The 60,948-nt window shown below is 39.9% G+C and overlaps 1 protein-coding gene across 4 annotated transcripts; it reads right to left on the bottom strand.

Annotated features, from left to right (window-relative positions):
- Positions 1-3,236: 3,236 nt before the first annotated feature.
- Positions 3,237-19,271, bottom strand: LOC148027059 (spindle/kinetochore-associated-like protein). 4 transcript variants are annotated; one of them, XM_087691580.1, is made up of 9 exons: positions 18,717-18,750; positions 18,384-18,484; positions 18,085-18,200; positions 17,915-17,981; positions 4,724-4,791; positions 4,542-4,647; positions 4,334-4,363; positions 4,112-4,225; positions 3,237-3,742 (listed from the first exon to the last, which is right to left on the bottom strand). In XM_087691580.1, the coding sequence occupies exons 1-9, from the start codon at positions 18,724-18,726 to the stop codon at positions 3,668-3,670; spliced, it is 687 nt and encodes a 228-aa protein (XP_087547706.1). In that variant the 5' UTR covers positions 18,727-18,750; the 3' UTR covers positions 3,237-3,667. The 4 variants fall into 4 exon arrangements, with proteins under 4 accessions (XP_087547706.1, XP_087547703.1, XP_087547702.1 ...); XM_087691577.1 differs by lacking the exon at positions 18,717-18,750 and adding an exon at positions 18,984-19,271 and having other exon boundaries at positions 3,238-3,742; XM_087691576.1 differs by lacking the exon at positions 18,717-18,750 and adding an exon at positions 18,984-19,265 and having other exon boundaries at positions 3,239-3,742; positions 18,360-18,484.
- Between the last annotated feature and the right edge of the window lie 41,677 nt (positions 19,272-60,948).

The raw sequence follows: 60,948 nt of genomic DNA, 5'->3' as shown, positions 1-60,948 counted from the left end.
TCTCTCTCTCTCTCTCTCTCTCTCTCTCTCTCTCTCTCTCTCTCTCTCTCTCTCTCTCAAGCTCAAATGTAAGTCTAACTTTCCACTAACAAGGATCAATTGGAGAAACTATGTGCAAAGGAGGATGAGAAGAACAAAGTTCAACCTTTGAATAGGAGGATAAGGCATGAAAGACAAGGAGACCCTTCAACAAAATAAAGGGGAGGAGAAGCAACATGTGGAAAAGATAAAAGAGTGAGGGAAAGGGTGAGGTCTTCCTCAAGAAGCTAGCAAGGAAGCCCTTGGTGGAGGGGAATATTGATGCGACACTACTAGGACTTGATGCCAATAAGATGTTGGATCTAGAGCAAGAGATCAAATAGGGTCTGGGAAATCCAAAGCCTTGAGAAGGAGTCTATATGCACAAAGAAAGAAAACAGCATGTCTGTGTCTAATCAAGTAGGTGAAAGCAAACTTGATTGGGCTCCTTTTTAGTGAAGGAGGCTGTAAGCCCTTCTTTGCTTGGTCAAATGGTACACTTATATAATAGCAATCAAGATACATATGGAATCAAAGCCCGTGTCGATAGTCTCTAACTACTCAATGAACTCTTCATTGACAAAGCATTAAAGTGGCCTTGGCTCAAAGATGTTAGAACTAAATATGGTTATGGTACGTCGCAAGGCAATGCTAGCACTGTGTATCAAGAAAGGGTGTATTGGGAAAACCCATCACTAAAGCATTAGCTTATCAATATTGTTGTGGCTTAGCATATATTAAATCTGAAAGGTCTCACATGGCACAACCATAAATAATGACAATACTTGAAGGGTCGCTAGATTAGACAATCCATTTGTAATTATGATGGCTAGTGGATTGCACCACACAATAACACCAATATCTTACATTATGTTTTGGATTACTAATCATATTTCCGTACTACTTGCTTTTACATCGATTGCTATTCAAAGTGAGGAGAGCGTGCCCCCAACCCCTGCCAACCCCCCCAAACCAAAAAGAGAGAGAGGAAATGAAATGCCTCCTTCATTAAGGAAGAAAGTTTATGGAGTTGACTCAAGTAGCCAAGCAAACTATTGGTGGGAATTCACCCCATAAACATTGGACAAAGCCAAGTTTGTTGTCTTTAAGATCAAGAAAGGAAATTCACCAAATGGCATACTGATTGAATTCTTTCACTCTCAATGTGAGATTGGTGGGCAAAACCTCTCTATAGTGCAACCTAAGCCAATTAGGGTCATCAAGTTGATCTCAAAAGGCCTTACTTGTTGAGTTAATCAATGGAGGCCTCTCACCATTTTGAACGTTTATTATAATGTGCTTGCCAAAGCACTAGCTTTGAGGGTTAAGAATATACTTCATAAGTTAGTGGGCTTTGTTACAAGGAAGACTAAATATGCTATCTTCAACATGGTCTCGTCCAAAGGTTTTGAGCCTTATAAGATCGATTAAAGAAGGTTGTCCAATGACCCTATTCTCTTTACCTTAATCATTGATCCTCTTTAAGGAATCTAGGGAGGAGGGTTTATAAGGGTGCCTTAAGAGGTCTACATCTTCCTAATGGGCAAGTTTTTGTCGATCAAAAGTTTATTGACAATACCTCTAACATTCTTGAGACTAATGAGGCTTCTCTTATGTCCTTCATGAATGTTTATGATAAAGTTGCCAACCTATTTGGTCAGCCATTAAATTGCATAAAACTAGGTTCTCATTTGATTGAAGGGTTGATGAGCAATGGCTTATGAAGTATGACATAAGAATTCTCAAATACGATTGTCCACTAGGAGTAAACATCACCATGAAGCAAAGATTTCAATGGCTTGTTTATAAGATAGTCTCAAAGATACAAAGATAGTCAATATACGGCTTGAAATTGGTGGTCTTGAGCTCCTTGCTCTCTGCCTCCTTGGTCTTTGTTGCCGTGATATTTCCCTTTCGCAAGTGTTGTTTGGGAGAAGATTTCGACGAGCTTTTCAAAGCCTACGTATGGTCCTTTGTGGTAGGCAAGTAGCTCACTCGATTCTTTGGTAGCAAGTCAACAACTCAAAGAAATTATGGGCTAGGTCAGGAGACTATCAAACGTAAACCTATTAAGACAAGTCCTGCATGGCTCAAAAAGATGCACCAAACTCATCCTTGGTCTATATCATTATAGCATTTCACAGAGCGTGCAACCGTACTTGAGGGATTCGTTAACATCTCGCTTGGAAGGATATCTTCAATAGGGGCATCAAGCTCAAAATTTCAACCTCTTAAGTGGAAAAGACAATGATGAATGCTTGGTCTATCAGACCAAAATATCAACATGAGAGGAGGGCCAAGACTCCAAACTTGGGGTAGAGCAAAAATGAGAGAAAGCAGGCACACAACCCAAAGGCTGAGGTTGCTGCTATGCTGTCAAAGATCAGGAATAGGATGCTGATGGTTTCACTGTGTACGCATAAAACATGACTGGCTGTATGACTTAGCGGACAAAGCCAAGTGTCTTCATAACAATCCTAGGCTTCCCTGGACAAAAAGCCTACACTACAAATCTGTAAATTTTCGCCCAACTCCTCTTTGTTAAGGTGAAGGAGACATGAAAAAGGAAGTAGCCTCATGGAACTGTTAAAGCTTGGAGAGGCAGAATCGGGAAAATCTAGAAAGCCACTCCTAAGAGACTCAAGCTTTGGGTATGAATCGTGCTCACACGGAATATCCCCTAAAAGGATGCTTGCAAAGCATGACAGTCATCGCCCTATATGCTACCTATGTAAAAGAACAGAGGATATCTCCCTTCTTCGAACTGTAAGGAAGTCAAATCGCCATGGAGGAAAGTAAGCAAGTGGGTTGACAATGCAGAGTTGAGCAACTGCTAAATTGGTATCTTAGATGAGGAGACTTAAGTTTTTGGCAAGTGATTACATTAATCACTCTAAGAACCATGCAGACCTTGAGAAATAAGGTAAGTCTTTACCATAGAATCTGTTTTGGTAAGTCTCGGACAGAGAACCTAAGCCCATCAAAAGGGAGGTGCTTGGCTCTTGGAAAATTGAAGGTTCCGAGTTCTATTCTATTCTCAATAGTATGAAAGAGACTTGAAATCACCTTTGTAAGTAATCTTCTTTCCTTGAACTGTTCACCCTTTGACGTTGTACACATTTATATAATCTAACTTTCCCATTTTTAAGGAAAAACTAGAGTTAAGGCGTATGCAATCTTTCTATGTATCAAACTGTTGCACACATAAAAACCATATGAGCACACGCTTTTATAGGACAATAATAGTATCATGTGACAATATCGTTTTATTTTTTTTGTACAAATGTTTCAAACAAATATGAAATGCACAGCAAGATGGCCTCAATGGGCAGGCCAAATAAAGACTATATGGGTGTGTGCACACACTAATGTGCTTCCACCACACTAATACAGAGAAGAGCTTTTCACCACTCTAGATATAGAGAAGACAGATTTCATTGGTAGAGTCTAGATATGTGAAGTGAGAGAGTGGGAATGTGCATGTGTGTGTGTTTCTGAGAGAGATTCTCACACTCCAAATATCCGTGAGGGCCCCTGAGAAACATGCAGGCAGATAACAATGCAAGAAACACTAAAGCTCCTGAGGCACCACTTTGGCATTTTGAGACAGCAGAGCACTCACTCCAAGCTGATTAGCATGCTTGGGCACTCATGACTTTGTGAGTAGAAAGGCACGCTGACGACCTGCACGGACTTCTGAGATGCGGTTGAGATGGCGAAGAACCTGCACATTGCACATTTTCACCTGTTAGATGGCAACATTAGCATTGTGAAATACAAGCAAACAGGACTGAACATTATATCAAGCTACCATTAAACACACAATTATGCCTTGCATCAAGCCATAGATAAAAGAGACTTCATCAACCAAAGATAACAATGAGCACAAGCATTCTTGTTGCTTCAACAAGTTTATACAGCTGCAGCAACTATTGGATTTGAATTGAATCAGTATATGATTTTGAATTGAGTCAAGTTACATCTCTGCAAGACCCTACGGTCCATCAACTGACACCCAGACAATGATGATTAATCAAGAGTTCATATTTTGATTCACAGTACATGCATGCATCAGCTCCATCAGTATTCTCACCGTCAAAATAGCTTTGCCTGTGTTGTCTAGTTTTAGTGTGGGGCCTCGCATATCTGATTCAAAGAAGAAATATTTTCCCTTGACAGCTTCTGAAGCAGCAAAGTCTCGAAGTTCCTACAATGCTCAGACACATTGCTCATGAGTCATGACATCAGGACACAGTACTGGTTTCAGGATAGGTATCTCATTACTGAAAGACATGGTACCAGAGCATCAACCTACCAGAACCTTTTCCAGCATTTCATCTGCCAACTGTCAGTTTATACCACTTAAAAATCAGTAACAGCACTTTGGGAAGCATTCATACTTTTAATCAACTCAACACAATTCTCATTCTACATCACTCATAGAAAGCCTTGAGGCCGCCCCTCCATAATTTGATATATTAGAACAGTACTACGAGTAAAATAGCCTTGGAAAAAATTTTGACCTTCTTCCTTGGGACTGCTAAAAGCCGTGCATTTGCTTCAGCAAAAGTTGCCATCTCATCAACCGCTAAATTGATCTTTTCCATTGTAAGCCGCCCTCTCATATAGCTAGAAGTCATCATACAAAAACAGTCACATGCTACAAAAATTGTTCCAAATTGCCATACTTGAGAATGAAGGTAACCTGGAGAGGGAGTCTAGCTCATCAACTGTGACATACAAACGGGGTGGCGGGCTCCGTCCCTTTTTCTCCTGCAGAGAGGGCATAATGTAAGGTGGCAAATCATCAACCAGCCTGCTAACAGAAACTATGGAACTGATATTGTACTCATCATAAAACGTTAGAATACGACAAGTTTCTATATGCAGAAGTGTTTCTAAATTGCAAATTACGTCTAGATTATTTTTACTTACAAGGAATTAATATAAAGCTCCATGAGACGTTTGCAATTTGCTCAACAGTGACAGTAAGACTGCTCACAGTACCATCCCTAAATTCATTACTTGTTTGCAATAGAGGATGAAGCAACTACATTTATTTAATATTATTATTCTCAACTTAACAATCAAAGAGGCCTATACCAAGAACACACTACGTCTCAACTCTTGCAAAAGGCCTTCAACTTGCTTGAATCAGCTTGAAGCAGCCATTAAAGTACAAATGAGGTCAACTGGATGTTTCTAGCAACCTGAGACTCTAATCTTATGCTTTAAATGTGAAATTGCACCTAGCCTTCCAAATCTTCTAGGCCCCATGTTATGTCAATAGGCTGTCTATCTAGGAGGATACCTTGTAATGAGGATTCAATAGCTATGGCATTGTATTGCATGGAAATTGGTGTTAGAGCTGGACAGCTGGTCATTCCCTGGACAGGCAGGAGCAGCAGGCATAGCAGGGCAGATGACACGTGGCAGGTCGGCCAGGAGCAGGTGACACATGGCAGCAGGTCGGACAGCACAGCTGTCAATCAGCTGCAGTCGACCTGGTTTTTTTTAATGATTTCCTGCTGGCCTATTTATTGGCCCTGATTTCAGCAGTCTTCTACAGTTGTTCTCACCAATTTCAGACTGCAGACCGCGGAGACTGCCCTCGGGGCTGACGAAGACTGAGATCTTCAAGGTGGAGACATACACTGGCATTCTCTTTGCACCCATGTATATTTATGCATCCTTATACAGCATTTAACATTGCAGATTTTCTGTGTTTCATTGTCTCTTTTTCTCTCTCTTCTGTCTCTGTTCACTCTTTGTCTTGGTCATTCGCTTCCGCATCGCTTCACTCTAATATGGTATCAGAGCATTGAAAGACGACCTAGGGTGGTGGACCTACCTAAAGAGGAGAATTCAGCCCAACACAAGGTTGTGTTTTCAGCATTCAAGGGCGAGCAAGAGGGCTACACATCAAAACAAGGCTGAGACAAGTGTGGACGTGCAAAAAAGGAGAAGATTTGCTAAAGCTGCTGCTGGTTTTTGCTGTTAGAGAAGGAAGAAGGCTGTGTTTTGGACCTTCCAAGTGCAGATTTTACCTTTTCATTGCCTTTGGCAAGTGAAAAAGGAGCAAGATGAGCAAACACGAACCCTAGCAAGCTGTATTCTCACAATCAAAGGGGACTGCTTTTTGTGTTTTATGCAAGCATTGTAGGTGAAGATGTCTTCTAAGGCAAAGACAAAGTTTCAAGCAATCATAGACCAAAAGGTGCCTGTCTTACCGGCTCTTCCGTTATATCAAAAGCTCGATGGCAAGAATTACCGCATTTGGCAGGTCATGATGCTTGCCATTCTGGAGCTCTATGATTTGGCGAAGCTTGTTACAAAGGCTATTCATCATCCTTTGCAAGACGAGTCTCGACTCTCTTCCAATGATAAGGTGGAGTTGGCAAAAGCTCAGGCACATTAGGATAAACTCAATGCCCGCATTCACTCGTTTTTATTTCTCATGTGCAACTATTATCTCTCATATTGAGCATTTGACGATGGCCCGAAAAATACGGTTGAAGCTTGATCAGATGTACAATCAAATGATTGTCATGAAGCGAGTTTCTTTGGAAGTGTAGATGCAGACCATGAGTGTCAATAAGTCATCTTCTATGCAAAAGTATATCAACAAGCTGAGGCAACTTCAAATGCAAGTTCAAAATGCAAGGAAGGTGATCACTTCTGAAGACATGGCAATAACTCTTCTTTCACAATTACCGCCCCGTTCCAATAGTTTTTATTCCACCTTGATTGCTTCAGGGCAATCTGAGACCCTTTGGTGGGAAGAGTTGGTTTCTATGGTCTTGGACCAAGAGGAGCAATTAAAAGAAACCAATGTTTCTAAATCTCAAGCCTTGGTTGGTCAGTCCTCTCAAAAGAAGGGAAAGGACCAAAAGAAGAAAAGGAACAAATCCAAAAAGGACAAAGAAAAGGAACCTACTTGTCACATCTATGGCAAAACAGGTCATTGGAAGAAGGATTACCCCGGCAAAAAGAGAGAAAGGAGAAGGAGAAGAAAAAGAAATCTTCAAAAGATTCCGAAGTGGTGGCTACTCTCTCATTAGCTACTTTCCTCCACTTGGAGATGGTTGAGGATTCAACCCTAATGGCTTTTGATGCTACGTTGATGGCCCCATATACTTCGGAGTGGATTGTTGATAGTGGTGCCTTAGAGCACATAACTCCTTCAACAGGTGTTGCTCATTTGCGGCCTTTGCATGGCCAAATTCTCCAGGAGATCTATATTGAGCAACCTCCGAGCTTCGGTTCTTCTGATGGTAATGTGTACGGATTGAGGAAGGCTCTCTATGGCCTTAAGCAAGCTCCCTGTGCTTGAAATGAGAAGATTGACTCATTTCTCCAAGAGAAATTGGAGTATCGACGTTCCAAAGCCGACCCCTAGCTGTATGTGCACACCTCATGTGGAGGTCATGCTTTGTTTGTCCTTTATGTGGATGACTTGATTGTGATAGGTAACCATACTCAAATGGTCAACTAGACAAAGGCAGTACTTCATGAGAAGTTTGAGATAACGGATATAGGACTTCTTCACTTCTTTCTACGTCATAAGATCTATCAAATTCCAAGGGAGATCTTTATTTCCTAGCAATAGTATGTACAAGAGCTCTTGGCTACAAGTGAGATGGAGGGATACAAGTCTCTTACAACTCCTATGGACCCAAATTTGAAGGCTACAGCTCATTCTGATTGTCCTTTGACAGATACTACCCGTTATAGGCAATTGGCTAGCTCCCTGATCTAGCTTCTCAATACCTGTTTTGACTTATGTTATGCTGTAGGTGTGCTGGCCGGGTTCATGAATGAACCCAAGATGGTGCATTGACAAGCTGCTCAAAGGATTTTACGATTCCTACAAGAGACTCTTGATCTCAGGATCTATTATCACGTTGGTACTAGTGCTACGGAGTTTATACTTACAAGATGGAGTGATTCAAATTCGATTGGTGATCTAGATCATCGGAGATCCACGATAGGTTATTGCTTTGTCTTGGGTGTTGGTGCTGTTTCATGGAGCACCAAGAAGCAACCCACAATTGCCCTCTCTTCAACTAAGGCGGAGTATCGAGTGGCATCTTCTACTACATGTGAGACAATGTGGCTTCACAGCTCTTGGAGGAGCTTGGCTGCCTACAGACAAGACCTAGTGTTCTACAGTGCGACAATGAGAATTGCATTGCCTTGGCCAAGAATCATGTGGTTCATGCTCAGACAAAGCATATTGAGATCCAATACCATTTCATTCGAGAGAAGATTCTAGATGAGACCATTTCCCTAGTCTATTGCAAGACAGAGAACAATCTTGCAAATTCATATACCAAGGCACTTCCCCAAGCTTTACTTCGACAGCACTCCAAATCCCTTAGCCTTCTGCCATGTCCAGGGTCTAAGAGGCAGTGTTAGAGCTGGACAACTGGTCATTCCCTAGATAGGCAAGAGCAACATGCGCAGCAAGGAAGATGCCACATGGCAAGTCAACAAGGAGCAAGTGACACATGGCAACAAGTCGAACAGCACAATTGTCAACCACCTGCATTTAATGCAGCCAACCTGGTTTTTTTATGATTTCCTGCTGGCCTATTTATTGGCCCTGATTTCAGCAGTCTTCTACAATTGTTCTCACAGATTTCAAACTGCATACCGTGGAGACTGCCCTCGGGCTGACAAAGACTAAGATCTTCAAGGTGGAGACATACGCAAACATTGTCTCTACACCCCTGTATATTACTGCATCCTTATACAGCATTTTACACTAAAGATTTTTTGCGTTTTACTCTCTCTTTTTCTCTCTCTCTTTGTCTTGGTCATTCACTTCCGCATTATTGCTTCACTCTGACAATTGGATCCTCCTTTGCAAGGAAGCTGAGCTTTTGAATGTTCCACTAGTCCCATTTCATAATACAGCCACATCTGCCATTTAGAATGTGATCCATCTGGACACAAAAAGTAACACACAAGCAACAAAAGCATGTTGAAGGACAAGGAAATTGCAGGCAAGGAGCCCATGTTGGATTCAGCAAGAAAAATTCAATGACAGAACTGCATGGCAACAGTTAGTGCAGGCAAACAGCAATACCGGGATCAGCATCAGCAAATATACAATGGTAAGGCCAGCTAGTCAGTCCGTCCAGATGCTAGCTCCCTTCAGGCTTTCATTTATTTGAGGGGTATTTCAATAGAACTTGGACCTTGATGGGTCTTACCCATATTTCCCTCTCTTCTTGTCATCCTACCTCAGCCTCCCCCCTTCATAATTGAAAGAGAATTTCGAGACTCACGCATTTTTGAGAGTCCAAAGTGACTTTCGTTACTTCAGCCAACACAGGAGGGGCTACTACTTCATAGAGAGCTAAATCTCCCACAACAATTGTTGTGAACCCACACTCAACAACAAACATTTACCCAAAGTTCATCGCACATTGGGTCAAATGGGTTTAGCCACATCACTATCACAGAGACTCGGATGCATATAGAAGTCACCCAACAACGGGAGCCATTGTTTCTTGTTGATTTTGGAAACTATCTATCAAGGAGAATCTTCATGCCTGCATTCAATGCCTGTCAAGACTGCCCATGCTGGAGGCTGCAAGATGGGCATCTATAATGACATCACATTCATTATGAACAATGAAATCTACGCGGTGTTCACTTTCACAGAAATAAGGCACTTCCAACAGATGGTGGTCCATTTGACCAAATTCCAAGGATGGCGATCCTTTGTGTGCACAAACGTGTAAGAAAGACAAATACAACATGAACCACGAGACAGAACATATATCTCAAGCAAAGGATCCATCATAGCATAGAGACATCAAGTGCATACTAATCGGTCTCAGCAGCAACAAGCACAAATTTTCCCAGTCTCATCCTCAGCACCAAGGCACTCTTAACACAAACAGCCATGGCCAAGTTGGCCAAGGAAAAGTGCCCGTCCAAGGCGTCCGAATTCAAATGTGACACCATGCCACGGCATTCTTTCTCTTCGCTTTCACATGCATGACTGTCACACTGCCGAATCATGATGGAAGCAAAGACTTCTACAAAGGCTGGAGCAATCCCAATACCCTCGTTGAAAAGCACGAGTGAGCACCACAACACTTAAAAACCATAGCTCCATGACATGTCAAAACAATGAGTGTCTCAATCGCAATACCCTCGTTGAAAAATGAGTGAGCACCACAACACTTAAAACCATAGCTCCATGACATGTCAAAACAATGAGTGTCTCGATCGCAAGAGTACCAAACGATAGTTATTTGAAGTGAAGTGAGAAAAGAAAATAACTTGTTCATTATCTTGGTAGAAGAGAGTAGCAAGGGGACTATGAACGCTTGCAAAAAAATTTAAAAACGCAAAACCAAAGATAATAAATGCACATTCAAGAATAACAACATAGATCGAGCCACTCAAACACGCATGAACAACCAACACGGATCTTCACATGATCGGGCTGTTGACGCAAGGCTAAAGGCCGAAGCCAACAATGCAAGCTCCAAGAACACCAACAAAAGAACATACGATAATCCACATGTCTTGGCCGTCAAACCACAAACACACATATGTTAACTACGTAAGCACTTAATAGAAAGTCAAATGAACAACAACCTATAGCACAACTGATGAACAAATCGACAACGCACACCACAGTGAATGACAATTGTTCACTACAAAATAAATTGACGGACAGATGGAGCAACATAAGGTAGCCAAGTTCCAAGTTCCAACACCACCACATAAATACTCAGCAATACAACTATCAACGAACACCATCACCGGAGGTTGCGACAACTTACATCGCACTACGGATAGGTCACACACAACAACAAGTCAACATAATAAAACAGGTCGACAAGGTGAACAAATCTTCAAACCAGCCATGATTAGGCATGAACTGATGGTCATGTGCAAGCAACGGTGACAAACGCAGAACTATAGATTAACCAAACAGAACGCATGAGAAAACAACTTGAGCACACAAGTAGGCCACAGCAAGCAAACACAAGACATCTTTACTAGCCACCATAAGCATAATACCTCAATAACAACAATCGACGCAGAAAATCGATATCATTCACCACCCATCTCTACAAAGTAAGTAACAAATGAGGTCACATTAAGTGCAACAAGATTAACATAACTACGCCAACAAGTAGGACGAAACAACATAAGGGATGATGCCCAAATCTTCAACAAGACCATGAATGTGAAGGAAACTGCTAGGGTTTGCACTAAGGACACACAAAGTGTACGACCACAACAAAAACACAAAGAGACAAACACAAACACAACGGGTATAACTCAAACCCTAAACGTAAAACTCAAACACAAATAGAAGAAGGGAGAGAGAGAACACAACTCTGAAGTGAATGAATGTTGTAAATGAATGTAAAAGTGTATAGTGTGCTCAAACCCTAAACGTAAAACTCAAAAACTCAAACACAAATAGAAGAAGGGAGAGAGAGAACACAACTCTGAAGTGAATGAATGTTGTAAATGAATGTAAGAGTGTATAGTGTGCTCAAGGGCAGAGCAATGTCGGAGTGTGACGTCCACCGAAGACGGATCCCAAGTCTGTGACCACCAATCAGAGTGTAAGAGTGCTGAATAGTGAATGGCAGCAAGCTGGTCACCAAAATGCAGCAGTCTGGAGGCTAGAAACTAGTCACAACAATGTACCACCGATCGGAGATTGGAAACTGTGCACAATCTACTGTAAACAGCAGGTTAAAACAATGTTTGAGAGTGTCAGGACCTATAACACTGAAAACGCAAGCTGATTGACCTTGGAGATGATGGACAGCAGGTTGAACAGCAGTCTGAGACAATCTGAAGCAGTCACCAACAGCTGGGAGCTATCGCCTATAGCAATGGACAAGCTGAAGATAATGTGGCTACAGTCGATGATGGTTGGACAGCAGATAGAGACAGGCTACAGGCTGGAAACTAGGCACCAACAGCAACAGAGGGTGTGTGGGTTGGTGTAACCTGCAAACAAGGATGATGTCTGAATGGGGTCAACTTGTCTATTTATAGATGTGGAAGAGCGCCCCAAAAATTAGGGTTTTCACTAAACTCTCTTAAACCACTCCTCATTTTAGGGTTTCCACTGAACTCTCTCGAACCGCTCTCCATTTTAGGATTTTACTCTAAATGAGCATTTTTATCTTGTTTTGGGGCTCTTTAAGAGACTAATCAACAAATAATACATATTTTAGCTCAACATCCCCTCTCAAGCCCAAAACTGAGCTGAAAGGTTAGACCAACCATTGTGATGTTTATATACCCCAAGGCGTCCCACCCCAAAGCAACCAAGGCATCGGACAGAAGGGTGTACGTCGGCTGCCCAATGGCCTACTAAGACTACAGAGGCGATGGTTATCATACTAAGGGAATCCAAGTAGTCACCCCAAAGAGGACAGGGCATCGGGCAAAGGGTGCACGTCGGCTGCCCAGTGGCCTACCAAGCCCTACAAAGGCGGAATGAAACTACATGGATTTATTTTTTTTTAATAAGCGAAGTAAATTTGATGGGATGTGGTCGATTGAGTAAAAGTGACCCAAAAGACAAGAGTAGAAAGGGTATACCCAACACATCACAAAACAGCACAAGCTAATCTATCCACTCAAGGTGTTGATAACGAGAAAAAATAGGTGATGAGGTATCTATGTGATGAAGAAGGAGAGTGGTGTGGTAACAATAGCCGCCGGTGGAAACAACTTAGAATCTGCACAAGTGATGCTCTGCACAATGAGATGCAAAGTATACTACATGTTGAAGAATGCTCATGCAGCAGGTGCCATTTGGACAGTGTCCCTCGTAAGAAAATTGTTCACTTGCCCAAGCACCCTAGTATAAGGATGATAAAATCATACAATGCAAAGAGTAAGGTACAACAAGGGGAAGAAGCCAATGTCAAAGGCAAAGCTTGTACAATACCAAGAAGGATAGAAACCCCCTCTCAACCTAGATGTAAATGCCGAAGAAGGAAGAGGAGCTTGATGTCGATCTTCATATGGTGCCGAGAACCATAAGGAACGAAAAAAAATAAAGTGGATAAAACACCCCACTAGAAAAGCAAGGTAGAAGTCACCGCCATGATAGCATCGAGAGAGATGCTATCATCCGTCTCGGGAAACCGCCATGCTAGAAAAAGAGCAAGCACTCCTAGGATGATGAAACCATGAAAGGAACGGTGCGCATCCCCACGTCTCTAGCCCAAGGAGGACCAAAGCAATCTGCAAGTTAGTCCTACACTGAAAGACAAAACCCTACAAAAGAGATAAGAATCTGCAAACACAGAGATTAGTAGTAAGATGCTCCAAAGCAAAACAGAACAAAAAGAAAATCTAAACTCAAAATAAATGCAATGAATGTGTATGTGTGAGGAAATGCAGCGGAAGACAAAAAAAATGAAAAAACTAAGGATAATGAATCCTATGGACCCGACTCTAAGAGTGCGAAAAATGAATGCTAGACTGATCTAGGGTATCCAAAAGAACTTAGAGACATGCAAGTCGAAGAAGCTGGCTACCATCACGTATGTCCAGTAGCACGGCTCTGCCAAGGGAACGCCTGATGAGATGGAGAGGAAGGTGAGATGGATGCATAAAGTGCAACTGGATCGGAACCTATAGACCAATCAGTCAATCCCTCAAGGATAGTGAAAGAGATGGGCCGTTGGGTTGTACTCGAGTAATATATCCAACAACAACATGTGTTGAAGGAGCAGATGAAGCAAGAGCGAAGGGCGTAGCCCCACTGGATTGTGAAGTCGTAGCGGTTTGCGGAGGCTTTTTAGATGAAAAACCTTGAGCCTTGGAGTGACATACCTCGTCCATATGGCCTGCTCTCTGGCAATGTGTGCAAAACCAATTCTTTGGTTCCATCTAAAAAAGAGAAGTCACCCTTTGATTGGCTTACCTTCACATCTAGCGAGTTCTTGCTACTAGTGGTTGTCCCTCCCGAAGAAGAGACAACCAACCCCCTCTGCTTTGAATAAGACTGTGATAAGGATTTTTTGTAGACTTGATCATACAACCTCGCATAACACAAAAATTGGCACTCAAACTCGTAGAAGGTTGACAATCTAGGTTGGGAGATGATGCATTGAATGAAATTAAAGTACTTGCAAGTAACTTATTCAAGAATAATGTAACCTAATCGTCATTTGACTTTGGAAAACTAGTAGTAGCGAACTCGGTAAGTAATCGCCTATATTCAGCCAGCTTGACTTTCAAATCATCCCCTTCCTTAATAGAGAACTCTTGAAGCTCAAAGTCGAGATTAAAGCACCGAGTATAATCACGAGCCGCGTAGCGGTCGAGAAGGTGACTCCAATACTCTGACGTGAGCAAGAAGTGCTACAACTGAGAGTGAAACTCAAGAAGCAATCCCTACATCAGCTCAACATTAATTGTGGCATTGCAGGCTCTCCATTAACAGATGTAATCAAGGTGAGCTCATCGAGGGTCCGACATAGACTCTACACCAATGACGATGTCCCAAACTCCCTAAGACTCAAGCACTTGTTGCATGTAATTAGACCAAGTGATAAATTTTGGCCGGTTAAAACGTGTCTTATCCATGAAGGCATTCTTGGCCATTGCAACAAAAGTGGTAGTGCTCAGAGATGGATAGTGTAAAAAAGTGTAGTGGAGGTAAGATGGAGGAGTGGAATACACTTGGGAATGGGCTTCAGAGTGCCCACCAGGCATGTGTGTAGTGTGCAAGGTGGATCCATAGATAGGGATGGGTTGACTAGACATGGGCATGGTAGCCACATGAGGAACCCAAGGAGGTGAGATGGAAACACGGTGAGTAAAAGATGGAAATCCTTGCATAGGTATAACCCAAGGACAATGTGAAGACGCACCATAAGCTGAGGATAAAAACCCCAGCGTATGAGTAGTCATGGGAGATGTAAAGCTAGGGATAGCGAGGGAGATGCCCATCACAGTTGTCCCAAGAGTTAAGGGTGTACTCATGTGCTGAAAGGTGAGAGACACTGTGTTAAAGGGTGGCATTCCCCCTAACGAAGTACCATGGTGCAAAGAGGTAGAGAATGGGGTGAAGAAGAAAAAGACGCTAAGAGCGGAGATGAAAGATCCAACCCCTAGGGTGTGCGATGCAAATATAGAGTGTAATTCAAGGTTTTGGAAAGATGATGAGGTGTGATATAAAATAGGGTGGGATGAAAGGAAAGTGAAAAGTGTGTGATATGCTCAAATAAAATAGAAGCTGTAGATGTACCTGAATTTCGTCTGCTTCGTGAGCCCTCTCTATTGAAGTTCACATACGCAAAGCCATTCGGATCATGTATCTAAAAAAAAAAAATAGACGAGGGTTTTGATTCGTGCAACACAAAAATTGTACAAACCTGACATTGAACTTGGCTAAGATGATGAAGATGGATCGCCAAACGTTCTGAATGTCGTATATCCTCCATGATCGGAGAGGTGATTAATCTCACCAACCGGTCCGGATGTGGTAGTAAAACTAGTAGGAGAGGTATAAACATCACCATACTTGTTACAATAGTACTCCTCAAAGTCCTCCTCTATCATGTTAGTGAAATCTGGTGAAGGTGGAGCATCGTCCTCCTCATCGAGTCCATAATGCCATCTCAAGGCCTCCAATGATGGAGAAGCCTGATAAGACATCATAGAAACTCGAGAAGGTGTTTGGGACATTGTGATTCAGTTACGAGCCGTATTGTATGCCTCGCACAAAGACTAACCCTCCACAATATCTGCAAGATACTCTTTACAAGAGCATCAGCTCTGTTACGATGTGAAGGAAATTGCTAGGGTTTGCACTAAGGACACACAGAGTGTATGACCACGACAAAAACACAAAGAGACAAACACAAACACAACAAGCAAAACTCAAACCCTAAACGCAAAACTCAAAAACTTAAACACAAACAGAAAAAGGGAGATAGAAAACTCAACTCTAAAGTGAATGAATGTTGTAAATGAATGTAAGAGTGTACAATGTGCTCAAGGACAAAGCAATGTCAGAGTGTGACGTCCACCGAAGACGGATCCCAAGACTATGACCACCAATCGAAGTGTAGAAGTGCTGAATAGTGAATGGCAATAAGCTGGTCACCAAAACGTAGCAATCTGGAGATTGAAAACTAATAAACGCAACAATGTACCACCGATCGAAGGCTGAAAACTGTGCACAGTCTACTATAAACAATAGACTGAAACAGTGTCTGAGAGTGTCAGCCCTACAATGCTAAAAACGCAAACTAGTTGACCCTAGAGATGATGGACAGCAAGCTGAACAGTAACGGAAAATCTGAAGCAGCCGCCAATAGCTGAGAGCTGTCGCCTACAGCAATGGATAGACTGAAGATAATGTGGCTGCAATCGATGATGGCCGGACAACAGATGGAGATGGACTGCAAGTTGGAAACTGAGCACCAACAACAGCAGAGGGTGTGTGGGCTGATGTAACCTGCAAACAAGGATGATGGATGAATGGGAGCGACTTGTCTATTTATAGATGTGAAAGGACGCCCCAAAAATTAGGGTTTTTACTAAACTCTCTTAAACCACTCCTCGTTTTAGGGTTTCCACTGAACTCTCTCGAACCACTCCTCATTTTAGGGTTTTACTCTAAAAAAGCATTTTTAGTGTGTTTTGGGGTTGTTTAAGAGACTAATCAACAAGTAATGCATATTTTAGCTCAATAATGAATCCACTAAGACAATCAAGGAGTACATTGACTGAGCACCAATCACGCACTCCTTGGGCTCACACCAGGAATTAGCAAATACAGGGCAATGAATGAGACCACACATCCTCCTTTTAGAGATAAAAAGATGGGATGACATTGAAAAAAGCACAACCTAAAAATCAGGTTAAGTAGCCCACAATGAAATGACCACTTTTGAACGAGTCATACTCGATATAGCAACATATCCACCAAACAAGACTAGCCATGCCAAAAGACACCCCAATGATCCTCTCTAGAGGGATCACCATTGCTTATCTAACTATATGATCATCACCAAGTGACCAAGGCAAGCTAAGAAGACAAGAGGATGGAGAATCTGCGTGCATTTCAGATTAAATGCAGCTACACAAAGAGACCATTATCCATTACCCTTCATCAAATCAAATCTTGGATGAGGTAGCAAGATATGAGAGGTATAGTCTATGTGATGGGCATTCAAGGTATTTCCAATTGGCCATTGCTCCAAAGGACCAAAAGAAGATAACCTTCATTACGCACAGGGATGTTTCTACCATAGGGTGTTACCTTTTGGTCTAACCGACCAGCTTGGTTTCCGACAAGGATAACTGCAATATCAACTCCTTTTTGGGGTAACTCATCACCCATAGCATAGGTAGACCACGATTGGTGCCATTAGAGAAGTGTTAACAGAAAATACTCATTCAAACTAGTAAATGAAAGCAAAATTACACAAGGCAAGATCCCAGCACCCACACACGTTACAATATGTCTAAAAAAAGCATAGGCTCAACAATGCACACAACTTAGAGATAGCATTGAATCAATACTGAAGCTTTAAGTGCAGATGCAAGTGAACAAAGGTGATCATCAGAATACAAAGAAAATAGCCACAAATGGACTCCACAGAAAGTAAGGCTTAATCCAAGAGACAATTAACCATGTGATTTTCAAAACACTGCAAATGGCATGAATGAGAGCACACAATATCCATATTCAGCTACTCCAAAAAAATGCGATTGTGCTTGTCTCATTCAGTCACACAGTAGAGGGTACTACAAAAACCTCAAACAAATTAAACACTTTCCTAGGCATCTTTACAAGCATTGAGCATACACTTTCTGTGACAGAGTTTGTCTCTTTCCTATTAGATAGACATGCGAATGTACTGCTTACCTTTTGAAGAGCAGTATCACTTGATTTCGTGGTACCAAGAATTCCATTGCTTTGCTCCACCTCAACACTATCGAGAGTCAAACCAGTATAATTTCTTAGAGCATTGGGTTTTAAGGCGCTAGAGTATTGTACATATGTCCAGTTCCTCTCAAGAAACTACATAGTGATACCTGTCTGAGGACTGCTCTGAATATGTGCACTGATCTGGAACACGCAGTTGAGCTGGAAGATTGGCAGACATGTGCTCCAATCTTCTTGCTTGGCGTAATGAGAGCACAACCAATGCCTGCAAAATCGTATTGTAACAGTCAAGTATCAAATAACAGCATTCCTGTTCGCCTTCATGTGCTGAATGGCTCAAGCATGACTTCTCTTATATGTTTGCACAATGGAAAGTTCAGTAAGGACTTTGGCTATATCCACAGATAAGCGATTCAAAGCTAACCTTGGCCTTAGGGAGGGTTTTCACCTCGTTCTTTACATGTGCTTTAATAGTACCAAGCTGTTGCTCCATAGCGCGGACATATATATCCAAGGATGCAAAGTCTGCAGAAGCACTGGGTGGCACAGCTGCAACACAGAAGGCTTTGCATTAGAGCAAGTGCTTGCTTTAAAAAAGACTGCAAATTCGAGTGGGATCAGGGGTTTTTCTGCACGCAACAAGATTCCTATATGCTCCTTTTCAAAAAATCCAATTCGTACAAAGCCTGAACTAACATGGTGGAGATAAAAGTTTGGACACTAATCCAAACACGCTGCTAATCCTCGAGTAATAAGTCTAAATCACCTGTGGTTGACGTACCAGAATACATCAGGGAAACGTGTTATTTGTCTGCTAGCAAGGTTTTGGACCAAATATTTAGGTAAATGCTCCAGGATGGCGGCACATAATAGATATCGTTCGAGAACAGGAATGCAAAGCAGACTGAGGAATCCTACCATTTGAGGTGCGCAATTTTCCTTTCAGAAAGTCGCACAAGGCTCTTCCTTCTTTCTTGTGTCTTAGAATGATACGGTGGCACAGAATTGCATTGCTCAAACAGTCTCTGGTTTTTGGCCAGGAACTTACGGTTTCGTAAGACCAGGAGGCGCTGTAGCGAGGAGATCTTGCTGTTGAAAGCGGTGAGGAGGTCCTCTAAAGAAAGGTCTGATCCCGAGCTCGCCTCCATAGCCATATCGATAGCGCGCAAAGGCTTTTCCGCCCAATTTCAAACTTAAACCGTGACGAGGGTTAAACGACCCTGGTCCGCCGAAGGAGAATGGGCGTGTCCCTGTGCGCACATTTACGTATGCTCTTTCTCGTGCTCGAAAAATGAGAGAGGGAAGGCGCAAATGCAAAGAGTGCTCGAATTCAAAAAAAGAGTATCAACCGGGAGAGAATGAGGACAATAGAGTATCATCTCGTAGGGCGCCCCCGCCCCCCCCCAATACCTTTTTCTTTCAGGTGAATTACTTTTAATAAAATTTAATCGTTGAATTATATACATCATTTGGTACTCAAATGAAAAATTTTGAGGTATTTTGATCTTTTTATCAAATAGGCTTAGTTACGAATGAAGGTTTCACAAAAGAGTGATAGTGAAAGGCCAATAGAGTGACACTCAAGGATGTGTTGTTTTAAGATTTTACAAAATAGAACATCTATATCTATTTATCATTTTGGTTGGAGGTTCAGTATCTCCCGAACCTCCATTTTTCTCCCAGGCCTATTCTTTTTCCTAGACCTCCATTTGAATTCAAACTGCATACATGCATTGTTGAGGGGTTGAGGTGGCTTCAATGCCCCACCCCATGCCTTCACATCCTCCCTCTCTCATGATGATTACTTCATAGATATGTTGATCCAGATGATCGAGATGCATCGCTTGGAGGTTCAGGAGGTTGAGGCTTCGTACATCGCTTGGAGGTTGAGAAGGTGCAACTCTCTCTCTCTCTCTCTCTCTCTCTCTCTCTCTCTCTCTCTCTCTCTCTCTCTCTCTCTCTCTCTCTCTCTCTCTCTCTCTCTCTCTCTCTCTCTCTCTCTCTCTCTCTCTCTCTCTCTCTCTCTCTCTCTCTCTCTCTCTCTCTCTCTCTCTCTCTCTCGGCACCTCTGCGGCATGGTTTGGCCTAACGTGGCGTGGTCGTTGCCCCCCTAGTGGCGCCTTTGAAATCCACACCCCCCCCGCCAAGTTATTGCCCCCCCACCTGCGGCACCTTCGAAATCATGCCCGCCACCCCGGCCGCGATGTTGTCCGCCAAGTCACTGCCCCCCCCCCCGCCCGCCCGCGACGCTGCCCACCAAGTCACTGCCCCTCCCCCCCGCCCCCCCCCCCCCCCCGCGGCACCTTTGAAATCAATAGTCATCAATAGTTAATTAATTTATATATATATATATAATGATTATTTTATTATTATTGTTATCTAATTAGTTAATGATAATGATGAAATTATTTTATTAGTTTATTATTATCTAATTAGTTTATTGTTATCTAACTAACTAATTAGTTTTATTAGTTTATTGTTATCTAAAATGATGATGATGATTGTTGTTGTATTGTTTATTAGTTTATTGTTAGTTTATAACTGATTGTTGTGGTATTATTTTATTGTGATTAAGATATAAGATTTAGAATTTAGATTTAGATAATTAATTAATTAATTAATAGTTATAGTTTAATTTTATTTATTAGTAATTATGATTATGATTATTTTATTATTATTATTATTCTTATTATTTTTTATTTAGATATTATTAGTTTATTATTATTTAAATAAATATTATTAGTTTATATATATCTAATTAATAATAATAATATCTAATTAATTTATATGATGATGATGATGAATTATTTTATTGTAATTAAGATATAAGATTTCGATAATTTAATTAATTAATAGTTAATAGTTATAGTTTAAGTTTATTTATTACTAATTATGTTATGATTATGATTATTTTATCATTGTTTTTGTTTATTGTTATTATTATTATTATTATTTAGATATTATTAGTTTATATATATCTAAATAATAATAATTAGTTTATTAGTTTACTAATTAGTTTATTATTATTTAGATAGATACTATTAATTTATATATATCTAAATAATAATAATTAGTTTATTGTTATCTAATTAGTTTATTAGTTTATTGTTATCTAAAATGATGATGATGATGATTATTACTGTTGTATTGTTTATTAGTTTATTGTTTTTATTATTAGCTTATAATTGATTATTGTGGTATTATTTTATTTAGATTAGATTTAGATATTAGTTTATTGTTAGTTTAAAGTTTATTGTGGTATTATTTTATTGTGATTAAGATATAAGATTTAGAATTTAGATTTAAATCATTTAATTAATTAATTAATAGTTAATAGTTATAGTTTAAGTTTATTTATTAGTAATTATGATTATGATTATTTTATTATTATTCGTATTCTTATTGTTTTTTATTTAGATATTATTAGTTTAAATAGATATTATTATTTTACATATATCTAAATAATAATAAATAATATCTAATTAGTTTATATGATGATGATGATGAATTATTTTATTGTGATTAAGATATAAGATTTAAAATTTAGATTCAGATAATTTAATTAATTAATTAATAGTTAATAATTATAGTTTAAGTTTATTTATTAGTAATTATGATTATGATTATTTTATTATTGTTGTTGTTTTTTATTTAGATATTATTAGTTTATATGATGATGATGATGTTTAGATTAAGATAAGATTTAGATATTATTTTATTAGTTTATAGTTTATTTGTTGTAGTATTATTTTATCTAGATTAAGATAAGATTTAGATAATCAATGTTATAATTAAAGTTAATTAATTAATAGTTAATAGTTACAGTTTAAGTTTATTTATTAGTAATTATGATTATGACTATTTTATTATTGTTGTTGTTGTTTATTGTTATTATTGTTGCTTTTTATTTAGATATTATTATTAGTTTATTATTATTGTTTAGATAGATATTACTAGTTTATATATTGTTTTATTAGTTTATAATTTATTGTGGTATTATTTTATTTTATTTAGATTAAGATAAGATTTAGATAATTAATGTTGTACTTAATTATTTATTTATTTAATAGTTATAGTTAAACATAATATAATAATGATGAAGATGAATGATTATTATTATTGCTGTTGTATTGTTTATTTATTAGTTTATTTATAATTTATTGTGGTATTATTTTATTTAGATTAGATTAAGATAAGATTTAGATAATTAATGTTATAGTTAAAGTTAATTAATAGTTATAGCTTAAGTTTATTTATTAGTGATTATGATTATGATTATTTTATTATTTTTATTTTTATTTATGTTGTTATTATTGTTTTTTATTTAGACATTTTTAGTTTATTATTGTTTAGATAGATATTATATCTAATTAATTTATATTTATATAATATAATAATAATAATGATAATGATGATTGCTGTTGTATTGTTTATTAGTTTATTGTTAGTTTATAATTTATTGTGGTATTATTTTATTTAGATTAGATTAAGATAAGATTTAGATATTGTTTTATTAGTTTATATGATGATTATTATTATTATTATTATTATTATTATGATTATTGATGTTGTATTGTTTATTAGTTTGTTGTTAGTTTATAATTGATTGTTAGTTTATAATTTATCTATTGTAGTATTATTTTATTTAGATAGATTAAGATAAGATTTAGATAATTAATGTTATAGTTAATTAATTAATTAATAAGTAATAGTTATAATTTAATTATGATGATTTTTTTATTGTTATTTTTTATTTAGATATTATTAGTGTACATATATCTAAATAATAATATCTAACTAATTAGTTTATATAATATAATAATAATAATGATGTTGATTGTTGTTGTATTGTTTATTAGTTTATTTATTGTTAGTTTACAATTTATAATTTATTGTGGTATTATTTTATTTAGATTAGATTAAGATAAGATTAAGATATTGTTTTATTAGTTTATTGTTATCTAATTAGTTTATTATTATTTAAAATGATGATGATGATGATGATTGATGTTGTATTGTTTATTAGTTTATAGTTTATTGTGGTATTATTTTATTGTGATTAAGATAAAATTCTGATAATTAATGGTATAGTTAATTAATTAATTAATTAATAGTTATAGTTTAAGTTTATTTATTAGTAATTATGATTATGATTATTTTATTATTGTTGTTGTTTATCTATATCTATTTATCATTTTGGCTGGAGGTTTAGTATCTCCTGAACCTCCATTTTTCTCCCAAGCCTATTCTTTTTTCCAGACCTCCATTTGAATTCAAATTGAATTCAAACTGAATGCATGCATGGTTGAGGGGTTGAGGTGGCTTTAATGCCCCACGTCTTCACATTCTCCCTCTCTCATGATGATTACTTCATAGATATATTGATCGAGATGATCAAGATGCATCACTTGGAGGTTCAGGAGGTTGAGGCTTCTTCGTGCATCGCTTGGAGGTTGAGAAGGTGCATCTCTCTCTCTCTCTCTCTCTCTCTCTCTCTCTCTCTCTCTCTCTCTCTCTCTCTCTCTCTCTCTCTCTCTCTCTCTCTCTCTCTCTCTCTCTCTCTCTCTCTCTCTCTCTCTCTCTCTCTCTCTCTCTCTCTCTCTCTCTCTCTCAGCACCTCTGCGGCATGGTTTAGCATGACGTGGTATGGTTGTTGCCCCCCCCCTGCGGCGCCTTCGAAATCCACACCCCCCTGCCAAGTTGTTGGCCCCCCCCCCCTTTTTTCGCGGCACCTTCGAAGTTGGGTCCCCCCCTGCCCGCGGCGCCTTCGAAATCCTGCCCACCACCCTACCCGCCAAGTCGCTGCCCCCTCTCCCCCTGCGCCCGCGGTGCCTTCGAAATCAATAGTTAATTAATTAATTAATAGATATATAGATGATTATTTTATTATTATTTTTATCTAATTATTTAATGATAATGATTAATAGTTAAAATAGTTAATGTTAATGTTGATGAAAATTAATAGTTAATGATTATTTTATTATTATTGTTATCTAATTAGTTTATTGTTAATTTATAATTGATTGTTGTGGTATTATTTTATTGTGATTAAGATATAAGATTTAGATTTTAGATTTAGATAATTAAATTAATTAATTAATTAATAGTTAATAATTATAATTTAAGTTTATTTATTAGTAATTATAATTATGATTATTTTATTATTGTTGTTGTTTATTGTTATTATTGTTGTTTTTTATTTAGATATTATTAGTTTATCATTGTTTAGATAGATATTATTAGTTTATATATATCTAAATAATAATAATTAGTTTATTGTTATCTTATTAGTTTATTAGTTTATTGCTATCTAAAATTATGATGATGATGATTGCTGTTGTATTGTTTATTAGTTTATTGTTTTTATTATTAGTTTATAATTGATTGTTGTGGTATTATTTTATTTAGATTATATTAAGATAAGATTTAGAATTTAGATTTAGATAATTAACGTTATAGTTTAAGTTTATTTATTAGTAATTATGATTATTGTTTATTGTTATTATTATTTTTTAGATAGATATTATTAGTTTATATATAATATAATATAATAATGATTATTATTGTTGTTGTATTGTTTATTAGTTTATTGTTAGTTTATTTATAATTTATTGTGGTATTGTTTTATTTAGATTAGATTAAGATTTAGATATTGTTTTATATTATTATTGTTATTACATTCTTATTGTGTTATTTTATTATTATTCTTCTTATATAGCTATATAGTTTTGTTAATGGTTGTTACTATTTTAACTTTGTTATTGTTAGTTATTATATTATATTATATTCCATTTATTGTGGTATTGTTATTGTTATTTTAATTGGTAGTTTAGTTTATTATTATTTTATTAGTATAAATGTATATATAGAAAACTAATAATAATAATATAAAAATAAAAATAATAGTTATAGTTGTAGTAAATAGTAATTAATAGCTGACAATTACTTAGTTAATAGTTACTTAGTGTTATCGTTTTGTTATTTTAATTAGTTTAGTTGTTGGTTCGATATTATTGTTTGTTATTATTATTATTATTATTATTCGTTTAGTTATTATTGTTTTATTGTTATTGTTATTAGTTTAGTTGTTATCAATTTATTGTTATTAATATTGTTTTGTTATTTTAATTAGTTCCTTTAGTTGTTATTGTTATTATTATTATTTTATTGTTAGTATATAGATATATGGATAAATAGATATAGATATTAGCTTATTGTTATTGTTATTGTTATCTTATTTTATTATTGTTATTATCTTGCTAATAAACGTTTTAGGATATGTGTTTTAAGACATGGAGTGGAAGATAACTTTAAGATATGTGGAGCTAAATTATATTATAATAATATATAGATAAATAGATGTAGATATAGAAGATTAAATTAGATAGATATAGATATTAGTTTATTGTTTTTGTTATCTTATTTTATTATTGTTATTATCTTACTGATAAACTCCACTAACTTATCAACTGAAGCCTTCTTTGAGTTATTGATTCCACTACCTTATCAATGGAAGACTTCGTTTGACTACTAGATATAACCATTTGCTCTATCCTTGAAAGTAACTTTGCATATCTATGAGCATGCCTAGTCTCATGTTCACATATGGTATGGTTAAGGAAGCTAGGATCTCGTTATAATTAAGGCTCTTCAAGGCTTCCTTGAGGTGTATTATCCAACATTGGATCTTTGATTTGTTGAGCATACTCCTCTTAGGCCATATTTTTACTCTTGCAACATGTTATTGTAGTACAATTCCAAAAACCCCTTGTCAGTAAATCCACTATAACTATATCTAGGAAATTGCGATTGATAAAATTTTTAGTTCAAATTGAAGCTTGCAATCCCCTCTTTGAGATGAATATCTATGTCTTATAATATATTTAATACAAAAAATCCCATGAATCAATCTCTAAGTCTTGGTTACATGTCCTACATAATCAAAGTTAGTGCACCCCATGACTCATGGGCCATGATCAGCATAACATATGCACATATATGCAACGCCTTTAAGATACCTCATGATACTTTTCACAACATCCCAATGCCTCTTGCCAGGTGTAGCCATAACTCCCATTGCAAATGCTATGTCAAGACGAGTATATGGTATACATCAAATTGTCCACTGCAAATGAATAAGAGATCTTGGCTATCTCTGCCTTCTACTCATTATCAGCCTAGCTAACATTTACATGAGAAGGCAAAGGACAACCAATAGGCTTGTCTCACATATGAAACCGCTCAAGGATCTTTTGGATGTATTAACGACTCTTTCTCAATTTTCACACTAGTTCTTTGCTATCTTTTTCCTCAAAGCCCTTAGGCTATTGCATATAAATCTCATCATGCAAGTCTCCATGTAAGAAAGCCATCTTTATATCCATCTAATAAAGATCTAGATCACTGTGCAACTAAGACCAAAACCAATCATAGGGTAGTCATCTTGACTACATGATAGAAGACCTTATCAAAGTCAACACCATACTCTTGCTTAAAATCCTTGGCAACCAATTTGGCCTTATATACTGACTTGGGATGTCTAAGGATACTCTTCAAAACTTGTACACCCACTTGCATAGCAACACATGCTTGCCATTAGGCAAAGGAACTAAATCCCATGTATGATTTTTCTATAATGAGTCATACTTTGACTGCATGGACCTCTCTCAAGAGTGACTATCACCTCTGCTTATGGCATCATTATAAGTAAAAGGCTCATGAGCATATGCCACCATAATATAGTCCATGGAGAGTGCAAACTGCTCATGAGAATGTTTATCTTTGGTGAAAGCCTCTCTCATCACAAAACTGCTCAAAGGCTTTAGATACATACTCATCCCCATTGTTAGATTGAATGCATTTTAGCCTATACCCACTGGTTCTCAGCAATAGTAAGCCAATGTTGAAAAGTAGCCAATACTTCTAACTTTTGCATTATGGGATATGCCCAAAGCTTATGGAAGTAATCATCAATGAAAGTAACAAAATGCTTCGTGCCACCTAACAACTTGCAGGGTATAGATCCATAAACATTAGAATGAATAAGAGGCTAGAGGCTTATCCATATGTGTAATGCCAGACTTCTTATGCAAACTACGTGTTTGCTTGCCATAAAGACAATGATCACAAGAATCAAAACATTTATAGTCAAGGGGTGGAATACTACAAATGGGTAAGCATTTTCATTCCCTTTAATGATACCTGCCCAAGGCGACAATGCCATAATGATATATGTGGTACTGTAGCCATTGTCAAAACATGGTCGATAGACCTAGATACAAGTAAGGGATAATGAGTGTTAGACTTGGCACCTCATGCAAAGACAAGATTCCCATGGGTAATCTTTCATAAGGAATCACTAAAAGATACGAAGTAACCTGCATCATCCAACAGTTAGCAAAGAGTAGACTCTTGGTCAAAGCTGGAATATAGTATATATAATGTAAAACAAAAGTGTTGCCAGAAGTAAATTGCCACTTAACATTACCAATGTCAATAATATCCAATGTGAAGTCATTTCCTAGTCTCACAAAACCTGTCATGTTGTAATAGGAATGAAACCAATCCCTATGCGGGATAACATGGAAAGAAGCCCCTAAATCAAGCAATCAATAGTGATAAGAAGTGAATGAGGTATCAACCAATTGACTAGCTTCAAGAGAAGAAGCTGCCAAGATGTAATCATCATCAAACTTAGGATCCAAGGCATTTATCTCCTCAATTTTCTCATTATTGGACTTCCTAGGAGCAATACTACGATCATAAGATTTATCTTGCACTTTGTTCTTTCCTTTCTCCTTGAGCTTGTTGTAGTGTATCTTATGGCACAATGGTCCAATATGACCCTACTTTCCATAATAATGTCACGTAAGAGAGGCCTTACAACCACTAGACTTATTGCAAGATTGCCTAGTGTTGTGTCACTATGCGGACACTGTGAAAAACTCTGGAGTGCATCATCATCTGGCTTTCTTATTGATCTATAGAGTCAATGACATATGAGTCATTAGTGCTAGTGTCTGTGATATGGATGGTTCAATAATACTAGATTTTTTGAACAATTTTAGCCTATTTTTGATATTTTGAATACTATTTATTGAAAATATCCTAAAAGAAAAACTTCTAGAATAGGGTGGCATGCAAAAAGCAAGTGGCTTTTTCAGCCAGTTTTGGGATTTTTCATAAAAAAGAAAGAGGGGAAAAATCATGCGCGTTGCGATTGCAGTCGATAGGCAGCAAACAACACTTTGAACTACTAGAGAGAAGAAGGAGTGATCTGGGAGATTTCCAACTAGTTGTCTTGGTGTACTACCCCCCTTTCGCAGCCAACGGAACCATCAGATTTGGGTTCTGAGCAGCAGAGAATAAGTTAATGTTGAGTGCATGTTTTTGGTCTACGAGGGAGCTCCAGAATATCTAATGCTTGGAGATTTTTGCTGAGTAGTGACAAATAAGAGATTTTAGGTTCTATCAATACATAGTGATTCAATTCATTATGCTTTGTCTTTATCGTGTTTACCTCTTGTTTATTCTTTTTCTTCTCTTCCATCTCCTATTCTCTACTTCCTTCTATCTCTGATCCTTGGTGGATACGACCTTTCGACTAAAACCCCTCAGACATTAGTGAACTCGACGTGAAAGGTCGTCAGAAGGAAAGACAATATCGGAGAACCTCTTCGAGCACAATTTCTAGTAATGTTTTGTAGTAGTTAGTGCAGAATATGAACATGCTTATGCAGGTACAACAACAACAACAGGTGATGCATGCTTCTGCTCAAATAGAAACTGTTGTGATGAATGCTATGCAAATAATTGAGCATGAGATGAAATTCTTCAATGGCAAGAATGTATCTGCATATGTACATACTTATGCTCAAAAGATGGAATTCTTTGGGGTGGCTCAACTTGCATGGAGCTAGTATTTTGTTCGGATCACTGTACATGAATTGAAAGCGTGAATTACTAAATTGTACATGTAGGATGTTGACTGGGTAGCTTTCAAGAAGACACTTAGGAAAGAATTTTACATTGAAGATACCAATTTGATTACGTGCAAGACTTTTCAAGAGTGGGTTTTACAACCCAATAAGGGGCTTGTGGCTACAACATTGTTAAGAGAATTTGAAAGTCAATTTGAGCAGTTAGATCTTGCAGAACAGCAAGCTCTTGCAAGTCAGAAAATTGAATTGTTTCTACAAGCAGCAGATCTTGAGCTTCAAGAGAAGCTTGATGATTCACTAGAGGATCAAACTACAAAGACAAGTCTTAAAACAGAGTGGAGACATGTCAAGGAAGCTGTTATTGTACTTGTGAAAACACATAAAAGAAGAGAATGATTGCATGTCTCTAGCTTGTCCACTGTTACGGGCAACACAATTGATGTATCCAGTAAGCCACCGCTATTGTTTCCACTATTAGAGAAGATGTATTAAATGAATTGGTCAAAGGCATGTGAGATCTTCAATTGAAGGTTGCAAAATTGGATAAAAAATGACAAGAGGAAAGAGGATGGGCAGTAGCCCCTAAGCCAGGGAAAATATGTATGTGGTGTGATAGTTTGCAGCATGAGAGAAAAGATTGTGATGCCTATTAGAAGGCCGTTGCACGACAGCTCATCTTTTGGAAAGATGGCAAGATCCATGCACAAGAAATGGCTTTGCCTCTTGCTTTGAATTTTGGAAAGGGAGGTATGTAGAAGTTGTTGGAAGACTTGGCTGTCCAAAATGCTTATGCGGTTGTACATGCTTCTACTTTTGGTCTATAGTTGGATAGAATGCATGTCCAAGTGGTGGTTAGTCCAAAGGATACAATATGGACATATGCTTTGCATGTAACTGAAAAGAGAAAAGTTATTGATAGTGAAATGTCTCATGCAGGGCAAGACATTCGTGACATAACTGGTTGGTAGATGCATATTCAGTGTATGCATATTTAGCAAAGGCGCAAAACACTGATGTACTTGTGGAAGAGAAACGAAAGAAAGATGAAGATAATGCTGGGACATCTAGAAGAGTGACAAGGAGAAGTATGGATTAGCCTAAAGCTACAAATCAGTCAGCTCCCGAGAATGTTATGGAAGAGGTCACTCAGGAGCAAAAACAGGATAGCAAACAAGAGGGAAAAAAGAAGGGCAAGTAGCTAGGATATAAGTTGCAGAGTTTGACATTCAGACAACCATAGATCTTAAGAAGGTTCTTGAAGAACATATCTTAAACAATCGGGTGGAATTCACCTTGGGAGAGGTGCTTGGCATCGCCAAGCAAGAATTTCTTAGTGATACCATTAGTGCATTGTTGCAATTTGAAGAGGAAATTGGTTTGTTGGGTATTAAGGCTAAATAAGAGCATGAAGTAAGTACTGGATTATCTATGCAAGATGCTACTAATCATTGGTAGACATCATGTGGAAAAGAGAAGAAAGTGGCTGAAAATGCATTGTCTTGTAGCAGTATGCATGGTGGAGTAAGGCAAATGCAACAATATGGGGAAGAGACTCTAGGATTTATTCCTCGAAGGTATTACACAAGAAATCATTGGGCCAAGGCTACCACTGAAACGGTGAAAATAGGGGAGTGTGAAACTCCTTGTGTTCCTTTGCTTGACCATGGGTCTGAGATTAATGTCATTGAGCGTGGATTGTATGAAAATGGTGCATGGCCTGTGGACACTGATCATGGTTGGCATATGAGGACTGCAAATAATTCTTCGGGGGAGCTCTATGCTGCATGTCCTAATGTAAAGGTGACGATTGGTGATGTACAAGAAGAGAAACACTTCTTTGTGCAAGATAATTCCTCATATGCAGTGATTTTGGGACATCCCTATATTACATGAATGCGTATGGAAACAAAGGCGCTTGATGATAGTTCTACTTATACAAGAGTCAGAAGCAAGGATGGGAGGAAAGTAGTCAAATTTTTTACTGTTTGTGTTAATCACCCTAGGAATCGAGATACACTTTGAGAGTCTCCTTTGCCTCCAAATGCAAGGGAATTCAAATACCTGGATTTTCATTAAGCACTATTGTAATGCCATGCTACAGTAGTGCTGTTTAAAGGATGTACTCGCCTCTTGATGGAATGAAGCATGTACTCACTATTGGTTATTCTCAGTTTACAGCAAATAGTTCATGTTGGTTTAAGCCTATGAAAGCTATGTGTAAGGTTGAACGCATATCTATGAAACGAGCTACTAAGGAACTGAGAGCATTGGGACTATTAGCTGAAAATGAAGGCATTTCAGGCATCTTTTATGGGCTGAATATTAATGACACTATGGCTGAAAATTTAGCAACCATAGATGCAAAAATAGAGACTGAAAACAGAGTGTTGTCAGTATGTTCTTTGGACATGTATGATGTTATATCATTGTTTTCTCAGTAGGAAGGATCACAATGGATTGAAGCACTTGTGGAGACAAAGTATAAGACATTGACAAAATGGTGAAACCAACTGCTTTGCTGCTTCCATCAGAAAGTGAGGATCTATATGACAAAGTGTTAAGGTAGCCAAGCTTACATGATCCTAGAGATATAGGTCATCATTTTACATTTGAAACATTACGTGAATTGAAAGTTGGTACAGAAGAGTTTCTTTTGTTTGCTGAAAGAGATTGTTTTATGTAGATGTTGGCTAGGCATGGAAAAACATTTGCATTTCAGTCGACTGAAATAGGTTATGTGGATCCAAATGTTGTCTCTCTTATTGCAATATTTATTGTGCCACATATACCATGGAACTTGAGGCCTATTCTAGTGCCTAAAGCTTACTTGCTAAAGCTAATGGATTTTCTAAATGAAAAGATTTGCATGAAGATCTTGGAGCCCTCTTCAGCCCCGTACTCAAATTGTTGGTTTACTGTGCCCAAAAAGAATGGGGCTTTGAGATTTATTCAAGACATGCAACCTATGGTCAATAAAGTGACCATAAGAAATGTGGGTATAGGTCTTGTGGTTGATGAATTTGTAGAGGCTTTTGTAGGCAAAGCGATCTATTCTTTGGGTGATCTTTACTCGGGGTATGATCAGTTTTAGCTTGCAGTTGAGAGCAAGGATATCACAACCATGAAGACTCCATTGGGGTTAGTACAGATACGTACTGTCTCGCATGGTGCAACAAACTCAGTGGCACACATAACAAATGTTATGAATAGGGTACTCGAGGATTTTATACCATAATTGACAATGCCCTTCTTGGATGATGTTCCAATCAAAGAGTGTGTAGTGGATGAAAATAATGAAGAGATGGATGCTCATGGGTGCATACAGTTTGTTGCAGGCCATATTATGGATTGTGAAAGGATTTTGACACGTCTAGAAGAGGTGCATTTAACTCTTTCTGGACAAAAGTCTGTGTGTTTGGAGGTGAAGAGGCTTTGATTATTGAGCATATGTGTGGGCCCTATGGGCAAAGACCATCACCAACAAAAATAGATGGGATTGATAGAATGCAAAAGATGTATACACGAATGTATCAGAGGTGCGTAGATTCTTGGGAGCATGTGTGTTCTATTTGATATGGATTCCTCAATTTGCACATGTACCTGATGCTTTATATCAGCTCTTGAGGAAAGGTCAGAGATTTCATTGGGAAAGGAAGCATTAGAAAGCAATGAAGAAATTGAAGCAGCTCTTGAAATCTGCTCCTACATTGAGAAAGGCTGATTGTGCACATGGAAAGCCTATCATTATTACTGTTGATACAAGCCCAATCAAGATTGGATGGGCAATTGGGCAAGATGATGAGGAAGGTCAAAGATATGCAATTCGATTTGGTGCTAAAGTATGGACTGAACGATAGAGAAGCTATGCACAGGTAAAAAGAGAAGTATGGGGAATTGTGACAACCCTTAAATGTGATAAGTAAGTATTTTATGGTGCTTGTGTAGTCATTGAGACGGATTGTTTGTCGGTATTGGGTATGATTACTAGTTGTGCTACCTCGGACATTGCTATGCGTTGGTGGATTGTATACATTGAATCTTTGAACCCTGAATTTCAGCATATTGTAGGAAGAGATAACCCAGTGGCAGACATGTTATCTCGGGCATCCTATGAGAATGAAGATGGGATGATGGATGAGGAGGAAGAAGATGACTTTCTTGCAGTTGAAAATAATGTTGTAAGAGTGAATTTAGCAATGCAAGGAGTTGCTACAACACTAATAGAAGCTTGGACAACAAAGAGAAGACACTTTAGATTTTTTGTATCTTGTGTAGAAGTGTTTATGAAAGACAAATATGCAGGAGAGTGGCTAAGAATTGGTCAATACCTCAGTACATTAACAAAGAGAGACGAATGGTCAGATGAGGAGTTTAAGAAGATCAAGAGGAAAGCCTATGGATTTTTCTTAAAAGATGGATCATACTTATGGAAACATGCTAAAAAGAAACATGGTATGCCATTGCGAGTTTTGGGTGACAAAGTTTCACAAGTAAATGTTATGCAAGAATTTCATGATAGCTTATGGACTGGCCATATAGGTGGTTGGGGTACTTTTGTAAAGATATTGGTGGTAGGGTATGCATAAGCATGTTTCTCACTTTGTGGAAACATGTATGACATGTCAAATATATCGATTTGTGAGACATTGGGATGAATTACAACTCCCACATATCCCTTATCTCTTCATTTTAAGTAGGTGGTGGATTTAGTCACAATGCCTACAGGTCTTTGGAAAATGAGATATCTTGTAATTGCCCATTATCGTGCCACTACGCGGACACAGCATGAAAAACTCTGGAGTGCATCATCATCTGACTTATTTATTGATCTAAAGAGTCAATGTGATGTGAGTCATTAGTACTAGTGTGAGTGACATAGATGGTCCAAAAATATTAGATTTTTGGACAATTTTAGCATATTATTTATTGTAAATATCCAAAAAAGTTAAGAAAAGCTTCTAGATTAGGATGGCATGCAAAAAACAAGTTGCTTTTTCAGCCAGTTATGGGATTTTTCATAAAAAAGACAAAGGGACGAAATTGCGCGCATCACAATCACTCTTGACAGGCTGAAAACTACATTTTGAACATAAGAAGAAGGAGTGAACTAGGAGATCCCTGACCAGGTGTCCTGTAGGAGTCATGTAGTTTTACCCCCCTTCCGAAGCCAACGAAGCCATCAAATTTGGGTTCTAAGTAGCAGAGAAGGAGCTATTACTTTGATGCACGTTTTTAGTCTATGAAGGAGCTCCAGGAGATCTAATGCCTGGAGACTGTTTCTGAGTAGTGCCAGATAAAAGAATTCAGGTTTTGTCAATACATATTGATTCAATTCATTGTGCTCTGTCTTTGTCGTGTTTACCTCTTGTCTATTCTTTTTCTTCTCTTCCATCTCCTATCTCTACTTCCTTCTACCTCTGATCCCTAGTGGATTCGACATTTCGACAAAAACCCCTTCAACATTGGTGAACCTAACATGAAAGGTCATTAGAAGAAGGAAAGACAAGATGGGAGAACCTTTGAATACAATCTCCAGTGATGTTTTGCAACAGTTGGTGCAAAATATGAATATGCTTATGTAGGTACAACAACAATATGTGATGCATGCTTCTGCTCAAACAGAAAGTATTGTGATGAATGCTCTGCAACAAGCAGTTGAGCGTGAAATGAAGTTATTCAATGGCAGGAATGTATTTGCATATGTACATACCTATGCTCAAAAGATAGAATTCTTTGGAGTGGCTCAACTTGCATGGAGCTGGTATTTTGTTCGGATCACTGTACATGAACTGAAAGCGCAAATCACTGAATTATACATGCAAGATGATGATTGGGTAGCTTTCAAGGAAGACACTTAGGGAAGAATTTTACATTGAAGATATCAGTTTGATTATGCGCAAGAATTTTTAGGAGTGGGTTTTACAACCCAATAAGGGTCTTATGGCTATAGAATTCTTAAGAGAATTTGAAAGTCGATTTGAGCAATTGGATCTTGCAGAACAGCAAGCTCTTGCAAGTTAAAAATTTGAACTGATCTTGAGCTTCAAGAGAAGCTTGATGATTTGTTGGAGGATCAAAATATATAGATAGGTTTGAAAATAGAGTGGAGACATATCAAGGAAGCTGTTACTGCACTTGTGAAAAAGCATAGAAGAAGAGAAAGATTGCATGTCTCTAGCCTCACTATTATGGGCAAAACAGTTGAAGTATCTAGTAAGCCACCCGCTTCTATGGCTAACCCTATGGCTGTACTTGCTATTGTTTCCATCTGTTAGGGAAGATGTCTTAGATGAATTGGTCAAAGGGATGCGGGATCTTCAATTGAAGGTTGCAAAATTGGATGAAAAAGGATAAGAGGAAAGGGGATGGGCAGTAGCCCCTAAGCCATGAAAAAGATGTACATGGTGTGATAGTTTGCAGCATGAGAGAAAGGATTGTGATGCCTATTAGGAGACCCTGGCACATGACGACTCATCTTTTGGAAAGATGGCAAGATCCATGCACAAGAAATGGGATTGCCTCTTGCTTTGAATTTTGGAAAGGGAGGTATGCAGAAGTTGTTGGAAGATTGGATGTCCGAAATGCTTATGTGGCGGTACATGCTTCTACTTTTGGTCTATAGTTGGATAGAATGTATGACCAAGTGTCTCCAAAGGTTGAGATATGGACACATGCTTTACATGCAGCTGAAAAGAGGAAAGTTAATGATAGTGAAATATCTCATGTAGGGCAAGAAATTGGTGACATAATTGATTGGGAATCACTGGTATATACATATTCAGTGGATGCATATTTAGAAAAATGACAAAAAGCATATGCACTTGTTGAAGGGAAACAGATGAGAGATGAAGATAATGCAGGGATATCTACGGAAGTGACAAGAAGAAGTGTGGTTTTGTCTAAATCTACAAATGATCCACCTCCCAAGCATGTTATGGAAGAGGTCAATCAGGAGCAAAAATATGATATCAAACAAGAGGGCAAAAAGAAGAGCAACCAACCAAGATATAAGTTGTAGTCTAATATTGAGACAACCATGAATGCCTTGGAAGATCCTGTACTAGAAGATTCAGCCATTGCACCTATAGATTTTCTTAATGCATTTGAAGAGGTTTGTGAAGATTATGTTTTACTTGATACAGGGACTCAAACAGAGATTGCTGACTTGTTGGATGCACATGATTTACAGGATGATAAAGTTATCGTTTCTGAAACAATTCATGAGCTCGAGGATATGCATTTACAAGATAATAGATGTAATGCTTTACAGCTTGAAAATGTTTCAGATGCTTTGACAGAGACCTTGATTGACAATTCTAAGATGCTTCAATATATGGATTATTTCACTATTTTTGGTGATGGTGAGAATGTGTTGAATGCAAGTGAGATAGTTTATGTTGGATGAGGAGTAAAAAGGTTATCAGAAACAACTTCCCATGCGATGGACTTTGAAAGAGCAGGCATGTTGCTATGTATTTGTTTATGGGTGCATTGATAGCATGTATATGGAGACTCAACAACCTCTAATGTATGATATGCACCCAAGGCCTTATGACCCTAGAGGGATACTGGGTATGGCTCAAGAGTTATGCAAATGCTGAGTATTTTGATCTATGATACAGGGGGATGTCTTCTTATATGCATGATAAGCAACAAGTTGAGATTATGGGTGTTTGATCTGGGTGGTGCATTGGTGGCACATACTGGAGGATGTGCAGGTTCAGAGGGGGTGGATGTCGTGCCACTATGCGGGCACAGTGTGAAAAACTCTGGAGTGCATTATCATTCGATTTCTTTATTAATTTAGAAAGTCAATGTGATTTGAGTCATTAGTACTAGTGTGAGTGGCATAAATGGTCCAAAAATATTAGATTTTTGGACAATTTTAGCCTATTATTTATTTTAAATATCCAAAATAGCTAAGAAAAGCTTCTAGATTAGGACAGTATGCAAAAAGTAAGTTGCTTTTTTAGTCAGTCATGGGATTTTTCATAAAAATGATAAAGGGACAAAATCGCGCGCGTTGCGATCGTTGTTGATAGGTTGAAAACTACACTTTAAACTAGAAGGAGTGAGCTAGGAGATCCCTGATCAGGTGTCCTAGAGTTTTACCCCCCTTCTGAAGCCAACAGAGCCATCAAATTTGGGTTCCGAGCAGCAAAGAAGGAGCTATTATTTTGATGCACGTTTTTGGTCTACGAAGGAGCTCCAGAAGATCTAATGCTTGGAGATTGTTTCTGAGTAGTGCTAGATAAAAGAATTCAGGTTCTGTCAATACATATTGATTCAATTCATTGTGCTTTGCCTTTGTCATGTTTACCTCTTGTCTATTCTTTTTCTTCTCTTCCATCCCCTATCTCTACTTCCTTCTACCTCTGATACTACGTAGTGGATTCGACCTTTCGACAAAAACCCCTATGATACTGTGAAGACTTGACTAATCAAGTGGAAGGGAGAGCTCTATGTACTAAGACAACAAATGCAGTGTGTACTTTTCTCTTAGAAGAGATCTTTTGTTGGAATGGTTGTGTGGAAAAAATTATAACATATAGGGGTGAGTTGGATGCAAATGAAGCTCATGATTTCTTTGCGCGGTTGGGGATAAAGCTTGCTTTAACTTCATCTTATAACCCTGAAGGAAATGGTAAAAATGAAAGAGGTCATCCACCTATTGTGAATGCATTGGCAAAAGCATATGGAGAGAAGGTAAAAGAGTGGCCATGATTGCTCCCTTATGCTTTGTGGGCTGACAGAACAACTCATCGTGCTGTTACATGATATATGCATGCTGAATTGATGTATGGTAAAAACCTATCATGCCGATAGAAGAGATGACACTCACATGAAGTGTGCTACCTTGAGAAGAGGAATTGAATCAAGAGGAGTTTTTAGCCTTATGCATTAGATAGTTGGAAAGAAAGTCAGAAGACATAGAGGTAGCCGTTGCAAAGTTAAGGGCAATAAGGATATAAAACAAGAAATAGTTTGACAAAAGATATAGATTGAGACCAAGAACCATACAAGATAGAGATTGGGTATTGGTTTATGATAGTAGTTTAGACAACTAGCATAGTGCCATGCGTAAAAGGTTTCCAAAAGATGATTTGGATCCTATGTGGTAAGATGTGTTTGAAAATGCTACTTATGCATTAAAAGAGCTAGATGGGATAGCCATAAAACTTTTGGTAGCAAGGAAAATGATCAAATTATTCAAGAGGCGGGAATCTGTTGCCTATGAGTTGCCAGAATTGGAAGAAAATAGTGGCCATGATATAGGGGCTAGTCAGGAAGATATGGAAGATGAAGAAGCAAAGGATATGGTTGTAGAGGATGAGGAGGACTCAGAATCTGGTGACAACTAGGATTTTGGTACATACTGAAGGATGTGCAGATTCAGAGGGGGTGGATGTCATGCCACTCGTCGCAGACACAGTGTGAAAAACTATGGAGTGCATCATCATTCGGCTTTCTTATTGATCTAGAGAGTCAATGTCATCTAAGTCATTAGTGCTAGTGTCCGTGGCATGGATGGCTAAAAATTACTAGGTTTTTGAATAATTTTAACCTATTTTTGATATTTTGGATATTATTTATTATAAATATCCTAAAAATCTAGGAAAACTTCTAGAATAGGGTGGCATGCAAAAAACAAGTGGCTTTTTCAGCCAGTTTTAGGATTTTCATGAAAAAGAAAGAGGGGCGAAATCGCGCACGCCGTAATTCAAGAGTGGACATGTAGCAACAAACAACACTTTGAACTGGAGAGAAGAAGAATAAGTGATTTGGAAGATTTCTATTACCCTCCCTTTCGGAGCCAATGGAACCATCATATTTGGGTTTCCGGCAGCAGAGAAGAAGTTAATATTTGATGCACGTTTTTGGTCTACGAGGGAGCTCCAAGAGATCTAATGCTTGGAGATTTCTTTTGAGTAGTGCAAGACAAGAGATTTCAGGTTCTATCAATACATAGTGATTTGATTCATTGTGCTTTGTCTTTATTGTGTTTACCTCTTGTCTATTCTTTTTCTTTTCATTCATCTCCTATTCTCTACTTCTTTCTATGTCTGATCCCAGGTGAATACAACCTTTCAACTAAAACCCCTCTGACACCGGGAGATTGAGACCTTTGTGAGTCCCTACCAGGCGGTCATTACCGTTCTTACCATTATGTCTATTTTCCCTAATAGTCAATGCATGAGAAATATTGAATGCATCCGCATTCTTTCTATTTATCTCCTCTATGAGTAAGACACTCTCAACATCTTGAAGTTTCAAACCATCCTTAGGTATATTAGCACACATGGCAGTACAAAAAGCATCTCATGACTTAGAAAGTGTCATGTAGAGGTGAGCCCAAGCTCAACCGCCAAGACCCATGGACCAATTATTGTTCAAGTGTTTCAAATGAGCACTAATGGCTACCTCTTACATAGTCGATGCGCTATCCCTCTCTACGAGTGTAGTGAGCTTACCTCTGTGCCTGATCAAGTTGCCTCCTCTCTCAAGCACTCTGATAGCTCCATGATTCATGATGCAAGCTCAAGCATCCTCAAGCCTCTTTCTCCAATATCCATTCTCCATAGCCATGAGAGAAGAGAAGAGAAGAAGAAGAGAGGAGATGGTGGAGGGATTCACCTTCAAGATCCCTCACCCTCACACACTCACTCCCTCACTCACTGACACTCCCTCTCTCAAGCACTCACAAGCAAGCAAGAGAAGAGAAGAAGAAGAGCCCACTTTGCCACACACCAAAAGAATGAGCTCTCATTCACTTTTTGAACTTTATATTGAAAGGGATGTAAGAGATGTGGGAGTTGAAAGGGATGTAGTAGACGAGGGAGAGAAGAGCACACAATGTAGGTGTTGTCAATAATGTTATGACAGTCTTATTACACTTTCATATATATATGAATAAAGAATATGGGCGGTCACTATACACGGGTAGATCCAAGGGCCTTTTACCCCAACAACCTCCCACTAAAAGGCCAGTGGGCCAGGGAGTGAGAAAACAAAACAAAAGAAAAGAGACAGGGTGAGGAATCATGACATCTCACCCAATGCCCAATCGAAAAGCGAGCTGTGCAATAAGTGGCGGGAACCTCCTCACAAGAAGAGTCAAGCATCCATGAGTCCATGACATCCAGGAAATAAGCGATCCCATAGCTCTAGACAATAGAGCAATTGATGACTACTTCCCATGAAGCAAGCAACACAACTTATAAGTGCATGGTTGTAAAGCATCAGAGTGGCGCATTGCATCAGCGCAGCACATAAAAGACAGCGGAGAGCATACAGACTCTCCAAGGTCAATCATCAAAAGAGGGCCAGCATCCCAGACACAAGTCAAACGTGGTCTCAAGGCAGTATGCGGCCTCAGCAAAGCGGAAGATTGACATACGGATGTAGAATCAGCCACCATAAAGCATACTGAACACGCATCAAGAGGCCTGAGAGGTGTCTGCGTCTCATAAAAGACAACATGACGACTGCTAGAACCTGCTAGACATCTAAATCCCAAAGGTTCTAAGCCGTAAAGTCACCATCTCCATAACCAAGGAGTATGCATCTGCGTGACATAGGCTCATGTGGCATACTGATAGATGCCTAGCAACCAAACATCCTCAAGTGATCATAGGAGGGTCTCATGCCACTCCATGCCTCATGTGGAGTAATAATATCCAAAGAGAAACATGACGTCCGATTAACTAAGTAGACTGCCGTCATAAGGGCCTCAGCCCAAAAGCCATAAGACAACCTAGCTATGGTAAGCATAGAAGCAACCTTTGCCTGTAAAGTTAGGCACATGCCATGAGCAATCCCATAATACCGTGGGCATAAGAAATCAATGCCATATTGCTGACAAGAGATTCGTAAGCTAAGAGAGATAGCATGACTCTTATAATCCATCTTCAAGCATCTAAGCCTGCTACCAGCAGCAACAGAATCCATAAACCTGTCAAGCATAGTAACATCATCCTCAATCCCTACCAAAGGGTAAGCCCAAACACGGTGGGTAGCATGATCCATGAAGGTCACAAAATACGACGCTCCACCAAGTGACTGGGAAGGCATAGGTCCATATACTACAACATGGACTAGATCTAGAGGAGCATGCCTCACACAATCGCCATAAGCTAAAGAGGCTATGCACAGACCATGAGTACGATGAGGACAAGTAGCATGGGGAAGAGCAGGCAATAAGCCCATATCACATAAAGCATCCATCTCAGTGTGTCGTACATGCCCTAGGCGACAATGCCATAACAATGCATGTGGTATCTGCGTAATTGCAACCATAGAATCTCCCACATGAGAGACATGCACTACATAATCACTATCATATCTAGCACCTCTACCAAGCAACCACGATAGATTTTCCATGAAGTATCCCCAAGAGAGACATAATATCTTGTACCATGCAATTGACTAACAGAGATTAGGCTCTTATTGAGCATAGGTATATACAAGACATCACGAAGCATAAGAGAAGACCCATTTGGCAAAGCCAAGTGTATATCCCCTATACCAATAACATGACAATCCTGCTCAAGGCCCAAAGAAATACATCCATCAACCTCCCTGTAAGAAGAGAACCAAGCTCTATGTGGAGTAACATGACAAGATGCCATATTGTCTAAAAGCCAATCAAAGGTATAGGCCATATCATTGAGCAAGTAATCTACAGGGTAACACAATGCCAGGAGTCTAGGCTCAGTTGCATCATCATGGGTAACTACATGCACCATACCACTATCAACAGTGGTCTCACCTATTGTATCACTGACTCTGCTCTCTAGTGCGGTGCAATCTTTTCTGCTCTCTAATCCACTTGAAGCATTTACGCTTTGCATGCCCTGTCTTTCCACAATGAAAGCAAACAGAACTTGTAAAACCTGTAGAAGAGGACAATTGCTCTGTAATAGCATGAGTAGGGCTGTCCAATACATCCAAGGAGCTCAAAGAATCAGGGGAATTCTCATAAGAGAGAACATGCTCATCAGGAGGACTGTCTGCATGACTAGAAGTGCTGGAAATCGTCATAACATACTGCAAAGGGGACTCATCCAAACTAGAAAGGGAGAATACAAAGGCATCAACCACGGATGCAAAAGCTCCCACACGGACAAGCCTAGCAGACAAAAGCATGACACATCCAACCACTGTAACTCGCAGCCATAAAAGCATAAGCATGCCTTGGAGCCATAAATGCATAAGCATCCTCGAAACATAGGAGTATACATAACTTTGTAGTGTATCATACTATGTACTGACATACATGTCCAGCAAAGAATGGCAGGTGGCAAATAAACCTGCAAGAATCAAGCTCTAATAAAAGCCCAAATATCTATGTAAAAGCATCCAGGTAAGAGGCTATGTAAAATACATAGTAGCATACCATGTGCATATATGGGTGGCCATAAAGATCAAATGTTCCCTGACATACACGGGCAATAGCAGCCCAAATAACATAGATGCCATATAATAAAGAAGCAAGACGGCCATAACTATAAATCCCAAGCACTATCCAAGTCCACTGATTAGTAAGTTTCCTGCATATCAAATGCAAATGAGCAATCACAGCTCAATAGGCAACTGCCAAAACAAGGAAGTAGTTCACTACTTAATACCTGTAAGTGCATCCAAGTAATAGCCAAGATCCATAATCAGAGCATAAAATCCCATATAGCATCCAAGGTCGTAATGGAAAAATCCAAGTCATAACGGAAAAAGCCAAGTCGTAACAGAAAAAGCCAAGTCAATGTCCAACTGCTCAAGGGAATACTCAAAGGAATGTCGAGACGAGCTCCAAACAATTGCCATCCACAGCCAAAGCATAAAGCATTCACCAAGACAGCATAACATGTACTGGGTAGCCTAGGCATAAACCATGTCATAGATGAAATGCCAGCTGCAAAGAAGTGACATTCAAACCCAAATTGATCTCTAATCTCAGCTTAAAAGGATTCCAAAGCATAAACAAGACATGTGGCATAGTCCAAATACATCATGACATCATACCGAGTAGTTGGGAGCACCCCATGACCAATAGGCATAACCCAACTATAGCATAAATAGCTTCAGCCCTGAAGTTTCCAGTAGCAAATAACAATCCAAAACTGAGTAAATTAATGCTAAAAAAAAGCTCAATCAAGTGCCAACTCATAGGCATACATTCCCAAACACGTAGGCACCAACCTGCATAATCAGGCGCATCAAATGACCATGTAGCATGAGCATAAAATGTAATGACAAGGGGCTGTCCTGTTTTGGGTTGCTTGTGAACTGTGTAAAATAGTCAATGGCTGAGGAAGATCAGCTCCAAAACCATCTCACATGATAGGCATACACTCCCACATCATTCGAGGAGCATTCGTGACCAATCGGGCGACCAACGTCAATGTCAATGTGACCCAAACATAAAATGCTAATGTAGCACAGCTGTAAATTGTTTGTGAACAGTCCTTGATTGAAGAAAATCAGCCCATAAATCAATGCCAAGTGCCGGGGGTCCAATGGACCAAGATCAAGTACCAATGAGTAGCCAAGTGGGTGGGGGAGTTGGAGAATGATCACGTGCTGTCCAGGGCTTGCCAAAAAATGGCACAAATAGTCCTGAAGGGGGCTGATCACGTTTTTGATGAAGGGGGGGCTCAAAAGAGCCACAAGGCAACTCAATAGGTTCCAATGAATGCCCAAACAAAGCTGCAACAAGCCAAGCAAGGCGAGAAGCTTCAAGCTTCAAGAAGGGGGAAGCTCATCAATGGCTGCCCCAACCTGTAAACCCTGGTGTACCTATGTGGATTGAAGAATAAGAGAGAACAAGATCTCATACCTCGTGTAGATGTCGAGAAGAGCTCGCGAAGGAGTGGCTCTAATACTAGTTGAAAGGGATGTAGGAGACGCGGGAGAGAAGAGCACACACAATGTAGGTGTTGTCAATAATGTTATGATAGCCTTATTGTACTTTCATATATATATATATGAATAAATAATATGGGCGCTCACTGTACACGGGTAAGCCCAAGTGCCTTTTACCCCAACATATATACAAAACCCTCTTTCCCTTGGGCGGTCATCCCCTTTTTACATGGCCGACCATGGCCTAGTTCATTTTTTCCATTGTTATCCTATCTTCCTAGCTTCCTTCCTACTGCCCATCTACCTTTACAATTTGCACGGCCGGCACTCTTAAAATAAATCATGATGCACCTTGCACTCTTTTACAAAAGTATTGACTTCACTTTTTCTTGTGCACATTTCTCCTTGATTTAGAACTCTTTTGCGCTTCTTGTGTTTCCATATTTTTCTTGGTGCGCCTTCATCTTCTACTTTAGATTTTATGGATTTTCCACCTTGTTCATTTGAGGATTAACATTAACCCCCTCCTAGACAAGTGCCAGTCCCATAGCACTGATGCAGAGTGGTTGAAAGTGTTGGGGTAAAAGGCCTCTAGGCCTGCCTGTGTGCACTATGACTGCCCATTCTTTATTCATATATAATATGATAATGCAATAAGGTTGTCAGTTCAGTTGGACAACACCTACATTGTGTGTGCTCTTCTCTCCCACATCTTCCTCTTCTCCTTCTCCATTGCCATTACATCTCCTTCAATTGGTATCAAAGCTTTGAATGAGAGCTTGATCATGGAACTTGGCCCGGCAGCCCGGATTGAAGACCTAGAGCTTGGAGCTTCAATGCCAACCATGGCTTCTTCCCCCCGAGGTAAGATTTCATCTCCCGCCTCTCACCAGCCCTCATAGGCTTTTTGCAGGTGTTCCTTGGCTTCATTGGGCACCTTGTATGCCCCCATTTCCCCCCTTATCCTCAGCATAACCAGTAGGCCCCACAGTAGTAGCTCACTTTTTTTGCGCTTGTTTCAAAATCTGGCTAAAAAATCCCATTTTTTATCATATCTTGGGTATCCGAAACCTGGTTTAGGCAAGATAAGAGTCTAACTTGGGGTTTTGGTACGCTCCAGATGCAATGGTGATGTCAAATCTGCCAAATCGTGATCATAGAATTTTTTGTAATAGATCTGAGTTGATTTACAGCAAGAAAATGCCATGCTCTTAGCTTATGTGATGCTCTCGAGGCTTGGTATTTGATTCCCAAATGCTTTAGGGATGGTTGCCCAATGTTTTGAGATGCTTTGAGACTTGGTTTGAGCTTTCATAGCTTGATTTATATAGGGATTTACTACTGTACATTGTTTGGGCAGCAAGGTTTTATCAGGGACGGCTTATGCATAATGCTTTTTGTTGACATTCGAGTGTCCTGTTGGATGTATTGATGCTTGGTCATCATGGTTTATGGCTGGATATACTATTTGAGAGCTATTGAGCCTTGATTTTGATGCTGACACTTTGTTCTTGGTTGGGATTTATGCTACCTTGGTTGTGACAGGTTGTTTTACCTCCAGTTTGGTTATGCCTATGGTCTACGGGTGCTCCCGACTACTCGAGATAATATGTTGATGTATTTGGATGATGCCACTTTGATGTTTATACTCTCGGATGCTTTTTGAGCAAAGAGTAGAGCTTAGTTCTTGGTTCACTGTCATTTTCTTTGCAGCTGACATTTCACTTGACAAGGTTTATGTCCCGTGCTACCCATTATGGGACTGATGTCTGATGTGGATGTTTTTGGGTTCAGCTGCAGTATGGAAGATGTTTGGGCTTGAATCGACTTGCATTTGAGAATTTTGTCGAGCATGTTGCATTTGGTTGGCTTATCACTTATGCAACTTGGATGCTATTTGGCTCTTAATGCCCTGATTATGGATCTTGGATTTACTTGGATGTAGATACATGTTTTGAGCAATGCTTGCTCCAGTGACTTGGCAGTTGGTTATTGAGATTTCATTGCTCATTGATGCTTGGTTCTTTGCGGGGTACTCCTTGATCACTAGACTTCTTGACAATGCTTGGATTTAGCAGTTATGGCTTTGTTGCTTCTGTGTTGCCTAGCTTCTATGCTAGTTGGGTTGCTTTTGCCCATATGGGTCAGAGAGCAATTGCTCTTAATGCTTACCCAGCTATGCACTTTGTCTACTATCATGTACTTTACAGAGCCACTTATTTGGATGTTGTTGTACAGATACTTGGGCTTCTCCTGGAGCTTGACCATTGCAGGATCTTATGCCACTTACTACGGTCTTGCATTGACTTGGGTACTACTATGTGGTCTGATGTATTGCAGAGTCATGTTTGCCATTATGGTTATGGGCTGATTTCATGGCTAAATACCATATGCTCTTATGATAGATGTCTTATGCTTTATCGTACTGTGGTTGGTTATGTCATGCAATTGGCTATGACCCTTCTTCATGTGGGAGCTTTTGGATCCTTGGTTGATGCCTTTATGTCCTTGGGAGCTCCCACATGTTTGTTGAGGTTTCATGAGCCTTTGCAGCATGCTTCTACCACTGATGTACTTGAAGATGATTGTCTTTATGAGTAGGTTCCCTCCTTTGGGATAGCCCTCGACTGCTTGAGCTCCGTGGATGCTATGGATAGCCCTATTCATGATGACTTGGATTCCTTGTCGTCTTCTACATGTTCTTCTACTTCAGATGTTGTTTGCTTCCATTGTGGGAAGCTTGGGCATGTTCAAAGAAAATGTTTTAGACAGATTAGAGAGCAACAGAGACAGAGACGGACTCGACATGAGCAAAGAGTCAGAGATACAACAGATGCAACATGTGTTACTACTCTTACTAGTGGTGAGGTACATGCAATTACCCATGATGATGCGGTTGACCATGTACTCCTGTCATCTTGTTTCCCTATAGCTTACTTGCTTAGTGATTAGTCCTATGCGTTTGATTGGCTTTTGGACTCTATGGCATCTTGTCATGTTACCCCTCATAGAGCATGGTTCTCTTCTTACACGGAGGTTGACGGATGTATTGATTTGGGCCTTGAGCAGTCTTATGCTATTGTTGGTACATGGGATATACACCTAGCTTTGACTAATGGGACTTCTCTTATACTCATGGATGTTTTACATGTTCCTATGCTTAGTAAGAGCTTGATTTCTGTTAGTCAGTTGCCTAATGCAGGATATACTATTTCTCTTCAGGATAGGTCATGGAAGATCTGTCATGGTTGCTTGGTTTTGGCCAGAGGTTCTAGAGTTGGTTCTCATTACCTAGTGCATGTCTCTTATGTGCGAGATTCTATGGTTGCAGTTATCCGGATACCACATGCATTGTTATGGCATTATCGCCTAGGCCATATGCACCATAGAGAGATGGAGATCTTGTCTCATTTAGACTCATTGTTGCCTCCTATGTCACTTACAGATCTTGATGCTTGCATTGATTGTACTCTTGGTCCTTACAGAGCCCCCTTGGATTATGGCAATCGTACAAGGCATGCTCCTCTAGATATTGTCAATTGTGCAGTATATGGACCTATGCCTTCCCAGTCACTTGGTGGAGCGTTGTACTTTGTGACCTTTGTTGATCATGCTACCCACCGTGTTTGAGCTTTTCCCTTGATGTAGATTGAGGATGTTGCAATTATGCTTGATACGTTTATGGATTCTGTTCGTAGCAGGCCTAGGTGCTTGCAAATGGATTATGAGAGTCATGCTCTCTCTCCCATCTTTTGGACCTCTTGTCAGCAGTATGGCATTGATTTTTTGTGCCCACAGTATTATGGAATTGCTCATGGCATGTGCCTGACCTTGCAGGCAAAGGTTGCTTCTATGCTTACCACAACTAGGTTGTCTTATGGCTTTTGGGTTGAGGCCCTTATGACGGCAGTCTATTTGGTTAACAAGATGCCGTGCTTGACCTTGGATGGTATTACACCCCATGAGGCATGGAGTGGCATTCAGCCTTCCTATGACATACTTGAGGATGTTTGGCTGCCAGGCATCTGTACATATGCCACATGAGCCTATGTCATGTAGATGTATCCTCGCTTTAAGGCCTACATATTATGGGATTTGGATGCCCAATAGGTCATATGTAGCCGTCATGCTGTCTTCTATGAGATGCAGACAACTCTCAAGCCTCTTGATGAGCATTTAGTACGCTTTATGGCTAATTTTATAGCAGCTATAGTGCCATTACAGCAAGCTGTTTATGTTGAAAATGAGGTACTTATTGGCCTAGATGACATAGCTATGCATAGCAGTCAAGGTCAGGATATTAGTGGTAAATTGCTAGACCCCTTGTAGGCTCATGAGAGCCATTTCATGAGACCCCGTTGGATGAGTGTCTGAGATGTTGGCTCTCTTTTAGTGATTGATTCTAGAGAGTTTGACTGCTCTCCATTGTCTTGTAAGTGCTACAGTGATGCTATGCATAACTCTGATGCTTTACAGCCATGCACTGATGAGTTGTGCTTGCTTCATGAGAAGCATTATTGGATTGCTTCATTGTATGGAGCTACGGGATCGCTTATCTCCTGGATATCATGGACTCAGGGATGCTTAACTCTTCTTCTATAGAGGTTCCCAACACTTCTTGCACAACTCGCTTTTCGATTGGGCGTTGGGTGAGATGTTATGATTTCTCACATTGTCTTTTTTTTTCCTTTTTTTGTTTTCACTCCCCAGCCACATTGGCCTTTTAGTGGGAAGTTGTTGGGGCAAAAGGCCTCTGGGCCTGCCCGTCGTGTACACTATGACCGCCCATTCTTCATTCATATATAATATGATAGTGCAATAAGGCTATCAGTTGAGTTGGATAACACCTACATTGTGTGTGCTCTTCTCTCCTGCATCTTCCTCTTCTCCTTCTCCACTACCATTGCATCCCCTTTAGGAAGGGGTGATGATGTAGCCAGATGGCTTTTTTGAGTTTGTATACAAGCCCTGGTTGAGGGTGTGTTGGAGGGATTTATGCCTTTAAAATTGAAGATAAAGTTGGACGAATCCCTATGTGGAGAGATAAGGATGTGCGAATCCATCTTTGAAATTGAAGATAAAGTTGGATGGATCCGTCGTTTGGCCCTCCATGGTTGTCTTATCCTGCGATGTTCCAAATGAGCTTCTTCATTCACTTTTTGACTTGGACTGCCTCGATCTGCCTCTGCCTTGGTTTGCCTTCATGGGAACGTTGTCACATAAAATAGCCCCTCTCGTAGGTGGTTGCTAGTCTCGAGACATTGTGGTTTTGAGCTGATGAGGGTTTGATGAGAAAGGGTAGATGTGTGAGTTGATGATGACGGGGTTGTAGAGGAATTGAGCTTAGGAAGAAACAAATCACCTGATTAAGATGGTGGGGGTCAGGGGCATATTGCATGGATGATGGGGCCACCGAAGTCGGTGGTTGATGCCTTTGTTTGTACTTGGAAAGAAACGAAGGTGCACTACTTGGGAGTGTCTTTGCCTTATCGTGGAGTGCAAGGTGCACGTGCTTATGGAATTGGGAGATGGGTCTAACCTTGGGCACAAGCCCTCAGTGATATCCCACACTTGAGAACCCAGTTTGTGCATAAGGGAGGTGCGGTGTAGGGGGCTTAGGGTGACATGTCTAACCATAGGCAAGAATTGCCTTCCTAGGTATGTCCTGCCCTTGATGTGCCCTAAGCATGTAGTGGGAATTAAAAAGGGCTAGGGGATTAGACACGGAGCCAGCCAAAGTCACCGGACGCACCTAACTTGAGAACCCCTAGGTGTAGTGACTGTGACCCTTGTGCATCCTGCTATGTCTACGTGGAATATCTCTTTTCGTTTCCATGTTCTTGTGACTGCCTTTTTTGCTTTGTACCTCCTTGTCTTGCTTTTTCTTCTTCCTCTTCTTTTCTTTCTCTTTTCATTTTTATTTCTCTCTCTCTCTCTCTGTCTCTCTCTGTCTCTGTCTCTGTCTCTCTGTCTCTCTGTCTCTCTCTATTTTTGGTCCAAGTTACATGGTCGCGATAGAAGTTAGTCTTTGTCATCGGGGTGGGGTGCAGAAGGGGGCCTGATAGATTTGTTAAGGATTTGGTGGCTTTGGAGATAGCCCTTGAGGTTTAGGCAGACCTGAAGGGTGGTGGTGGAGAGGAATGGATGATTGCAGTGGGTGAAGTAGCTAGCATTTATATCCTCTACAATAGCTAGGCAAAATGAAGGTAATAGAGTAGCTCGCATCATTAGTTGAGCCATCACGCAACCATCCGTCTATAGCATTAGGATCAAAATGGAGTAGTGGAAGGCCGCGCTCTTGTGGGGTGGGGTCTTGCCTAAGGAGTATCCTAATCAATCTAAGGTAATTAGAAGTAGTAATAAAGGTGGGATTAGGGCATGAAGAGAATTCGTTAGTGAATTGGATTAGGGTATCATAGAAGTTCTCTAATGTGAAGATGAGGGCCTCTTCATATGTAGTACAATGAGGATTATAGATTATAGGAAAGTTGTAGCAGCCGTGGACACTAGAGTCAAAATTCATTCCCACCCTTTGAGGGTAGGGCATAAAGGTTGGGTCATTCCGTTCGAAGGGTTGAGTGTTTCAAAAGGCCATCCAAATGTCCAGGTTGAGGTCACATACCCTTCTTCTCCATTAAAGTTGACATTCCTAGCCAGGCACAGACCTTGGCACTTCAAAAACCTTATTCTGCCAAAATTCAGCATCTTCAGTGGCCCATAAGGTGGGATTCTGCTCTCTCTCCTCCAACCATTTTTGTCTGAGCCTGCTTCCGATATTAATCACCTCCTCCACCACCTTGATGGGCAACACCCTACGGAAGGTGGTGGTGAACTGGAAGTTAAAGTTGAAAGGGCTCTTGGATGTTTCTTGCCTCTCCCAGATCACAAGGTCAACGTGGAAGCTTGCCGAGGTATCATCCGCACATGGTGGGATAGGTGCATGGGATGCCCTCACTCCCTTGGCATTCCATTTTCTCCTTGTCTCCTCTACCATTTGTTTTCTTCTTTCCCTCAGTGTCGCCTTTCTTTTTGCGGATATGTCTACATATTGTTGCTCTTCAGGCCAAGGGGAAGGAGGCGGTGGGACAAGCTCTTCTTCGTGTGGTCCCATTCCAAAGTTTACATCCACCTCCTTCTCTTGGCTTGGGAATTATTGTTCTTCTTCGATGGACCCGAGTGCGTCCACTTCCTACGAGGTTAGGCTTGCCAATAGGAGATAATGGCGTTGCTCTTCCAGGATTGGGCCAACTCCACTAGGTTGTGGTGACATCTGTACACCTGCTTTCAGTGCTCTATGAGCCATTCCTAGTTTCTTTTTCATTGCCTCTATGGACTCTTCCTTCTCTGCCTGGGTGATGTCCAATAGGGTATCCAGGAAGGTGCATTGCTGGGTTTGAAAGCTCACTTGGGTGGCTTTCACTATTCTTTCAGCAAGTATTTTTTCTTTTTCAACTTGAGTAAGACGACGTGCCAAGGCTTTGACTCTTTTTTCGTTCTGGTTAGCCCATTCTTCTACCCTCCTGTTCATAATTTCAGGGCTTTTCCCCTGCCTCTGAGCTAGCACCGTTGGCTTTCGTTCTTGATCTTCCATTTATGTCCTTAGCTTTTGCTCCTCTTCCTGTGCTGAGGCAGCCTGTTGGGTTAGTTTCTCCGCCTCTCTTTTGTACCTGCAAGCTATTTTCTCCCTCAGCTCCTCCAATTCTTTTGTGGCTTTAGTGATTTTCTCCATTTCAGCTTGCAAATATTTGTAGCGTGCCACATGTAAAAACATGGATCTAGAACATGGCTTGAGGCAGAAGCTATGGAGGTTGGAAGAGAAAGAGTGAGTTCATGAAGACACTAACATGACTGACTGTTGCACAAGTGAATTAGGTTCCAAGATGGAAGCTTGGACTCATAAACACAATCTTGTGTATAGACTAACAATGACATAGAGACTTTACTGAAGGACAAAAGTACTATGACATTGCTTTTGAAAAGAGAGCAAGTACAATGCTTTATAGGAAAATGGATGGTAGCACTTCTCTTACTGTGCTTATGGGATTCTAGTCATGAGCCCTCACTGCTCCTTCCAAAGAGACTGAAGTAGTTGTGATTGCAAACATCTCAACACCCGTCCTCAATCACAACCAATAGTACAAAGTGTGTAGAGGCTTTAGTGAGAGCAACACCTGCAAAGTGTGGGCACACCATAGACATGGAAAAACACCAAAGGATGTCACAGAAAAGGCTAAGTGTGGGTACCACAAACATGGTGGACATCTAGAGGCTATAACAAGGGCCTCACAAAGTGTACAGAGGCTGTAGTACAAGGCTACATGAGGAGTTTACAAGTTTATGTTTGAAGCATGAGGGCTAGGCAATACAAGGCTAAAAAAGTCTATCCGAATAGAAGGACTGATGAGGTTTGTCCTTCTCTTGGTGGTCTTCTTCTTCTTCTTCTTCTTCTTCTTTTGCTCCATGTTCTTCTTCTTCTTTAATAGCAACTAGATAGGCCTTTTGGGACCTCTTTCTGGTGTGGCAGAACTTCTCGGTGTGTCTGGTCCTTTTACAAAAGTCACAGAAAAGCTGGTCCTTCTTGTCTTTGTACATGTTGCCAACATATAATGCTTGTTTATCTCTAGAGGTGCTTGGTTCTTTCTTAGTTATTAGCTTCTTTTCCTCCTCTAATAATGATGCCTGGATATCAACAAGCTCAGGGTTTGGCATATTGATTAGAGTTGTTGACACATTATTATATTCAGGAGGCAAACTTTTAAGTAAAACACCAATGTAAACATCTTCTTCCATTTTAATATTGATTCCTGCAAGTTGGGTTAGAAGTCCTTCCATGTAATTTAGATGTGTGGCAAGTGATGTGTTGGTCTTCATCTCAAGCCTGAAAAATTCAATCAAGAGACCATACTTTGATGACTTAGACTGTGCACCTAACAAAGTGTCAAGTCTCTTTCATGTATCCTATGAAGTATCACAGTTATCCATATGGTGGATATAGCTATCATCTAGCTCCAGTTTGATAATGGCTCGAGCCTTATCATCATTCTCTTGCCAAGTGACTATAAGGTCTACATCACGAGGCTTCTTCTCTTTGCCACTAGTGATGGCCCAAAGGCCCTTCTTCATTAGGATGAGCTTGATGCAAGTCTACTAGGTGTGAAACCCGACCCCTTTGAAGTGAATTGTAAGAGAGTCCTTGCTCATGCTGGAGTTGGAGGATCAATAGCAAATCAGCCTTCAAAATTCTCAGATTTTAGTAGGTAGAAGACTTGATCTTGAGTATATTTGATAAGCACAAGTGCCAAAAGACACTAGATGAATAGTATCAAGAGATATTGATGCTTGCGACTCGAATCTTGAGACATTTAGAATCTCCCCTCCTTGATTTGATGCTGAAAGATGAAGCTTCGAGTTCTTGACTATGGCAATCACAGTTAGGGTTTGCGGCAGCTTGGTTTTTCATAGATTGCAAAAGCTACAGTGCATCATTTCCAATTTTCTTTTATAAAAATGAAGCTTATTTCATGAACTATCAATGCCTTATGATGGTGGTCAGCATCGCATTGCCTAGAGAGAGATCAGGGCATATGATCAGTACGGGCACTGTTCTGGACATCATGACAACATTTCAGCAATGCCGAAGCATATGATGGCCAATGTTGCACTATGAGGTGCCAAGAACCAACACCTTGAGCAAAGAAACAAGTCCCTAGAAGGAATCGTGAGCTGATATGGGCTGGATGTGGAGATATAAGAGCTCCAAGCAAGGTTGGTACTCCCTGGCTATGGCTGCCATGGAAGGTTGGTGAAGATAGAGTAAGAAAATGAACTCATTGATGAGCAGAGTTGCAGAGAGTTGGAAGGGAGGTTTACTAATCTAAATTGATGTATGCCATGCTTACCATGGCTTTGATACCACGTAAAAACATGGATCTAGAACATGGCTTGAGGCAGAAGCTATGAAGGTTAGAAGAGAAAGAGTGATTCATGGAGACACTGACATGACTGATTGTTACACAAGTGAATTAGGTTCCAAGATGGAAGCTTGGACTCATAAACACAATCTTGTGTATAGACTGCCAATGACATAGAGACTTTACTAAAGGATAAAAGTACTATGACATTGCTTTTGAAAAGAGAGCAAGTACTATGCTTTATAGGAAATTGGATGGTAGCTCTCCTATTGTGCTTATGGGATTCTAGTCATCATGAGCCCTCATTGCTCCTTCCAAAGAGACTGAAGTAGGTGTGATTGCAAACATCTTAGCACCACAATCTCTTCATTGTGGGGTCGTAGGTGCCATATGGCCTCGGTTTCTTCATTCAATATCTCTTGCCATTCCGCTTCTGTCCCTTCCTTAGCTTGTAGATGCTCCTTTAGCTCGTGAACTTCCCTTTGGGTCATGGCTATTTGGCATGCTCTACTACGATGATTTTTTTATCCTCCTTGGCTTTCTCTAATTGAGAGAGAAGCTCCTTGACATACTCGTCGTATTCTTTGGGTGGCCTCTATGTTGCGGGGATGGAGGTTGTGGAGCTTGCCACCTTTTGCCTCTTAGGGTCTTGCCTCGACTCGACATTTGCTGTAGCCGAGGCCTTTTGGTTCCTACCAGGGGGTTCCTTCTCCTGCTCCTTGGCCCATTTCTTTATTCACGAAGTACTGGACCCAAGCCATTAAGTTGCTAGCATCCACTTGGGTCGTAGAATTGGGAACGAAGATTGCAGGCATCAGGGGAGTGGGAATGGGGGTGATTGGGGCCTTGCCCTTGCCTTCTTGCATTGTAGGTGGCACAAAATTTGGCACATGGGCACTTGAGCTTGGCCCTTCATCTCTGATTGGGCTCGTGGGTTTTGGCTCGTCCTGCCTCCTAGAGTGATGCTCAATGGACTTGTACGTAGCGAGGGCCATGTCTTCCTCCTCCTTTTTTCTCAACTCCTCCTCCTCCTCCTCTTCTTGCTTTCTCCTTCATTCCTCCTCAGCCTTTTTGGACTCCCTACGAGCCTTCTGCAAGTCCACCTTCTCTTGTTTCTTCCTCTCCTCTTTCTGCTTTCTTAGCACAATTTCCTTCTTTATCTTCTTAGCCTTCTCCCAACTAGTCTACTCTTCTTGTTCCCTATCTTCTTCTTCCTCACTTAGTGTCCTTTCATTGGATTGCGCCTCCTGTTCCTGGTGAGGTGTTGACTTGCTTGGCATTTCATCTACACCTCTTGCTTCTTCCTGCCCTTGTCGAAGGCTTCCTTGATGATAGTAGTGAGGACCCCACCAAATCCAATGGTCGAGGCCTTTGAAGATGAAGCTTTTCTTTTAGCCTTGGTGGTAGGGGATTCCCCCCCTACAACACTAAAGTGTGACATAATATTTTATTCAAGATTCAGTCATTGTTGAAGCACATTGCTTATTACTACTTGGCATGATTGCTAGTTTTTCAACTTTGGAAATTGGAATGCTATGATGGATTGGTTATATCAAAGCTGTGAGTTAAAATTTTGTCATATTACAGGAAAAGATAACCAATTGTAGATATGCAATCAAGATCCAAGTATAAGAATGAGGAAAATATGGTTTCTGAGAGTGAAGAAGTTGGTTATGCAAGTGCAGCACTTGATCAAATGTGCTTTATTTCTTCAATTCAATCTTTTTAGAAGATGTGATGATGAATGACTACTAATTGGTCATTACTTAAGCACATTGTCAAGTCAAGAAGGATGGATTTATCAACATTTCAAAAGAGTTTGAAGGAAAGCATGTGGGTATTTCTTGAAGGATGAATATTTATGGAAGCATTCAAATCAAAGAAATGGTACTCCATAGAGGGTAGTATATGGAACGAGGAAGTTCATCTATAAATAATGAAAGAATTTCATGAAAGTCTATGGGCTAGACAATGCAATATTTGAGCTACATTTGCCAAAATAAAAGAAAGATATAGGTGGCAAGATATGCACAAAGATGTATTACAAGTTGTGGAAAATTATGTTACTTGTTGCCAAATGTTTTCATAAGTGCAAGATCATGGTGGCCTACATCCAACATATCCATTGACTATGCATTATAAGTAGATGTTTGATTTTATGATCATGCCTGTGGGTCTTTGCAAAATGCAAAATCTTGCACTTGCAATAGAAAATCTTACAATTCAAGTGGAAGGATGAGCCTTGAGAGTGAAGACTACCAATTTTGTATACAAATTTCTTTTGAAAGACGTCATATATAATTATGTTTGTGTTCAAAAAGTGACAGTAGATAGAGATGAATTGGATGTAGAAGAAGCTACAAAATTCTTTTGAAGGTTGGGAATATATATTACTCTCACTACAACTTTTAATCCTGAAGGGAATGATAAAAGTGAGAGAAGTCATCCACATATTGTCAGTTTACTCTCACTACAGCTTACAATCCTAAAGCGAATGAGAAAGGTGAGAGAGATCACCCACCTATTGTCAAAGCTTTGGCTAAGGCCGAGGTATGTAAATATTCCATATACGTCAATTGCCTCCCGTAGACCTTCGTAGTAAATTAATTCACATTTACAATGAATGTATGTACACTCGCATTTGAATAATTAAATCATGGCTTATGATTTGCATAAATGCACTAAGGAAATTTTTATGAATAGGGATTGGGCTTCATAGATTTGCATCTAGAAATGGGATGACATCATGGATAGTCTTAGTTGCACCACATAATAGGGATCCATCTAAAAAGGTAGATTTCAAAGGAGCATGTGAAATGTTAAGTTTAATTGCAAGGACCAGTTTGGTAAATAAAAATCCTGCATGATAAGTGAAGTCAAGATTTAGTTCATCAACTCATCTGGGACTTTAGTCGCAGCTGGGTCAAGTTATCTTTACAATCATATTTTGACTTAAAGTCAACAGGGCATTTGGTCTCTATCCCAACAACCAGCTGCAAAGGGTCCCGAAACACTCTTGGGGAAGATCGCTTCCAAAATATGATATATCTTGAAGCTAACCCAAGAAACTTGAATACCGTATCCATAAGAAAGACAACTATCCACCACATTACATTCGATGCTCGCAACTATTTCAAAATGGTGAATAGACTTAGTTGCGATCGACTTGCAAGAGAAATAAACACAAGTTCTGGCTATCTTGAGGGAAGGAAACCCTAAGATAACTTAGAACCTCGAAAAACTTTGAGATGTGGGAAAAATGGTTACCGATTGACCAAACAAAACCCTAGACCAAGATCTTAAGATAGGAACCAAAGGATAGCAACCTAGGGAAGCCGTCATAAAAAACCATAGCATAATTACTCAACCCTATTACATTAAAGTGAAGTCAGAAAGAGGATAATCTCTATCCCTCAGAAGATAATGGAAAATGATGCCAAGGCATGAAGGACCAAGAAGGGCAATGCTAGCATCAAAGATGAGGACTCCACCTTAGCAGATGTCCTGAGCACTCGCCTTCATTGTTGTTTGTGCTTGTAAATCTAGATTCAATGTTTGTGAAAGGAATGTATGACCCAAGCTCACAATAGAAATTGGAATAATGAATCATGTTGAATTCTAGAAGGGCACACCAAGCTACTGCCAACCCTAGCCAAGGGGATTCCAAATGACTGTGATGGGAACGTGGACCGAACCCACCACGAGAGGTCTCTCCGTGGGTTATTTTGAATATAGGAGGACGCTTGGATGCCAGCGGGGGACTCTGGCTATAAATTCCCTGCCTCCGGGTCCTACTCAAACAATCTACATGACTCGAGATGGATTCTTGAGGCCCTGTTACTAGTGTAAGGGCAAAAACTTGGAGGAAATAAGACACATCGTCAACGGATTGCGAAATCCATCCTTTTTGGACAAACTTGTATTTAAATTAAGATGATAATATAAAGTTTGTTTCCAAAAAACTTGTCTGAACTGTTTTTATGTCAGTGCCATAAGTTACGCAAATGAACCTTGTTTCCTAAATGGCTTAATTAAGGAAGCTGTTTTTAAATGTCCCTAATTAGGTAACTAAAGAACGCCCATTGAGGGAAGCGGGTGGACGGAACCCCTGACAAGTCCGCCCTACGAAAGGGTGGTTCCTGAGAACTGGGAGGCTTCTCACAAGATTCTAAAGATGTATGGCCCTTAGGTAATATTAGGTTAGAACCCGATTCTTGCCATTTTAGGGGACCGAAATGGGACTATGCCCTATGGGTAGAGAGGCTGAGCGATGCATTCGCCTCGTTTTCCATCCTCTTTGAACCAAGTGCAGCATGGGTTTGCTTCGACTTGGGAATCCCTGCGTAAAGTAGGATGTCCATGATCTGATGCTAGAATGTTATTAGGATACCTTCGCCTCTAGAAACCCCGATTTCAGGTCAATCCTAGTGGGTTTGCTACCGCTAATGCTCCGTTGCGAAGAGGACTCGAGAAACCCTAGGCGACAAACCTTGGAACGTTCCATGGGAGTGCCGGGTAGCAATGCTTAGATTTGCTTCTAGATGGGCTGCTAAAAACGTGCTTGGACAGAGGGCATGTTACAGTTGGTATTAGAGCCAACCAATGAATAAAACAATCCAGATAGGAATAAATTGGGATGAGTGAAGTGATGTTTTCACTAGGAAATAATTTATTTTCTTTCACTCACATGTGGATTGTTTTTGCTTCCAGACCTATGAGGCATGGAGCAGGTTCCTCGTATTTCACATCATGTTCGAGTTGGCTATAAACTCTTCAAGTTATCGCCGACGATTTGACATGATTGTTGGGGGTAAAGGTGCCTCCACCTAGCTGCTCGTGTATTACTACACTGACAGCCGCCACTGCACACTGCAAGTGGCGGGCGCCTGTCACCATCACTTTATTCTTTATTCTTTTAGTGACAATTTGAATAAAGGAAGGCCCGGTCACACATTGTGACTGTTGGAGTTCCCATTTCTTGTCTCTCTCTTTCTTGCTTTTGCTCTCCCGCCATAGCTCTCGAGTGCAAGCTTCAATCCTTCTCACCTTTTAATTGGTATCAGAGCTCAGCTTCCCAACTCTTGAGCTTAGCTCGTGGCATTCTCAGCTTCCCATCGACTCCCCACTCGCATTGGGTCTCCTTCTCGACAGCCATAGCTCATTCTCTTGAGCTCCCGTCACTCCCCGGCTTCCCGAGCTTCTTCTCGGTCTATTGAGGCACCATCAGGGCATTGACATTGAGGTATTGCTTCATTATTTCAGAGATTTATTTCAATCCACAGGTCTAGGTAAACAGGGCAGCCACCATTGAAGCTTCCAACCTTCATATCTCTTTGCCACTGGTTGTGGGCTGCTAGAGGCTTGTTCCCATGCCTCTTTGGCTCATGTTTGAGCCCTCTAATCTCTCCAGACTTGCCACGTGGACCAGCAAGAGTTGCAGCAACATCATGCAAATCTATCCTATTTTCTAGATAGCTACCATTCAGCCACTTCAGCTCTAGCTCCAGCTTGGCATTAAGCACTTTTTCGGGCTCCATTTCGGGCTTCTTGCATATATATTGATACTTGGCATAGATACTTTGAGATTAGGCATTGGTTTAGTGGCTAAAAATAGTGTTTCAGGACTGTTATAAACAGTCCACAGACATTTGATGCTAGTGCTACATTCACAGTTTATGCCTATGCTTGTTTGGGCATGACTACATAACCGGTTTGATGCCTATTGCATCCCGATTGATTGGGGGATTGAAGCTACATGTCATGCTATGATTTTGGCCTGATTGTAGGGCTGGAAATATACAATTTATAACAATAAATGCATGCTGAATACTCTTGGGCTGAAGCTATCTTTCGTGCTTTGACATATGCCTATTGGTTCCAAGTGTATGTCTTGCGTTATGCTATGATGTATTGATAATTGAGGGACGACTTCGAGCTTGTCATTGGATCCGGATGCTTTTGGAAGCTTGAGCTTATTTCAGCCTGCACTTATTGACATCGGTCTATGCTTGACAGTGGTCAGTGCTTTGACAGTTATATGCTCTCTGGGTACATGCTTACCCGAGGCCTATGGCTTGATGCATTGAAGCTGAAGGATCAAAGATGGCTCTGAGACCATGTTGTAAATGAGAGTTGGAAGCATGAGAGAGTGTGCACAAGAGGGAGAGAGAGAGCTCAAGTACAAGAACAAGATCTTGTTTAGTCAGTTATTCAAGGTACAACTAGTACACTCTCCTCTACCTTGAGTGTGTACTTTAGGCTATTTATATAGCCTCAAAGGAGTTAGGGTTAGGGTTTCCCCTGTCCTCCAATCCATTTACACCTAGCTACCCTTATCCTCTCCAGTGTAAGGAGAGTTCCTATACTTATCTTTCAATAAAGTTTGGGTGTGTTCCTTGTTAATTACAACCAGTCCTCAACTTACCCTTAGTCTGTGTGTGAGTGTGTGTGCATGTGCTCTTTTTTGTGCATTGTCAAAAATCAAGCTTTTAGCTCTTCACAATTGTGCTTTGAGGGTTAGAAATTAGAGTGAGTGAGAAAACAAGTGCCTAGACGACTCTAGCACTCTTGTCATGGGTTTAACTTGATAGGCTTGTATGATCGGTTCGGTTTTTGGCCCATCCCCGTGGATTTATAGGATTCTCTTCTATTTCCTCCTCTCAATCATGATTTTTTAGTGCTCTAAGACTCCACTTGGTGCTACTGTTGGGCTGAATTGCTAGATGGTTGACTAGTGTCACCTCTATGCCCAACTCTCGCTGATCCCTTTGTTCCTTGTGCCAGAAAGGCTTCTTGAGTATTTGTATGGTCTTCGGATGTTCGGACAGTTGATGTCTAGGTGGTTTGGTCCAATTTTCAAAAAATTTTGGGAAAATCAAACTTGGCCCAACAGGTCCGAATTGCAAGGGCCGAATGACTGCTTTGAACAGGCCAAGTGGGCCAAATGACTGATTCAGAGAAGTCGAGTACTAGTTGTTCTGAGTGACTGATTCAGACGAGTCGAGTAGTGGGCATCTAAGTCAAGAGGGCCAAATGGGTGAACGGGAGTGGTCCGAGGGCTGAATATGAGACGGCCGAACTTCGACGTGTCCGAGTCGAGTGGACCGGGGGCCGAGTTTCCAATCCGAGTTGAGAGGGCCCAATGGTCGAGTGGCCGAATGGGAGTGGTTCGAGGGCCAATTTTGGGACTCGGCCCAGAATCGCTGTCACTCGGACAGGCCGAACGCAATGCATTTTTACTAAGCCGATGCAAAATTCGTCGTGCCGAGTGATTGTGGCCTTCACACTAGTCAAGCACCTCCAG

Source organism: Lygodium microphyllum, chromosome 13 (genome assembly GCF_053477565.2).
Source record: "Lygodium microphyllum isolate KBCC chromosome 13, Lygodium_microphyllum_v1.1.10, whole genome shotgun sequence".
Lineage (NCBI taxonomy): Eukaryota > Viridiplantae > Streptophyta > Polypodiopsida > Schizaeales > Lygodiaceae > Lygodium > Lygodium microphyllum.
This window is presented reverse-complemented; position numbering and strand designations above follow the sequence as displayed.

Excerpts from the sequence above, each read along its gene's own strand:
- LOC148027059 (XM_087691576.1), bottom strand. The coding sequence starts at position 19,089 with ATGGCTATGGAGGCGAGCTCGGGATCAGACCTTTCTTTAGAGGACCTC. Across the intron at positions 18,485-18,983 it reads CCTCCTGGTCTTACGAAACC|CTGTGCCACCCAGTGCTTCT; the intron begins GTAAGTTCCTGG and ends TCTGTGTTGCAG. Across the intron at positions 4,364-4,541 it reads TAGCAGTCCCAAGGAAGAAG|TTGGCAGATGAAATGCTGGA; the intron begins GTCAAAATTTTT and ends ATAAACTGACAG.